Genomic DNA, 55,461 nt, shown 5'->3' with positions numbered 1-55,461 from the left:
ATGGGCATTACAATTCATGGGAGCCTCTTTTTTAAGTGAATGGTTTCTGCAAAGATATTCTGTTATGTATTCAACCTTTATGTGCCTCTATCTGTGAAAGTTGTATAATTTACTAGTAAATCAGAAGAATTTCAGATGTTGCAACAGATAACAGCTGTCACTCTTTTTTATCAATTTTTTGTAAGACAGATAGGATAGATATCTTTTCTTAATAAATCAGGCAAAGATTATTATACACTACCATACAAAAGTATTTATTTTGTTGACCTGTTATCATTTTAGTATTGTCACAGAATTGTAGATTAATAGTACAAAAATTGGTTTTAAATAATAAATAGTGATTTGTTAAGAGACCTGAGCAAGCGTTGACTCATAATCAATATCTAATGAATCAGTCAGTCAGATGGATGCAAAAGGTATAGTCACACTGCTTTATATTCTTTTTAATCTCTAATTATTTACATGTTTTTATGTTTAGAGGGTATATTATATAAAAGGTAAATTATATTTGATAATTTAAAATGATTTTTTTTCTTGTTTATCTTAATAAGATACATGTATTCAAGTCATAATTCATTAATCACTGTACATTGTATATGTTGCAGTTTACTTGCACGACATTGTTACTAGATACGAGAGAAGAACAGATTTCTGTTGTTTTAATAGTAAATTATATTTCATAATTTTAAAGTAATTTATTCTTGCATAGCTTTATGTGATATTTAAGTCATTATACATTAATCATTGCATATGTTTTTGTTTACTTGTACAATGTACAACTTCGTTTAACAATTTGAATATAGGAATAGAGAGAAGAACAGATTTCTCTTTAAATAGTTAATTTTTTTACATGATTCTGACAGTTGAAAAATGGGGAACTGTAAATACTAGTAAATGCATCCAAAAGTAGCACTGAAAAGAATTGCAATAGCTAGTTAATTTACACTGGAAAAACCATAGCAGATGTTCAAAATGTGCAACAGTTTGACTGCTCAGTGTTAAATAACTGGTCCCTGGTCTTTTTTTGCTTGATTTTATATGAGTAATCTCCCTTAATTAATGCATATGATTTTAAAAGGGTTTCTAGAAATGTTAAAGTTTGAAGGCACCTCAATTTAAAAGTATGGGTTTGAAGAAAAATAGGTCATAACAGGGGCAGATCCAGACATTTTCAAAAGGGGGGTTCCTAACCCAGGATAAAGGGGGGGTTCCAACTATATGTCCCCATTCAAATGCATTGATCGTCCAAAAAAAAGGGGGGTTCCAACCCCCAGAACCCCCTGGATCTGCCACTGCATAATCATTTTATATTTCATGCATGATGAAATACAATAAGTGCTTCCCTAAACTATAATTATATGTAGCTCTATAACTATATGAACATTTAATATTTCATTTCAATGTGAAAAAATTGGGTTTTTTTTGTAACAAATCAAAGTGTATTGTTTTGTGTGTATAAATGTCATGCTGTCCATCAAGGGCCCCTAATTGGAACTATAAAAAAAAAACTATTCTCTCTTATTCATTTCTTAAAAAGGGCACTGTCCTGTCATTACATTAAAAATTCATGTTTGTTTGTCCATTTGTGTAAAATTAAGAGAAAATTCTTGTTAAATGTTGAGTTAACTGGACAACTGTATTGATCAGTGGATGTTTATGCAGGTAATTTGTACAACAGTGTATAGATATTAATCTATTGACTCATAGCCTTTATCTGTAGAATGCCAACCAGACTGAAGCAATTTATTTTATTGACTTTAAAATTGTGACAATTATTGGGTATGCTGGGTTTGACAGCAATTTACTTTTATTTTAATGATTTATTGCTCTGAAATTGTTTTTGAAAATAACAAAAGTAAAATAGGGAGTAGCAACACATTTAATTCACTTTAAACACTCAATAATACACTGAATGTGTGACACCATCCTTTATACATATAATGAGGTGCTTAGAAAATAACTTAATAGAGAAATTATTGTATTATTTTGATAATTCTTTTTCCTGATTAAAATAGTTTCCTTATTGTAATACAACAATAGCACTTGTGAAAAATAATATTGACATGGTTATTAGTTTTTTTTCATTTGAATTGTTTTACATTTGTCATGTCAGGACCTTTTATAGCTTGCTATTTGGTATAAGTTTTGCTCATTGTTGAAGGCAATACAGTGATCTACAGTTGCCAACTTCTACATCATTTGAACTCTTGTGGAAAGTTGTCTCATTGGCAATCATACCACATCTTCCTATTTTTATATGGTGCAACAGTTTATAAGTAAAGGGGAATGCTTATCTTTAGTCAAATTAACTTTTGGACAACTTGTGAAATTTTGAAAATTTGGGGAGGGACAAATGTAGTTCCAGGGGTTCTCAATATAGATTGAATATAATTGCTAGGTATAAGGTAGGGTGACACATAGATGTATAAACCCTATCAGTATTTAGTTTTCAGTTGAGGGTTTACACATCTATGGGTGACCTTAATAGATGAAAACCTCTTTGCAATTTTTTTCATTAAATAAGCCTGGATCTACTACATGTACTAACAGTCAAATGTATCAAATACTAAGTATACAGGGAAGTATTTTTTTATAAATAATAGGCACACCTAGTTGATAGATTCTGTATCGATATACATGTATATATAATAACGAGGAAGAACATGTCTGTCGATATCATTACAACATATCTTAAGAATTACATGTAAACAATTTTGATTTTGTATTTGAACTTTGGTAATAGATATTTTTGTCTACATTGATGGTATTGATGATTATTGTATTTATAATAATGTCAAGTGGAAGCATGTTAAAACCTCTTGAGGACAATTTAAGATATACTTGTAAGATTTACAGACAACCAATTTTTATTCCTTATTTGAATTATTGATATTTTATGTATCATGATTGTGATGGTGTGAATGAACAGATGTGGATCCAGGATTTTGAAAAAAGGGGGAGGGGGGCGTCAGCCCCCAAACTAGACAAAATTTGTAGTGGAACCGGTAAAAAGTCTAGATTAACCATAAAATGAAGCGCCATAAGGGGGGTTAAAGTACTATATAATGCAGGCAATTCTTGCAAATAATGCATCAAACTAAAGCTGACAGTCATCATGGTTTTTTTTAAATGTAAGAAAAGAGAATAATAATTCTTACGGTCATAATTGGAAGTTTTAATTGAACACTTTCATTTTCCCCTAATCAACAACACTAGATTCAAAAACACTAACTGAATGCAAACCCTATCATAAAGATAATAGTTATTGCTAATAAAAAAAAAGGAATAAGAACTTTTTATACCCCCGTTGTAGCGGAGGGGTCACTAAGTTTTACCCTTGTCTGTACGTCTGTATGTCCCGAAATTGGCTTCCGTTCTCTAACTTTAGTTTGCCTCAACCAAATGTTATGAAACTTATCCACAATGCTCATTACCACAAAACACAGATCAAGTTTGAATTTCGGTGTTGTCACTTTTACCATTCTAGAGTTATGTCCCTTTACAAATGGAAAAATTGCTTACTTTTTCATTTCCATTCTCTAACTTAAGTTTGCCTCAACTAAATGTTATGAAACTTACACACAATGCTTATTACCACAAAACTCAGATCAAGTATGAATTTGGGTAGCGTCACTTTTACTGTTCTTGAGTTATGTCCCTTTATAACTTTATATGCAAGTGGGGGCATCATCTGTGTCCCATGGACACATTCCCAATTTATTTTTCATATAAGAGTTTAAAATAAAATAGATTTGGATTTCATAATGCTTCAAAGGTCATTTGTACGAAAAAGTTTTCAGTTGTTTTTCCATAATAGGACATCATTTAAAAAATGTGAGACTCATTGTTTTCTTGTTAATGTAAAGTCAGAGTGAAAGTGCAAATTTTCTATTAGGAAATATTGAAAAAGTAAATTTTTCACCAAATATGGACTTTGCAGAATTATGTAATTGTTTATTCACAATTTTCTAAAAATATATTTTATTTGAAACCAGATCTGACTTTATACACCAAGTTTAAATTTACCATTGAAAGTTCTTTATATGATGGAGATATACATAATTTCCCTTTATTCTCAATCCTTAGAGTAATTTATATACTGGTTAATTCATTTAAACTAAAATTAAGATAAAAAATTAAGGATGACATAACTGTATTCATAAATATCTATTTTTAAAGTGTCTTTCATGAGGGTCTTGATGGTGTTTACAGAATAGAGAGAAATGGGCCAAAAAATACAAAAATAGAGAAAAATAATATTAAAGATTAAAGAATAATTGAGTGTTAAAATCTATAGAATAGAGAATATTGGTGAAAAAAATCTGAAATTTTGACCCCTTCACCTCAACCTTTCCCTCCTCCAAACCAGAGCTTGTTTGGGTTACTTTCTGGTAGATTTTAAAATTATATGCAGTATGACTACCAATTGGTAATGAGACAACTATCCATCAAAGATTACAGTAGTATTCAAATGATGTTAACAATTACTATAGGTCAAAGTACTGCCTTTAACAATGAGCAAAACCCAGAATGTATAGTCATGATAGATGTCTTAAAGTTAGGAGTAGTTTTTAACATAAGCCTAATAAAAAAACATACTGTTTTTATTAATTGATCAGTAATATGATAATGAAGTTTCAATGGTATTTTTAAACAATTTGTATTTAAACTTAACACTGATATTTTGATCAATCTGTTTGGTAGATGCTAGCTTCATATTTACAGATGTTCCTCTCATCAAAAGCTATTAAATCTTTTTTAAAAAGCTTAAGCCTTTGATAAAATATACTGTTTTATTCATTAATATTCAAATATGCTGATCATTTTAAGTCTGTTTAATAGTGCAAAATGTTCCATGATCCTCCTGTCTTAAACATCCCCCTATGATTTAATAGATTTTTAGGTGAATTGTCTCAAGTATCAAATGGATGTAAAGCTCCTTATTTAAACCTAAATATTAAATTTTACACGTAGGCTGTCTCTTGACTCTACTTAATACTAAAAGCAAGATGTAACATAATCTTCAAACGTCTAAGATTCAGGAAATATTAAATATAGATATCCTGTCCACTCCAACAGGAAGGTTTCAACACATTAAATTTAATTCCATGGAAAAGTGATATATCAAAATTATAGGTAATTACATATTTTTCATTTTAATATATTAATTTTTACGTTTCATGAAATAAATTTTTCAACTTCATTAAAGGTAGGGTTTTACCATATGTATATAATTATTAGCTTTTAAATATTTTAATCTCTATAGTGAGAGGGATGACAGGCTTTTGAGATGTTGGATACAAAGGGGGGAGTGGGAATGTGAGATATGGTGGGTAAAAAAGTGTGGGAGAAAGGGTTTGAATAAAAGTGCGAAAAAAATACAAAAATAAGAGACAGATTTTGGAAATGAGCACCCCCTGTTGACCCTTCTATAGTGATAAGTTTTTAATTTGTTCCTTGATGAGTTGTGATATCAGTATTTAGTTTTCAGTTGAGAGTTAATTGAATGGATTTTAGGCCTAATTGGTTGCTGAAGTTGATATCTTTTCAGTATTAAGTTTATTTTCATGTTAAGTTTTCTATTTAATTGAGTAACGAGTTGCCATCTGGTTTACATTTTAAATTACAGTGCTACGTAACATAGCTTTAGATGAAAGCCAATGAATGACATTTTTGTTTCAACCGCAACAAAAATAATTGAGAGATGGTAATTTAAAAAAAAAGAGAAATGTAATTGTATTATGCGAAATTATTAAAATGGAACTGACGGTCAAATGTATTTTTATTTGTCAGTTACATTCAAAAGGTTAAAATCAGATAAAAGATTATCCCATAAAATTGATTTCCCAACAGTAATTATATCAAAAATTATAAATTACGAGAGAAATTTAGTCCAATATTTTTAATTAATTATGACAATCCCATCGAACATAATGACAATTGTAGATGTACCACAATGCATTTAGTTGGTCAGTTTGTAGCTCTAGGCTATAAATAAATCACAAACTAAGGATGAGGCCCATTGGAATTTGTAAAATGTTATAATAACAATACTATTATTAAAAACATTCTCTATACATACACAGGTAAGAAATTATATAGTAACTTTATCTTAAAAATACATTTATATTAAATATAAAAAGTTACGATTTTTTTTTTTTAAGTGTTGTTAATTTTTTTGTTTGTCTTTTTGCTGTGCACAAAAAATTATCAAGGTTGCAATAATATGCAAATAAAGTTAAAGCACCTTAATGTGTTTATTGAATTTTTTATTTTTGTTATTAAAGATTTCTTATTTTATTAAATTCATGTGACATTTAGATATGGATTTTATTAGAACAGATCAAATTTTTTGTAAATGATGGTTTAATATAGAATGGGATTTCAGTAAAAGAAATTGTCTGGTGTACTTGTGAGGATCTTGATGGGGTTTACAGAATAGAAAATAATAGATGAAAAAAATAAAAAAAAGAGAAAAATGGACCAAAAAAAGAAAAATGGGCAAAAAAATCAGAAATATGAACCAAAGAAAATAATGACACCAATTATGTCAGTCAACTATTTGAACTATAAAAATCATATGCACAATACAGAAGTACAGAAAGTTAGTGAATGTCTTGTGCAACATAGAGAAATTAAATGAAATTCCTATTTTTTGGCAGAAATGGGTAAAATTAATTAAAGGTGCTTTCTTTCATTATCCTCTGCTGCATATATTTTTTTTTAAATTGGACTGTCAGATGACAAAGCAAATTTTCAAAATTAATAATTATTCCTAGTGTAACTAAATACCTCGTTACCTTGCTCTAAAATATGAACTAATGAATTACTTATTGATCTAGAGCAAAGAAAAATGACACCAGCAATATTTCTGAGATGTATGTGTGAAACACAGCACATGTAACAGGATAATTAAACTTCTGCCACAGACATTGTTAAACTCATATTGATCAATTTGCCTGCGCTTTACAGCTCTACACAATTAAATAGAATGAAAGCAATATGTCCAGAAAAACAGAAATTATAAGTTGCTGCCAATTAACTTTCTTACTTTTCTTTCATTTAATATGTCCTTGCTTTATCAGTTACCATGGCAACCAGAAAGAATTGATATTTCGTAGATTTTTGCAAGAAATGTAATAGTTCATAATGAATTTACATTCCTCTATGTTTGGATGATCATGTTTATTTTTAATACTGATGTGAATTAAGATAATTTTTGTTTCTCCTGCTATTTGAAAATTAACATCAGATTTGTGTGTAAATGAAATACTGATTTGAACAGCAGACATACTGCTGTGTTAGGTGTAGTTTAGAGTGCAGGTTAGTCTAGATAATATATACATACATAGTTTTAAGTTTAAGATATGCAATCTTGAAAAAAAATCTTAATCAGCATCAGGTAGAAGATTCTATAAAAGATGTTCAATTGATTTTAACAATACTGGGTTAATATATTGGCTTTTTAATTTGAAATGTTAAAGTTGTCATAGGCAACTTGTCTTAATCAATGTTTTTTAATCTTGTAAATATATTGTCTTTAGATCTCTGTTTTTGATTGCATCATTTCATTTTCCTGTCTTCAATGTTAATTGTTTTTGTTTTGTTTTTTGTAATCATTTTTCTATCTGATGTATTTTGTTTGTTTACAAAGGCATTGCCATGGCAAATTGAAAAAAAAATAATATGTATATTCTAATCATGTTTTATGCAGAATTTTTTTTCCTGAAAACTAACAAAAATGGCTGTGTAACTATTCTGTATTTGGAACTTTTGGAAAAAGGAAAGGAATCTTTTAAAACAAAATCTGTAAGATAGAGGGAGAAAAACAAAAATATTCAATGAGGGAAACTAACTAACTTCATTCCATTGAGCTACCACACCCAAATGTGATAAGGGGAGATAATTTGCCTTTTCTATCCTCTATTAGATGTCACACCCTGATGTTGTCAGGTGACTTTCCATGCTAGCTTTACTGTTATCATGCCCTGATGTTGTCAGGTGACTTTCCATGCTAGCTTTACTGTTATCACACCCTTATATGAATAGGGGTCTGTATGGTTTCAACACCAAAATGCGATTAGGGTCTATCCCATCCTCAACAATATGATGTAGTTTGGGACTTTCTGCTTAATGGTTTTCAATGTCAAAAAGTAAATGTGGGACTTGGCATTCTTAGCCATTTGCATGGTTGCCATTCCCTGGTTTGATTAATTGAATTTTTCGACTGTGGCAATGTATAGCTTAACATATTGTATGATACATCAGTCTATTGTTAACCTGAAGATATCTGATCATTATTTGTTTTGTTGGATTGCTGTCTCATCATGTATACACATTTTTTTTTCACATTTCAATCACATTTAATTATGATACAGGGGACTTTCCATCCAATGTATATAAATGCCACACTCTGATGCAATATGGGGACTTTTCATATGTAGGTATCTGACTGATCACTTCCAAATTCAACTCGGGGATTTTTCTTTCTTAGCTTATAATGGGTTGCAGCAACCTGATGCACCAATGAGGGCCAAAACAATCTTAAAGATAAGGCAAAATAAAAGCAGTGTTAGAGTTCATAAACTTCATCAATGATATCAAATATAAAAAAGAAGATGTGGTATGATTGCCAATGAGACAACTCTCCACAAGAGACCAAATGACACAGAAATTAACAACTGTAGGTCACTGTACGGCCTTCAACAATGAGCAAAGCCCATACCGCATAGTCAGCTATAAAAGGCCCTGAAATGACAAATGTAAAACAATTCAAACGAGAAAAATAATATATATTTGTATGCAATATATAGGATTGTTGGTAAAAGAAATGAAAAATTACATGAATACATGTATAAGTTCCGGCTGATTTTGAATCAATGAATTTAAAACTCAATGCACGGTGGATTTAATATCCTTTTTAAATTTGATATGCCTTTCTTATTTTTTTTTAATTAAAGGTCTCTCTGAGGGAACTCCTTTTATGTGAAAATTAATCAGCCTTTAACATATAATTTTGTAGAAAAATGACAATTATTTGAAGCACTTGTTATGGTTTGGTTTCATATTTCACACATGTCATCATAGATTACTGGTGATGAAGAAATATTTGACACTTTACCTGGTTTTTGACAAGTAAAATTATGTGTAATTTGTTTCTGACCCATTTATGGGAATACCATAGTTCAAGTATGGGCTATTAAGTGAAATGTTGTTATATACATTCATACATGCATGGTGCAAATTTATAGGACCATTGCAATGGTAGAAATTTATATTTATGTATTGCATACTCCCCTAACCACTTGCAATGACATCTGCTCCTTGCAATTATCTGTCTTAACTTAGGCCCAAACCATTCATCTTTAGGAGGGGTAGGGGGCATGGAAATTGTTTGCTTGTGTCAAAAACATTTTTATGACTTACAGGAACAAGAATTTTTTTTTGAAACTCAAAATTGAAAAAGTTGAAATAGTTTTAAATAGAAACAAGTTATTTTTTCTGATCAATTCCCTTATACAACATTTTGTTCAAGAAATTTAGAATCAGACAATTTATAAAAAAAAACATGCCCCTCCCCCCCAACACACACACACAAAAGATGAATAGGTGGAGCCTTATGAATCAAAGTAGATGTTGTGTTATTATTATTGAGACAGCAGTCCAACAACATAAGATTATCAAATACATGTATAAATAATAGAGATTAAAATAAATTGATAGGATAGGGGAGTCCGATTGATTTTATCAATACTGGGAATGTATAGGAAACAAGTGTTTTCCTTGAAGTTATCTGATCACATGCTATGTGTATAAATATATATATATATTAAGGATTAAGGAAGAAAACAGATACTTATGATTGTACTTAAGATAATCAAAGAGATAAACTAGTAAGATCTTTAAGCACAAGATTTATATCTGTTATAAGACAACAGGATGTCTATACACTGACAATAGACTTTGGTTTCCTTTTAAATTTCATGTAAATAAAGAGTTTATGTAACTCTGTTGAAGATGAATACCATTTCTTTTTAAAGTGTTAAGTAGGTGATAATCTCACAGCTTTTCAAACAATCATTTGTACCGGGTAAGTCAAGATTTTTTTTTATCCTATAGACCTTTAACTAAAAAAGTTAGTATATTTATATCATCAATATTCAATGAGATCAATTTTACGTTTCTTTATCAAGCAGAACTTTACTTTGGTATTGAATCATAATTTTATTAAATAAAAGGATATGAGGTCAAAGTCTTACTTTTTACTACATAAACCATATATGTTCAGTCTAATGTGAATTAATCAAGTACTACTTTTAGAAATGAAAATCAATATTGCTTTTATGAAACTATTAGATTGAGGACATAATCTAAAATTAACCTAACTTCTCAGCCATGTCTCTTGTGGGATATGTGAAAGGGTGTGGATGGGGGTTTACAGAATAGAGAATAATGGGCAAAAATAATAAAGAATAGAGAAAAATGGACCAAAAATATAAAGAGAATAGAGAAAGATGGCCTAAAAGATTAAAGAATACAGAAATGGAGGACCCCAATCCAGACCCTCATGTGATCCTCGGTCTTTAGTTCTCTTTTTAGGGTTTTGTGGACTTGTTTGTTTTGTTCTTTTGGGCCGTGGTGTTATTTGTCTTTCTTCAAAACTATGCTTGTTGACTGCTTAGAGATGTTTTCAAAAATTGGTAAAACATGTACTAAATTTATTTTCTTGTGCTGCTTAGGAATATTTTTCAGCTATTATGCCCCAGTGTCTAGACAAAAAGTTTTGATTGGCTCCTTAATTCTTATACTTATAAGAAATGTGCTTAATTCAAAAATAAATTGTATGAATAGCTTGGAGGACACAAACTGCAACATGTTGCAATCATAAAATAATCTGATGTATACAAAAAATCTTGTATAGAGATTAGAAATAATTCAAAAGGTACAAAAGGGATAACTAGGAAACAAATTATTTACCATAAGTCAAACAATTTATTATTAATCTGAAAATTTTAATGAAATTCTATGTTAATTTTAAATTCCAGTAATAAATAGTACAGAACGATATATATAATGATGGGGATCTTTGTACGTCAGCCCTCATACCTCATCCACAAAGTCTCCTAACAAAGGAGGGATTTCCATAAAACTCACACAGACTGGTCATACATAATGGCATTGTGCAATTACTATTCTACTTATTGATCAAATTGATTTTTGAGGTCCTAAGTATAAAGTATGAGGGGGATGGCATGCTTTTGGGATGTGGGATATAGTGGGTAAAAAATGTGTGGACGTGGAAGATAGGGAGGGGGTAGGGATATAGTGGGTAAACAAAGTGGGATCTGGGGTAAAGAAGGAAAAAAGTGGGAAGTGGGAAACAATACAAAAAAAAGGTAAGATTTGGGAAATGAGCACCCAGTACATCTCTCAAACATAGAAGTGTGATTTCTTCACATTATATACTCAAAAAGGAGAAGGCTTCCCATTTCTGTAACTCACTAGTTCATCAAATGTATCATTATGAAAAAAATGAAATGTGGTATGATTACCAATGAAACACCAGACTACAAATAATGTGGAAGTAAGCAATTGTAGGTCACTGTTTAGCAAAACCCATACCCTATAGTCAGCTATAGAAGGCTTGGATATGACAACATGTGAAGCTATTCAAACTTAGAAAACCAGATTTTTCATATACAAATTGTTTACCAAAAGCATGTTTTGACTATAGACAAGGGAGGAATAAAGAACCTAAATTGTTTTTAATTTGGTCTAAGTTTTTTTTTATGGCAATTACTGGTAAGAGAAGGTACTTGTATATGCTGACATTACTTTTTTTCTTCCTAACCAGACTATGCATGATAAAAAAGTCCATGACAAAGTCTATTGGTTACTCCAGCTTACATACTGTGTATCTAATACATGTACTTGTTAGGTCAAGGTTAGATCATTTCTCTTTTCTATGTGTGATACTGATAGTGTACTATTATTACCCAAATGACAAAGATTTAATATTTTATCAGATAAATTTTGTTTCTTTATGCAAGTATATATCTTATACCTTTAGATTAGTGAATCTTGAAAAATAAATAATCATGGGAAATAAAAGTGGAAAACAGAAGAAGAAGGATAATAACGAGGAGGGTGATTCTACTAAAGTGAATGGAGAGGCTGGACAGGCAGAAAATAAAACAGAGGAAGGAGGGGACACAAAACCTGAGGTAAGTTTAATTATATTTGTTCTACAGGTATATAATGAGGTAGAGGGGAGCACAAAGTATGTAATAAATTTAATCAGAGCAGTTGGGCAGACAGAAAATGAAACAGAGAGACAAAACTTAGATATGTTCAGGTGCAGATCCAGAATTCTGATATGCCCCCCTCCCCCAATTTCCCTAAATCCACCTCTGATGTTTCATCAGATTTATTGCACAGACAGAAAATAAACCAGGGAAGACAAAACCAGATATATGTATTATCAGAGAGGTTAGGCTGACAGAAAATAAAACAGGGGAGACAAACCTGAGATATGTATTATCAGAGAGGTTAGGCTGACAGAAAATAAAACAGGGGAGACAAACCTGAGATATGTTTTATCAGAGAGGTTTGGCTGACAGAAAATAAAACAGGGGAGACAAACCTGAGATATGTATTATCAGAGAGGTAGGGCAGACAGAAAATAAAATAGGGGAGACAAACCGGAGATATGTATTATCAGAGAGGTAGGGCAGACAGAAAATAAAATAGGGGAGACAAACCTTAGGTGTTTTATCTGAGAGGTTGGGCAGACAGAAAATAAAACAGGGAAGACAAAACCAGAGACCTTTTTTATCTCAGGTTGGGCAAACAGAAAATAAAACAGGGGAGACAAAACTAGAAATATGTCTTATCAGAGGTTGAAAAGACTGAAAATAAAACAGAGGGGACACACCACCTGAATAATTCATATCAGAGAAAGAGAGAACAAAACAATGGAGGGAGGGACATAAAACTGGAGAAAATTTTATCCAGACAGGCTGGGCAGACAGCAAATAAAACAAAGGACAAAACAAAACTAAAAATTAACAAAGGGAGGGGAAACAAACTGTGAGGTATATTAAATCAGAGAGCTGGACAGATAGAAAATAAAAAGGTGGAAAGAGGGGGAAAAATGTACTCCTTTAGTAACATCATTAATAAATCTACATCTTATTATCAAAGCTTATGCAGTCAGTGACTATATACAAAAAAAATGTTAAAACGGCTTATGTACTTTGACTGCATGGTTATAGTATGAATGATTGTTGAAGAAAATGGAAAATTACAGAAGCTGTGAACAATACTTTAATTACTTTATTTTTATCACCAGGAAAAAGTAGCAGAAGGTAATGGAAGTAAAGAAGAAACTAGTGATCAAAAAGATAAACAAAGTGAAGAAAAAAGTGATGATAAGCAAAGTGACACAAAAACTGATGTAAAATCTGATGAAAAATCTGATTCAAAACCAGAAACTGAAGATTCTAAACCAGAATCACCAAAGGAGATAGTGCCAGCAGCAGAATCACCTATTAAACCAGAAGAAAAATCAGAATCATCTAAAACAGAAGAACAATCAGAAAAACCTAAACCAGAGGAAAAATCAGAAACACCTAAACCAGAGGAAAAATCAGACACACCCAAAGTAGAGGATACAAAACCAGAAACAGAAAAAAAAGAAGAAACACAGCAGTCAGAGTCCACGAAAACTGACGAAACACAACAGCCACAGGAAACAAAACAAGAGGAAGTGACAACACAGGAAGAAACAAAACAAGAAGTCCCTGTGGAAGAAGTACAACAGGCAGCAGAAACAACAACTGTAGAAAGTGCACCAGAAGAACCAAAACAGACTGAGGAAAGTGCACCAGAAGAACCAAAACAGACTGAGGACCCAAAACCTGAGGAACCACAGAAAACAGAGGAAGTAACACCAGTAGTACAATCAGAACAAAAGGTGGGGATTTATAATTTATAATATAAATAAGAAGATGTGGTATGAGTGCCAATGAGATAACTCTCCATCCAAGTCACAATGTGTAAAAAGTAAACAATTATAGGTCAAAGTACGGCTTTCAACACGGAGCCTTGGCTCACACCAAACAGTAAGCTATAAAGGGCCCCAAAATGACTAGTGTGAAACAATTCAAACAGGAAAACCAATGGTCTAATCTATATAAAAAACAAGAAACGAGAAAAACTTGTGAACCACACCAACAAACGACAACCAATGAACAACAGGCTCCTGACTCAGGACAGGTGCATAAAAATGCAGGGGGTTTAAACGTTTTGGTCGGGTAGATACCAGTAGTTGTCTCATCAGAAATCATAATACATCTTTGTATATTTATATTAAATGTTACATGTCTATGTTATGAGACCAATGTCTTAGGCTTAAGTAAAAGACAGGTGCCGTTATCAGACATTAATTAAACAAAATGTTATTCACAAAGTTCTGACTTATAGAAATTGTCCAAAAATAAATAAAAGTAAAAGTAAAGTCTACACTATTTTTCATGTCATAAATGCCAATCTCTATTTCTATGCAATTTATTTAGAATTTCCTGTTGTATCTAAAGTGTTTTCCTACTTTGGACTCAAGGTTATCTGATCACCTGTGACAACAGGAAGTTACTCGTGACCAAAATCAGAAGTGGAAGTAATTCTATAAACTAAGTAGACCTTTTTCCACAATTTTATACCCGGTAGTCCTTTAACATGACCTCAGAGGCATTTTTTTCTATATCTATTTATAGTTGGATATTTTCTTTTTAATTTTTTGCTATTTGCAATTTTTTTTTTTTTTGGCTTTTTTACTTTCAATGTGCTGCAACTAAAAAAAAAAGAAATAATAAAAATTGTTAAAAGTGAAATAAGAATGAAGTCATATGATATAGGATCTTATAGAACTACACACTGGAGATGATTATGTGACCATATGAATGAAAGTAGATGTTTAGGGAGCAACCATTTAACTTCAAGGGGGGGTTGGTTATGGTTTTTTGTCTGAGTCAGAAATATTTCTTGTAAATTGCGAACATTTTTTTTTAGTTTTTCGACCCTATCAATCAAAATTATTTTTTTCAAAATTTAATAAAATTGAGAATGGAAATGGGGAATGTGTCAAAGAGACAACAACCCGACCATAGAGCAGACAACAGCTGAAGGCCACCAATGGGTCTTCAATTTAGTGAGAAACTCCCGCACCCGGAGGCGTCCTTCAGCTGGCCCCTAAACAAATATGTATACTAGTTCAGTGATAATGGACGTCATACTAAACTCCAAATTATACACAAGAAACTAAAATTAAAAATGATACAAGACTAACAAAGGCCAGAGGCTCCTGACTTGGGACAGGCGCAAAAATGCGGCGGGGTTAAACATGTTTTTTGAGATCTCAACCCTCCCCCTATACCTCTAGCCAATGTAGAAAAAACAAACGCACAAAGGTACGCACAGTAAAACTCAGTTCAAGAGAAGTCTGAGTACGATGTCAGAATAGGAAACAAAAGAAAATAAACAAAATGACAATAATACATAAATAACAACAGACTACTAGCAGTTACTGACATGCCAGCTCATAAGACTTCATTCTTATTTCACTTTTAACAATTTTTATTATTTCTTTTTTTTTTTTTTAGTTGCAGCACATTGAAAGTAAAAAAAGCAACAAAAAAAATTGCAAATAGCAAAAAATTAAAAAGAAAATATCCAACTATAAACAGATATAGAAAAAAAATGCCTCTGAGGTCACTATAAGGTATGGGGAAAATCTGGATTCAGAATATTTTTTTTTTTGTCATCTGCTTGACCACAATATTTTTTTTCATCAAATTGGGGATCAGAATATTTTTTAGGAAAAAACCATACCCCCCCCCCCCCCCCCCCCCCCTTCCCCCCCTTGAAGTTAAATGGTTGTTCCTTTATAATAGGGCAATGAGACAGCGACGACATTTTTTTTTAGCAACCTTTACTAAGGTCTTGCACGGTCGGTAATGAGACAGCAATCAAACAATACAAACAAACAAAATCTAAAGGTCAACATACTATACTGTCCTTAAGTCTGGAAATTTTTTTAAATAAATGTAACAGGGACTTTAAAGGATCTTCTTTTAATACCAAAAAAATCATAAATGATGTACTATTCAATGTTAGACATAAGTATTTTTAAGAATCAATTGAATTTCATTTTTTATGAGACACTTGAAGAAACTAACCACAAAATCAATATCTTCTTTCAACTCTAACCATAAAAAAAGTGCAGACTGGAAACTGAAGAAATTTGACATATATATTCCAATGGAACCAACTGTCCACTTTGTTATTGCATGTCAAAACTAATCAGGCCTTTAATTTGGTACATTGTGAATTTGTGTAGTATTAAATTATGCCCTGTAATTATACATTTTTGACTATTTAGACTTATTCTTCAACTTTTAAACTACTATATGTAGTGCCCCCTTTTTTGGAGCTACATATATGTGTATTGCAGTTTTTACAAGTTCATTCCTAGCATTGCCTTGGTGCCCCCTCCTCCCCATCTGATCTGAGTACTCATTTTATTTGGCCTATCCCTCACTATTACAATAAGATTTACTGGGTATTTTCTCTATAGTATACTGATTTCCAATTTTCTTGAACTTTGGTTGTACTGTGGCAAATATTTCATGTCTATTCAAGAAGATTGTATATTGTTTGAAATATAATTGTTCGAAAACAAGCTAAAATTCAATGCAAGCTTAGAAAAGTAAATTGAATTCTTGAAAGCAGTGAGGAAATACATTTATACATTATGTATGTCCTTGATATGACATAAACATAATCTCGTAAAAAATTAATTGGCAAAAGCCCAGATTTAACACAAAACTACATGTTTAAGTGTGATTGTATTGAAAGATATAAATAAAAATCCCAAATAATTCCTAATAGGAAGTAAAAGAAAAATGTTTTTATTTTTGTTTTCATGACCACATGCTTCTATACTAAAGTTTACAAAGGATATTGGTCTGACGGTCAAAATCATAAAAATATTGTTGGTCAAGAAAATTAGAATATTTATGAAATGAATTGCTGATAAGATTTGAGTGAAAAATGCATTATACCAACATCATTGCTCAACTTGGACAACAAAGTTTTAGACCTGTTTATTTTTCTATTAAAATTTTATCTAAATTAACTTTTTCGTTGTTTTAATACTGTAAATTCAGAAATTATTGCGTGCATTTATTATTGCGATTTTGTCATTTTAGACTAAAATGCGATTTTAATTTTTGCGATATTGAGAAAAATCCTGTTTAATTCATATAAAAATTTCAAAATGCGAGTTTAAATTATTGCGATTATAACCCTGTCGCATTTTTCGCAACAATAAAAACATCGCAATAATTTCTGAATACACAGTAATGGGCTCCAATCTTGGACCCATCCCTGGCATCTACTGGCACATTGCCAATTTTACTGGCCTAACCATAAATTTGCTTGCCCTTGGGTGAAACTGGATAGGTTTTGAACCTTAAATACTAAATTGACTGACTAGACATCTTAACAACTGTGAACTTGATTTACAAGCAGTAAAATACCCTTGAGAGTTCATAATTACAGAGAATAACATTACAATTTCTGTGCAACTTCATCCATACCCCCATTGAATAATGGCTGAAATTAGTCCTATTCAAAATATATGCCATATTAGGGCTATTTTATTGGTTGTAATTATTGTCTATGTTAAAATGTTTAAATGTAAAATATGCAAAGGAAGAAGAGAGGACTAACACCTATGGGGATTTTACTTATGCATAATTACTTCCCTTTATATACACAATTACTTCCCTTTGTTATTTAAAATTTGTAAACACTATAGTTAATAAGGAAAAATTTAATTTTGATCTTAATAACAAAGTATACAGGTAGTATTAACTTAAATCACCTTCTAAAATTATTTTTATTTCCTGTATATTTCTTAAAATTGCTTTAAAAGGTAAATAAGCAAGTCGTTCTCTTTAATATGAATACAAGGTCCTTAGGAGATTAGACAGCAACCTTATGATTGAAAGAATGCAAAAAAACATTGTTGCATGCATATATTATTACAAATTTTGAGGAATGGACAAAAATATGAGATTAAATATTAAGATTTCAGGAAAATCTGAAGCGATACATATCAGATATCAGAATGAGAGTTAACTTATTATTCGGATATTCAGACACCCAGTCCCATTATTTCCTTTGATAAAAACATGATCACAATAATTTTTCTGAATTTACAGTAGTTTTAACGTATTTTTTAACATGTTGATTTAGAAGCCCTTACTCCTGTAATAATAGTGAAATTTCTTTTAATTTTAATTTTAAGTTCGGGTAGTTTCATAGGAGTAGGATATATTCAAAAATATTTTTGCTCTCTGTGTAATGTTCATTCATTGAAACACAGTTAGTTTTATTTTTAGCCTTAGATTGAACTATTGTGAGTAACTATAGCTGCATCACAGATGGTCTAATACAATATTTTATTCTTATTGATTTATACAACAATAATTAATAATGTTATTCAAATACAGATAATAACTTTACTTGATCTTTAACCTTTATGACAGGACAAGAGTTCCTGTAATTCAAAATTCTGAGTCATTTGGTAAACTTATTCTAATAATAGGATTTGAGGAAATTTAGAATGCATGAGGTCAATTTATCATCTTTTTGTCATGGGAATTAATCTTAATACTTCTACCAACATCAGGCCTGGACCCAGGATTTAATGTTAGGGGCGCCCCCTGAGGACTAAAAATAAGGGCACCATATTTTTACAAAAAATGTTTTGTAATTTCACTTACAATTTGAGCTAAAAAAAAATTAGGAGAGGGGGGGGGGATGCACGTCCTCATCTGAATCAGCGCCTGAACATATTTCCTTGACCTAATATTGCTTCTGAAACTAATAAATGTGTTTGCTATTGATAAACAAAACAAAAGATATATAAGTGAGATATATTTTCCACCTAATTCTAATTTTAACTGCTATCACTTTTTTTAAAAAGCTCTTGTAACAATTGGAATACTTAGTATTGGCCACTTGCTTGAAAAATGTAAAACTGATGAATGGATTCAGTGTGCGAAAATCTTTGTATTGAAATAATTGATACTATACAGTGTCCAAGCTAGCCCAAAATAGAGGTGCTTGAGGCTCTGTCCATTCTGTGACTCCCTCTGCCAAAGCTAGCCAAAATAGAGGTGCTCCAGGCTCTGTCCATTCTGTGATTCCCTCTGCCCAAGCTAGCCCTAAATAGAGGTGATCCTGGCTCTGTCCATTCTGTGATTCCCTCTGCCCAAGCTAGCCCAAAATTGAGGTGATCCTGGCTCTGTCCATTCTGTGATTCCCTCTGCCCAAGCTAGCCCAAAATAGAGGTGATCCAGGCTCTGTCCATTCTGTGATTCCCTCTGCCCAAGCTAGCCCAAAATTGAGGTGCTCCAGGCTCTGTCCATTCTGTGATTCCCTCTGTCCAAGCTAGCCCAAAATAGAGGTGCTCCAGGCTCTGTCCATTCTGTGATTCCCTTTGTCCAAGCTAGCCCAAAATAGAGGTGCTCCAGGCTCTGTCCATTCTGTGATTCCCTTTGTCCAAGCTAGCCCAAAATAGAGGTGCTCCAGGCTCTGTCCATTCTGTGATTCCCTCTGCCCAAGCTAGCCCAAAATTGAGGTGCTCCAGGCTCTGTCCATTCTGTGATTCCCTCTGTCAAAGCTAGACCAAAATAGAGGTGTTCCAGGCTCTGTCCATTCTGTGATTTACTCTGTCCAAGCTAGCCAAAAATAGAGGTTTCTCCAAGCTCTGTCCATTCTGCGATTCCCTTTGTGCAAGCTAGCCCAAAATAGAGGTGCTCCAGGCTCTGTCCATTCTGTGATTCCCTTTATCCAAGCTAGCCCAAAATAGAGGTGTTCCAGGCTCTGTCCATTCTGTGATTCTCTGTCCAAGCTAGCCCAAAATAGAGGTTTCTCCAGGCTCTGTCCATTCTGTGATTTCCTCTTCCTTTTCTGTGATTCCCTCTGCCCTTTCTGTGAACTCATCTGCCCTAATAGTTCAGCCCTATGCAGTTTTTTGAAGGAAATTAAATTTATCCAATACAACTAATCATTTTAAGGAAATTGTTTTACAATTTAACCCATAAAAATATAATTAATTCAGCAAAAATATTTTAATTATTATTTTTTCTTTTCAATTTTTTATCTATATATAAAACATGCTCAAGTAGTCCTTTTTCAGACAAAAAACCACACTAACATGCCCTTCATTTTAAAACTGAGCCCGTCTGCCCTGAAATCCTAGCAATAACACTACTATATATATATAATAGTGTTCTGTACATCTGTTGTATTTGCAAATTTCAAAGCTAGCTCATTAAACCATATTGCAAATGGAAAATTTATTATGGGATGTTTGGTAAAGTGTAAAGATATCTGATAGCTAATCAATACAGAGAGTTCACAGGGAATTATCGGTAGTCTTTGTAATGGAAGAAACAATACTGAAACAATCAGGTCTAGACATTAATAGCCACCTGGTGTACTGTTGTAAATGTCTTGATTTACTTATAATACAGTAAAACCTGTGTTAACAAAAACAAAAAATTGACAGTAGATTTTGTTTGCATTTGACAGGTGTTTGGTCTACACAGGTTAATATACTTTAAATTATTCACTGTATGCCTTGATAAAAGAGTTATTAAGTTTATGTAAGTTTTCGTTTTTTTCCAGGGTTCAGCTAAGATAGGTTTCACTGTATAGTTTTTCATTGATTGATTTTGTTATTTTCAGCCAGAGGAACCTGAAACAAAAGAGCAAGAAAAAGAAGAGACACAGCAGGTAAACACGAAGCCATATTTTAAGTTTAGTTTAGTCTTTAGGCCTAAAGTCACTCATTCACCAGATGTGAATCCAGAGTCAGAGGGAGGGGATCATAATTGTCAAAAACGGTTGCAAATATTTTTGACAGTTTTAAGCAAAATAAATATATTTTTTCGATCAAAGTGATACACCCCCTCTGGAATCCACCACTGCCCAGTAACAGCCTGTCAAATAATTGTAAAATCCTGTATCAAGCATCACAATCAATCATCCTTCTTACCAATTTGTCTTAATTTTATTTGTGTCTGTTTCTTTTAGATAATGCTTAAAAAACCTGTTGGATTTCATGAGAAAATTTTAAAACAACTGGAATATCGGTATACCATAAATGTGATTTTCTGATATAACAAAAAATGAGAGAAAAAATGGGGTTCTTAAAAGTCGGCAACAAACAAAAGAAAAGTCATGCAAATAAAGATTGGAACAAAATATTTTGATCGCTACTCTACTACCCCAGGGACTAATACATGAATATTGGTCCCAGCTACTACAAGGGACTAATACATGAATATTGGTCCCAGCTACTACCAGGGACTCATACATGAATATTGGTCCCACCTACTACCAGGGACTCATACATGAATATTGGTCCCACCTACTACCAGGGACTAATACATGAATATTGGTCCCACCTACTACCAGGGACTAATACATGAATATTGGTCCCAGCTACTACCTGGGACTAATACATGAATATTGGTCCCAGCTACTACCTGGGACTAATACATGAATATTGGTCCCAGCTACTACCAGGATCTAATACATGAAGATTGGTCCCAGCTACTACTAGGGACTAATACAAGAATATTGGTCCCAGCTACTACCTGGGACTAATACATGGATATTGGTCCCAGCTACTACCAGGGACTAATACATGAATATTGGTCCCACCTACTACCAGGGACTAATACATGAATATTGGTCCCAGCTACTACTAGGGACTAATACATGAATATTGGTCCCAGCTACTACCTGTGACTAATACATGAATATTGGTCCCAGCTACTACCAGGGACTAATACATGAATATTGGTCCCAGCTACTACCTGGGGACTAATACATGAATATTGGTCCCAGCTACTACCTGGGGACTAATACATGAATATTGGTCCCAGCTACTACCAGGGACTAATACATGAATATTGGTCCCAGCTACTACCAGGGACTAATACATGAATATTGGTCCCAGCTACTACCAGGGACTAATACACAGCTACTACCAGGGACTAATACATGAATATTGGTCCCAGCTACTTCCAGGGACTAATACATGAATATTGGTCCCACCTACTACCAGGGACTAATACATGAATATTGGTCCCACCTACTACCAGGGACTAATACATGAATATTGGTCCCACCTACTACCAGGGACTAATACATGAATATTGGTCCCAGCTACTACCAGGGACTAATACATGAATATTGGTCCCACCTACTACCAGGGACTAATACATTAATATTGGTCCCAGCTACTACCAGGGACTAATACATGGATATTGGTCCCAGCTACTACCAGGGACTAATACATGGATATTGGTCCCAGCTACTACCAGGATCTAATACATGGATATTGGCCCCAGCTACTACCTGGGACTAATACATGGATATTAGTCCCAGCTACTACCTGGGACTAATACATGAATATTGGTCCCAGCTACTACCAGGGACTAATACATGAATATTGGTCCCAGCTACTACCAGGGACTAATACATGGATATTGGTCCCAGCTACTACCAGGATCTAATACATGGATATTGGTCCCAGCTACTACCTGGGACTAATACATGGATATTAGTCCCAGCTACTACCTGGGACTAATACATGAATATTGGTCCCAGCTACTACCAGGGACTAATACATGGATATTAGTCCCAGCTACTACCAGTACATTAACCTGAAAACATATACAGGAGGTAGAACAAAATTATGTAGGTACATGTACATGTATTTCTAATATCTTCAACAAGGAATAAATACTCATACTCTTCTGTAAGCATAGGAATTTTATATTCTATTCATCTTCTAAATCAGAATTTAGTTGATATAAAATTAGGAAAGTATGGTGAAGTAGGGACAACCCCAAAAAAAACTTAGGGTGATGCAAAAATCTACTAAGTGAAGGTCAACATACATGTAACCTTGAATGAGCACAATATACTCCCTTGTAAAGCTCTAAGAGATCTCTATGGAAGTTTTGAAAGAAATGAAAGCAAGGAAACAATGTACAATGGTCAAAAGGGTTTACTTAAAAAACAAAGAAGCAATAAAAACAAAAATAATTTATGCTCAGGTTAGACTAATAGAAATATTTCTAAATGTCTTAGAGAGCTATTATTTTTTAGATTTTTGGAATTCAAAAACAGTCAGAAAAACGATAATACTTTTTAAAAATAATTCTAATTTAATTTTAGAGCATTTTCTGGATTAGCAACATTTGACAAGGGAAACAATCCAAATCATCAAATTGGTTCTACTTTTATCTCATACTTCTTAACAACGAAAAAAGATTCCCAAAATACTTTCACAGTATTGTTTTAATTTTTTTTTTTCTAGTGGTAAACCTTTTTAAAAATTAGGGAAATATTTTGTATATTTCAGGAAACTAAAGTATCAACAGAATTTAAATGGGAGGATGCTGGAGAGATTGTTAAAGTAGCAGGAACATTTAATGACTGGAAAGAACAAATATCACTAGAGAAAGTGTAAGTTTATAATATACTAGTCAACAAAAGAAACGATACAAGGCAATGTATTTTCCATAAATAATGAAATTGGATACACTGTACCAAGGTAAATAATTGCCCAATTGGTCTAATATTTACAGAGTGTTCTTTTCTTATCAAAACCATTGATTTAAGGCAAATAGGCGAATTATTTTTTTTGTAATTTTTGTTATTTCAAAAATCATATTTTCACCAAATCTATATTAGAACTTAAAACTTTAAACTTAAACATGGTCTGCTTAAAATTTTGAATGCCTTTGCAGATATTTGAATACTTAATTCTCATCTTCGAAATTAAGTGCCGACTTTTGTCATCATTTTCCGCAAAATAAATTTGACCCCTGTGTTCAATAACACGATTTTTTCTCACTTTCCAATTTGGTCAGATTCTTTTAATCATATGCATATGCTTTGCAAATGAATGTTTGTCATAGTATAATTTAACAGTTTTTCCTATTTATTATATTTCATGATAAATTTGAGTTCAAACTTGTGTATCTTTACTTTTGTTGACTAGTATAGTTAATGCTATACAATTCAAGATTTCAGTTTGAAGACTTAGTTCATCAAAATTAATGGGAAACAATTCAGGATTTCTAAAATCTCAATCCTTTTTTATACGACCGCAAAAAAAATTTGCGGTCGTATATTGGTATGACGTTGGCGTCGTCGTCGTCGTCATCGTCCGAAGACACATTGGTTTTCGCACTCTAACTTTAGTTTAAGTGATTGGATCTCTATGAAATTTTACCATAAGGTTCAATACCACAAAAGGAAGGTTGGGATTTTGGGGGTTATGGTACCAACAGTTAAGGAATTAGGGGCCAAAAAGGGGCCAAAAATAGGCATTTTTGTAACTTCCAGACATAACTTGTGTGTTAGTGTATGGATCTCTCTGACATTGTACAACAAGGTTCCATATCACAAAGGGAATGATGGGATTGATTTTGGGGGTAATTGCCTCAAAATTTTAGGAATTAGGGGGCCAAAAAAGGGGCAAAAAACAAGCATTTTTCTAGTTTCATGACAATAACTTGTGTGTTAGTGTATCAATCTCTTTGAAATTATACTGCAATGTACCATACCACAAATGGAAGGCTGGGATTGATTTTGGGGGTAATTGCCTCAAAATTTTAGGAATAAGGGGCCAAAAAGGGGCAAAAAACAAGCATTTTTCTAGTTTCCGGACAATAACTTGTGTGTAAGTGTATGGATCTTTATGAAATTGTTCTACAAGGTTCCATATCACAAAGGGAAAGCTGGAATTGAGTTTAGGGGTAATTGCCCAAAACGTTTGGGAATAAGGGGCCAAAAATAAGCATTTTTCTAGTTTCCAGAGAATAACTTGTGTTCAAGTGTATGGATCTCTCTGAAATTGTACTGCAAGGTACCATACCACAAAGGGAAGGCTGGGATTGATTTTGGGGTACCGGGTAATTGCCCTAAACATTTAGGAATTTGAGGCCAAAAAGGGGCCAAAAAACAAGCATTTTTCTAGTTTCAAGACAATAACTTGTGTTCAAGTGTATGGATCTCTCTGAAATTGTACTGCAAGGTACCATACCACAAAGGGAAGCTGGAAATGAGTTTAGGGGTAATTGCCTAAATCGTTTAGGAATTAGGGGCCAAAAAGGGGCAAAAAACAAGCATTTTTCTAGTTTCCGGACAATAACTTGTGTGTAAGTGTATGGATCTTTATGAAATTGTACTACAAGGTTCCATATCACAAAGGGAAAGCTGGGTTTGAGTTTCGGGGTAATTGTCCTAAACGTTTAGGAATTTGAGGCCAAAAAGGGGCCAAAAAACAATCATTTTTCTAGTTTCCAGACAATAACTTGTGTTCAAGTGTATGGATCTCTCTGAAATTGTACTGCAAGGTACCATACCACAAAGGGAAGGCTTGGATTGAGTTTGGGGGTGATGAAACATAAGGGGGTTTAACAAAAATTGGGGGCGGGGGGATTTTTTTCCCCCTTTTTTTTCCTTAAAATTTTCCATTTTAAATTGGTTATTTCTGATTTATATATAAAAGCAAATAATAATGATATGGTTTGAATAGGTAAATTTAAAAATTTTAAGTTCTTAGACCACATTCATTCTGTGTCAGAAACCTATGCTGTGTCAAATATTTAATCACAATCCAAATTCAGTGCTGTATCAAGCTTGAATGTTGTGTCCATACTTGCCCCAACTGTTCAGGGTTCGACCTCTGCGGTCGTATCAAGCTGCGCCCAGCGGAGCATTTTATTTTAATCTCCAACAGTCAAATAAAAAAATTGAAATGAAAATCAGTACAAGCACTTAGTACTATAATCAAAGTTTTGACAGAGTTACCTCCCATTACTGCATTCTAATTTTCTCTATAGAAGTCATTGAAACTTTCCATGACTTGATTTTTGCCTAGTTTAAGATTAAATAGTTGAATTTCTGTACAATTGATATTTTCTTAATAAATTAGCATAGTATATTCATTTCAAAAATAATTGGTGAACATATTTGAAATTTTGTTTTTAGGAATGATGTCTTTATTGTTTCTGTTGATTTACCAGCTGGAGAATATTTATTTAAGTATATTGTGGATGAAAACTGGGTCATAAATAAAAATCAGGTATTTTATTATTTTAATCATAGTGTAGACATTGCTTTTATTCTAGTTGATAGAGTAAGAAAATCAAGCCATACACGAGCCACCAAAAAAAATCAGTTATCAATTTTATGAATTAGTCTAACTGTCTGCTATTTATCAAAGTGCAAAACATTTTTATACAAAGCAAAAGGAATGATAAAAAAAAGAAACATGACCAGAAAAACAGTCTTGATTAAATATGAACAAAAGGAGATGTGGAGTATATGGAGGGGTTGTTGGAGGGGGTGTCATCCCGAATTCCTTACAACAAAAAGCATTCTTTCCCAGATCCCGATAAAATAATCATTAAATCCTGAGTCCTGCTAAGAGTAAATTCAGAATTACTACGAAAATAAAGGTCCAATCCCGAATTCCAGCAAAAATAAAGGCCTTATCCAGACATATAGAAAAAGGTCCTTCCTCCCTTCTATATGTTAATGAGCCAGCAACCCCTTGGGAAAAACAACACCTGAGTAAGAAGACAGCAAAGAAAAGAGAACAGTTATGTAGTTTTAAAATTAGATAATAAACTTTCACTGGTATATTTGACCTACCAAATTAGACTATTTACCGGATTTGTAATAACATGAGCAACACAACGGGTGCCACATGTGGAGCAGGATCTGCTTACCCTTCTGGAGCACCTGATATCACCCCCAGTTATTGGTGGGGTTCATGTTGCTTAGTCTTTAGTTTTCTATGTTGTGTCTTGTGTACTATTATTTGTCTGTTTGTCTTTTTATTTTTTAGCCATGGCGTTGTCAGTTTATTTTCGATCTATGAGTTTGACTGTCCCTCTGGCATCTTGACCCTCTTTTATACATGGCTGAACTCTTCTTCAAATAGTTTCTCATGCAAAAGTGTGAACCAGTTCCCTTGTTTCATTTTAAACAATTTTTTGTTCTTTTTATAAACAGATAAAAGAGAAAGTATAACAATAGAATAAATACTGAGTTTCCCAGAATTTTGACATAGTTGTTGCCTTATTATCAGTCAGAGGTGCAAATAAATTAATTTTTATTTTCCATTTCAGCCAACCAAAAATGATGCAGAGGGTATAGAAAACAATGTTGTTGTTGTCAGCTAGACATCCCTTTGTTGTTGTCAGCTAGACATCCCTAATTACATCCAGTTTATGTTGTTATGATGTCTTTATTGTCATGAACAAGAACCAGAAACTATCAGTTTATTGCTTGTAATTAAAGGTGATCATGGATCAAATAACTAGTACGCTCAGGACATCAGTTCATTCAACAATCTGTGGACAGCTATAGACACTTTTTTATCCAATGTCCTTATCACTGTATAGGAAAGAAATTCTCTTAAGACAGAGAAGTTAATAAAGCATGTGTTTGTGTAAGCTGGGGAAAAAAATATATAAAAAGCTGAAGAACAAGGATGAACTGTGCCTTCTGTTATGTGAACTTTATTTTTAGTTTTATATTATTTCAAAGTGAATCTTTGAATTCAGTACAACCATTCTCTGCAGTGATATTCTGAAGATTTCATCACCATGGATTAAAAGCCAAGTTGTCTTTTCTTTAAATCAAGTGAATGCTGAATCTTTCTATTGTTCTCCATTCCATACCAATAAAACACTAACTCTTTCAATATTTTTTGATAATCCACCTTCAGTCTTTTAAAATAAATTAGTAAGGAGAGAGACTGGAACTCTTTATCTAAACTTGAAATGGGGTCTACAACTACAACTTGTTGGGTTCTAGATAGAAAGAAAAATCATATAAGCATGCAATCTCATAGGACTAGATATAAAAATTTGTAAAAATGTAAACTTTTGTCCCATCTTTGTAAATAAACTATGCAGCTTAGAATATATGCAGGCCAGTTGTACATATGCAATTACTGCAAAACAGTTGATCTATGTGCAATACTTTTCTTTTAAGTGAACATTTCCTAATCAGTATGAGTCTTTCCTAATTTTTGTGGTTGGGAGATATTTCATGTATTAACCAACAAAAATCAGAATCGTTTTTTTTTTGTCATTCTTTCCATCTGCTCGGAAAATCAAATGCATTGTCATTAAGATTTTCCATATTAATCAGACTTATTACACCAAGTTTAAATATACCATTGAAAATTTATTACTCGATTCAGACCAATTTACATATATTTGTATTTCATTCATTGTCACTCATTCTAACAGTTTGAATTAAACTGTTTTTAGTGTAGGTAAAAGATGTTATCAAGCTCAATTGGACATCTGCAAATGCAAACACTTTGAAAGCAAATAACTAAAGTACAACCATTTACATTGATTTTGTAATGAACTTTCAGTGGTACTTTTAAACACAGTGTAATTATGAAATATGTTGAACTGTATGGTAGACTATATTGAAAACCTTTTTTTTCACTCTGTCAATGATATTTTCATGACACAATCTAAATTTTCATTTGCATTACCTGTAAGTTACCAATTTTATTGGACAATCAAGTCTGTAAGCTCAATGTAGGCTGACCTAAGTTTCTACTGGGACCAGATATTTTGGACTATCAAGTCCATAAGCTCAATGTAGACAGACCAAACTTCTGCTGGGACCAGTTTTTTTTTATTTATTAGTATATATAATTTAGAATTTTGCTTTGTAATAATTGTGCAATAGTGATACTTTTGTTTTTTCATTTTCAACAATTAGTAACTGGCAAGGTTATTTCGTTTTAGCTAAGTAAAAGCTTTGTAAATCAGGAAACATTAAAAAAAAAAAAAGAAGAAAGAAATAAATAAATTTGAATTAAACATCTGTTTATGCATCCATATTGGAAAAAAATGTTTCAAAATCACTTGTTGTACCAGAATGATCATCCTCAACAAGATAAACAGTTACGATCAATTTTCATGTAGCCATGTAAACGAAAGTCTTATTTTTGTATGAAAGATTCAGAATGAATGGAATTGTGTTGCCAGATTGTGGAGGCCATGTATAATTATAGATTTGGGTTTCTCATCTTCTGGCTTTTATATAGCTGAATATTTTTTTTGTGATGTTGATTTTCAATAATATTTTTATGAGGATAGAGAATTTTTTGAAAATAAACAATGAAATTGAAGAAATCTATCTGTGGGGGAGATGTTGAGAATCTAAATTAGTTGTGTGGCCTTAAGGCGTTAGACCTTGGTTTGCAAACTCTACAACAGTGATTTTGTTGCTACACTAAATTTCATGTATATGTCAGTGCGCAGAACTTACCACTGTTTCGGAATTTGCTTGGTATGAGAGAGAACACTGTAAAATCAGAACTGTGTTTGTAACAGGCAGTTTCATAAATGTGTTTTAAGCATTCATGTGAAAAAGAATTATAAGAATCTGTGTTATATAGAAGCTTAAAATTCATTAAAGAAAATGGCTGACACAAACGCTCCAGTGATTTTTAAGAGTCATGTCCCTTACCCAAGGTCAACCTCCTTAAGTGATGCATTATCAATGTGATATTATATTTTATGCGTCATGTACAAGCTATTTACAATGTACTTATATTGTAATGTTTTAATTATATATACTAAAACCTATGTTGTAAATCTCAAAATTTACTATACCAAAACTGATGTTGTACATCTCAAAATTTACTGTAAATGTTTAAATAAAGTTCTTTCTGATTGATTGTTTTTTTTTTTGCTGTAGAAGTTTTAAATATATTTATCCAATCGACTCCTTATGAATTATGTGGTCATCAAATGGAGTTGCCGTTCCGTCTTATATTATATTTTTTCTGGTGATGTTAATCCATATCTTGTATATAAATGATTTATGGTTTAATGTTCCATCTGGCATTTGTCTTCTCCTTGACTTCATTTTTATAGTTCATTGACATTAAAACTATATTTTTATCAATTGATCTTTTCAGCTATTAGAAGTACTATGACAACTTCATTTATTATATATAAAATCATTGCAAGGTATACATGTTCATTGATATTCCTCTGACTTTGAGTATTGACTCTGGGTTCAGCAATAGCTAGCTATATTTGCGGTTTGGAATAATTCCAAGTAATGGTTTAAACGTTCGTCCTACAGGATTTATCTGACCTTATCAACTCGTTTTCAGGGTTCATTTGTCAATGTTAAGATTTCCTTATTATTGTGATTATATCCATTTCTCAAGGTAGGTCCACTATATTCGGTGTATAGAATAATTGAAAGATCTGCATGCCCGTCTTCTTTCAGTTTCTATCGAGATCCTTGATTTCTTGATTGACAACATATTTGTTACGTTTGGAGGACGCGTTTTCAACAAACAATCCGCATTCCCATGGGAACCAACTGTGCTCCTCTTCTTGCCGATTTGTTCCTTTAATGATATGAGGCTGACTTTATACAGGAACTTCTTAGGAAGAATGAACAGAAGCTATCATTATCCTTCAACGTCACGTTCCGCTATAAAGATGAGGTCCTCTCGCTAAATAATTCAAAGTTTGGTGACTATGTTGAACGCATCTATCCCATCGAACTTAAAATAAAGGATACAACAGATACAGTTAAATCTGCTTCGTATCTTGAGTCCGACGTACATCTAAAATTGAAAATGATGGTCGGTTGAGAACAAAACTTTACGACAAAAGAGTTCCAAGTGTTAAAGTTGAAATCATTCCTTCGAAATTTTACGGACGCCAACACGGGTTGGTTGACCGTTATTGAATATGTTTCACAGATGAAGACGGATATGTTCCAATTGTTGCAACCACAATCCCGTCCTCTTTTCCTCAAATGTGAACTACCGAATTAGACTTATCACCGGGTTTGTACTTACATGAGCAACACGACGAGTGCCACATGTTAAGCAGGATCTGCTTACCCTTCCGGAGAACTTGAGATTACCCGCGGAGTTTTGGTAGGTTCTTGTTGTTAAGTCTTTAGTTTTTTCATGTTGTGTTTTGTGAATTGTGGTTTGGATTCTGTTTTTATGAACACTGCATCTTGAACTTGACCGTGATTACTTATGATTTAAAGATTTGATTTGATGTGGACAATGGGGTGCAAGGAGGAATAATAGACGTCCAAACATGAACAAAATATGTCTCCAAAAGATCCAAGTACTGACTTTCATAACGACCTATCATACAAGACATTTACAACCAAGAGCCATTTCACGATTAAACTGGACAAAGTGAGCCTAATGCCAAAATCTGAAATCAGAAACCGTGACTACAATTATATTTGAGATTTAAAGGCCTACAACTGTTTTTTTTTCGCATCAGATTTTTTTTTTTGGATGAGCGGGTCTTAAAAGGATGCTTTGACGCATACCTTACCTTCGCCATATTCTTTATGTGCCTGACGCATGCCTATAATACAGTGATTGTCGTTGGCTGCTGTCTGTCACAATTGTTTTTCGTGTGTTGTTGTAGTTTATATTATGCCGATCGTTTTCTTTTATAATTGTTTCACATTTTGTCATCCCGTGATCTTGTATTGCTTACTAAATGGTATGGTTCGCTCCTTTTTGAAGAATCCATGTTTCTTTATTGGACTTACGGCGATTTTTTTAGCGGTTGTATCAGTTGAAAACAGAAAAACTAGCTATAAATATAATTTGATTTCTAATTTAAATTGATCTTGAGAACGAGTTACCGATTATACACTATAGTTATATTGATTTTAATTAAATATTGGACTTTCAGTGGTATATCTAAATGCGGTGTACACCACATGTTTTAGCCCAAGCCACTATTTGATTTTTTTTTATCGACAGCAACTCGTTCCTCTAACAAGCCTGGCTCACAGCCCGACAGAAGAAGCGATGAGTAGGTTGGGCAAGGGCAAGGGTCCCAGGATACCCCCTGGCTAGTTTTAGGTCTGTTTAGTTAGGCCCATCAGATTTTGGCAGTCAACCACATACGTTTTATGTATGTATTTACAAAGTTTTCTTCAGATTTTGGATTTTAAATCAAAAAACATCTTCATTGACTTTCGATAATAGTCTGCTTTTTCAAGTTGACAAAAACTCACACCTGACACACTCGCATCGATAAAGCAAACACACAGGCACTTGTCTCGGAAAAATAATTTCCTGTGTTATATTAAGGTATATAGGAATTTTTTTCAGAGACAAGTGCCTATGAGCAAACGTCATATTTCAGCACAAAATGGAAAACAACTAAAAAAACGTAAATATATTTTATTCAAAAACCAACAATTGATAGACTTTGTAAAATAGAACCGTTAAGTACTCTCAATAAAATATTTGAAAACAATGTAGTGTAAAAGCTATGGAATTAGGAATCGTTGGTCACAGTTTTAATATTGTCATACATATTGTGTATTTGCGGCATGGATACAATTGAATCGAGATTAATGTAAATAACTTTGGTGGAACATTTCGAGTTGTCTCAATATTTTTTGTAGATAAAAAAATCTATGTTACTTTTATAAGGACTCGGAGCTTTAAAAATTCTCTTCGTTCATTGTGAGCATTCGATTCGGCAAAAATATAATGATTCCATACATATAAATGAAAAAGGAACTTATACTCATAAGTGTTATATAGATATATTTGATGTGCAAACAAACATATCTTTTGGTCTTGAAATATCCATTCAAAGTTGGTGGTTTGCTGCAGTGTCCTATTTTCTTGGCTAATTCTTTAATTAACTTAATTGAATTGAATAACAATCATTTACAAAACAGAAAAAATGTCCACACACTAATTTTTATCAATACACTTTTCTTGTAACATTCACGGACAAGAAGAAAACTACAATTGTAACAGACCCCCTTTACCATGACCCTGATGCTATATTTAGAAAAAGTATGCCTTTACTTGTTCTTTAAGTTTGCATCTCTAGATTTTTTTAAATTCTCGTCTAATAATAGATCAGTTAAGATATACGAACAATAAGCAACATAATTTAAGCAAACATTAAAACCGTTGGTTTTATGTCCAGACAACTCAGTGTTTAATCATTAGGGGATCGCCCTTTTTGGCTGCAACCTCTCTATGGGGTCCGTTAAAATAGGGGTTGTTCTTCAATTTCTCAAGTTTCGATTGGAGTATATCCATAATGCGTTCATTGTCCTGAAAGTAGAAAATATAAATATTTGATATACATCCATTCTCAATTTTAATTCATATCTTAAAATATGTCATTACTTTCGGTAAAGACAATTAAAAGAAAACAGTTAGAGAACTATATGCGCCAAAGGTTGGTTAGTATTGCAGTATCATTGCCTTTTTAAACTGTCTTCAATTCAACATAGAACACACTGCATTTAAAAATACAATTGAAATCCTTCCTCACTCGTTCTGATTGTAAGTTTGTACAAGTTGTTTCTTGTTCGTAATCATGTGATTGAATTGGCGCTTGGGGAATGAACCCCCTTTTTCTATATACTGTTCAGCGTTTTAATTTATTTTACTAAATATAACTTAATATTTTGAATCATTTTACTTATTTAATGTGCTCTTGCTCTTATCCGGATTATTTTTACAATAATAGTAGTTTATATATGATGTCTCTCTATTCTTACCTTGTCTCTGAAAAAAATACATACATACCTTTATATAACACGAAAATGCAAGTTGAGTATCTTGTGTTATATTTATAAAGGTTTATTGGTAAAAGAAATTCAGAGACAAGTGCCTGTAAACTACTCTTGATCAGATAATGAAATTTAAACGGTATTTCAATACGTGCTTTAAAATAACAGTTCTTTCTCAGATTCTGTGTTCAAATATTGAGTGTACGCCTGAAAATATTTTCAAGCTGCTAATATCTAATCCAACCTTACAGCCAAAAGTCTCTGGCGCCACTTTTCTGATTCTTTGGCTTTGCTGAAGCAGAGGCATACTATAATATCAGAGATTAGCGACTCCATTCAGAATTGTTCCAAATATGAATTAAAAGGTTAAGGAACTGAATAGATTTCTTCAACAAACAAAGTAAAAAACGAAAAAAAAAAACTGTTGAAATTTCAATGTAGTCACAGAAAGAATTATACAATAAGAATGCAATAAAATGTAAATATGAATTATTTCTTAATCGAATATTGCAGGTCGTCTCTAAATATTTATGGAGATTTCAATGTGTCAAAAATTTGATTTACATACTTCAACATTTTCAATTAAACATTGAAGGCCGCGTCATATTGCTCGATTTGACCTACTATAGTTCCCCAATGGTATCATACGTTTCTGGCTGAACGTAACAACCTACTAGAACACGAACAACATTTGTAAAATGAAACTAAAAACAAGCAGACAAATAAATAAAAAAACAAACACACGAAACAAAAAACGGTTACTTGATCTTCAAAAAGTTCAAGCAAATACCTATTTTGATGTCAAAGTATGATGAAATGTTCAACGCTATAGACAGACACTGAATTGTTATTATTTTATGCAAACAGATTAAAAATGAAACATGCCAGAATTTTTCAGTAAACTACAACAGAAGAAAGCTTTACGTTAAATTAAGGCTAAACAACTACTAAAAAAGTGCATTACACACACACGAATATCAAGCAATATATATACAGTAACAAAAGTATCTCATTTGATAGATATTAGTAAGGAGACGACCATTTGATATTCGCAAATATGGTTAAATACCAGTAAAGGGACGACCATTTGATATTCGGAAATCATGATAAAATACCATATAAGGGACGACCATTTGATATTCGGAAGGGTGGACAGGTGAATTTATCTTGCAACGGAATATTCATTTTCATCATTTGCAAGAAGCTCGCTTATTTTTTTCTACTTTGTAAACAATAATTTCCGCCAAATGTTTGCATTTAGTATTGTAGAATATTGATTTTTCACCCCGTCTTGATCAAGATTCTTAAAAGGCCAGAATGTTAATTCTTAAAATCCTCCTGCGCCTCCCCCTTCCCTATAGGAATCTCAAATGGTCGTCCCCTAAGGTCATAATAAATAAATTTGAAAATTCTCATGCCATAATTCAGATTTTGAATATATAGACAGGAAGACAGGAAGACATATATTTCTCATTTTAATGGATATTATCCATAACAGTTTAACTGATAGTAATACGAAAAAAGAACAAAGTTTGGTGGCCGATGAGAGGGAAACGGAGTAAAAACATTTTTTGAAGGGCCACAAACTGTTAAGAATAGAATAAGAAACTGTAAGAAAAATAAAAACACAGCCATAGAAAATATGCAGAAAAGACTGACAGCAAGCAAAATGAGAACAGATACAAACTAATTTGCAAGAAAAACTCAAATTATAATGCGTTGGCCTACTAACTACAACGGACAATATGAACAAACTGGACTAACCCTTTTATATCTCATTTGGTTGCCACCTTTCTTCTCGCGTTTCTCCAAATTCATGCTATCCTGTTGTAAAAAGGACACAACGTTAGTTTGAAGAGAATAAGACAAAACCTGAGATAGATAATTAAGTCCGTTTAAGTTCCAATAAGTTTTTAAACGAACAAAATGTGCGACTTTAGGATTCGGTTGCTCACACCATTATATTGAATTCAACAAACCTACTGGGATAAGGCAAATGTCTCATTCCTTTATACATACAGGTACCAACGACTACTGCCGGGCGAGTCGCATGCAGCGACAGAATAAGTACGATATAAAAGTTACATTCTTTTATCATTTTATGTACTGAGACCATAAGATAATTTTCATTCTCTTTACAGAAAATATGAACCTGAAATTCTTAGTTTTTATCTGGTCCCCAACCTGCTTATCGAACTACTTTTAACGTCAAAATGAAACGGAATGAAATTTGATAGTAAGCGTTATTTTGAGTCAAACTTTATAACCAAGGCATCTATTGAACCTATGAGACCTATGATTGGTGGCCTTGGGCTGTTTTCTGTTCTTTGGTCGGATTGTTGTCTCTTTGACACATTCACCATTTCCATTCATAATTTTATCACATTCCAACGCTAGAGAGTATACCGCTACCATTTTGAAAAAAAAAAACGCTGATATCTAATACTGTATTTCCACTGTCATTCTTTTCAGCATCAGTCGCAGTACATCATTTTATAACTTTTATAGGTAAACTATAAGTTTTTTTCTTACCAAATCTGAGTTTGAGTTTTGCTCCATCCAGTCTGGATAGTTGCCCGTCTCCTTAATTTCATGGTCATTTTCTGCCGGACATGAAAACATGTGTTCTGCATCGCATGGACAGTCTTGTTGTTTTAACAGACGACGATTATTGTCCAGGGAATTCTCAAACTTTTCCACGCAGTTATCATCAGCTATAAAGATAGATAATCATTTAACACAATCGATTTATAAATATGTAACTATAGACCTACATAATTTTCTATTACGATTCTAGGCATTATTGACTTATTGATCCCTGGTCATTTGTCGTTGAATTGCTCGCTTCCTTTGTTCAAGAGTGGATCAAGAAGTTTTAAAAGGAAAGATACTATATGGCTGTTCTAACTAGAAAAGGGGGAGGGGTTCGGCCTAATTTGAAAAAAAAAATCCAAGGAAAGGGATTGCGCTGTGAATCCACAAATGGATTTTGTCCGGTCATTAATTACTCGTGAAACAATTTTACCTTGAAAAAAAAACTCTTCAGTTTTGCCTGCATGTTTTAACTCTGGCACTCTATTCTTCAAGTATTTAGCGAATTGTATTAAGAATGAACAATTTTGTTTACGTTTCGAACTGGGTCTAACACTGTGAGTATTAACATGCACTTACGGTAAGTGTGTCTTACCTGTGTATCCAACAGGGCAAGGATTTGGTGGGTTACAGTAAGCAGGAAGGAGTGTCTTACCTGTGTATCCAACAGGGCAAGGATTTGGTGGGTTACAGTAAGCAGGAAGGAGTGTCTTACCTGTGTATCCAACAGGGCAAGGATTTGGTGGGTTACAGTAAGCAGGAAGAACTTTGTCAGTTTTTACTTGTTTAGGATTTTCTTTTCCACCTCCTGTTCCACCTTAAAAAAAATTCAAAATCTTTAAATCATAAATGAAATCAAATTTGTTAGCTCATTATTAAGTCTGAACCACTGTAGGGACATACCATTTGAAGCGGAGAGTACGTATATGATGCAAGAACACTGTTACAAAACAGAACGTTTTCTTAAACGGTTATTCTCTCAATTGATCTTATTGCAAAATGACTCGCGAAAATGAAATATGACATGTCATTGTTAAAATTTACACCTTAGAAATTTAAAAAAAAAAATGTAATGGGTAAACTTTGATCTTACAAGTATAATGATCACGCACTTCTGTAGCGTTGGCTGAATAATGCTTTTAAAGAGCTAAATTTTATAAATTCTATACTAATTTGATTCAATTTTTACACTCAAATTGAGAGAAAAAAATCTTTCAAAATGTAAGTTTTAGACCATTCTTTTAAATCTCTATTTTTTGTTGCTCGACCACGTTCTTTTGTCATAAAATATAGAATTCTGATGACATGAGCTGAATGATATCATGCGATATTTATACTAAAACTTATACTCACCAGACACGGACTGGTATCCCCATAGGCTAGGCAACTGTTCTATTAATTCTGGGTCCCTAATTGATGCTCTGCTGAATAGATTTGGGTCATCCATGTTTAAGGTCCAATCATCAGGCATACTCCTCCCAACTAGTTCGTCGTCATAGTAACCATATCGTCCACCTGATTCAGGTTGTTGAAGCTGATAGAGCTGAGAAAGATCATTGAGGAGGAGGTCGGAATAGCTGGCACCTTGTGCGGTATATACTGTCATTGACAGGGCGAAAATAATGGGCAGCATGTTTAAGCCTGCAAGGATTGTAATCGTTCACAGATACTAATACAAGCAAAACAAAATTTAAACTAGATAAATATTCTCTCTTAACTATTTAAACACCGAGTGTGAATCGACACTACCGTTCTGCAGACGTTATGCCGCATTTAAAAATATCACTGAAAAATAACTTTAATTACAGTTCATGCAACCTGTTGCTTGAGAGAACATCCATGAGGGTCTGGATGGGGTTTAATTGATGGAGAATAATGGACAAAAGGTGCAGAATAAAGGGCAAAAAAATAAAGAGCAGAGAAAAATGGTCAAAATAAATAATGAATAGAGAAAAAAGATTAAAAAAAATTAAAGAACAAAGAAATGAAGGACCCCCATCCAGACCCTCATCCATCGGTCTTTAAAATTCTCTCTTAATCCGATGTGAGATATGGTTCCAGGATCAACATCCAATGAAGTTTAACTTTATTGCAAGAAGAAACTTCCAGTAGGATGTTTAAACGTGTTGTTTAATAGATGTAATTGTATTATCTTGCTGAGTAATCAGAATATTGCGTGCATCTTGCAATCAATAATTTCATTTTGTGGAGCTTACTTTCCACTTTCTCTCTGATAAATCGATTTCAATTCCATACAAGACATTCTTAATTGAAATAAGCCAAATGTCAAATAGTTTATAGTGAATCTAAATTGTAGAATTAAGCTTTTTGTAGAAATGGCAAAAAGTCATGGTAAAATGGGTAAGATGTTATCCTTTATTATATTTATCTAGTCAGAATTATAATTAAGTCTTTTAACAGCATTTTTCTTTAGCTTTACGTTTTAAATTAAAAAAGTAAATTATTATTGTTTGTTTTGAAACTAACTAGCACATGGTAAAAGACTAAACTTACCCCTGTGAAGAAAAAGCTCTTGATTTTGAAGACAGTATCTAATGTCCAGGCTGTTTTGTTTTTGTAATGGCGCTGGCTTTCAGAAAGAGAATTGATTACTTTGCTTCCGTCACTTCTCCAAGAAAGAATCGATATGGTGACAGAAATCAATTCCAAATACGTCATAGCGGAAAACTGTTGTCATTGGTGATAATTGATAATTGATAATGATTTTATCTTGTATCAGTATTTAGTGATACATTTGGAAAAATGAGCCTTTGGTTTAAGAAATAATATATTTTGTGGGTGGATAGAGAACGTCCACCATAATATACTATTGGAATCAATTACATAACATGGAATTAGTGGAATGTTTCAAAGTGGTGTTTAACCGTTCAAATAAAAACGCAAAACTTGATAATTGACTAACCAGAATATCCCAAAATTGATATGACAAATATTTTTTTTTTCATAGCGAAATGCATGATGTATCTGGTATTTTCCTGGTTTCAGGATAAAAATTAAGGTCAAGGTACAGTAAATGGGCTATGTCAAAGATTATGGTAAAATTTTGCATGCAACTTTGGCACGCTGAACTATACCTGAAAATTGACAAAATAATGCATTTATCTCTTTTATTTTCTAAAATATAATTGAATGAGTTCTTTCAAAATAGATTTTGGTTCTCGGTAAAGAAAAAAAAGATTTAAATGCATTATTTGTTTGATTTTCAGTTCAAGTTTAACATACCGCAGCTGTATGCAAAAATTGACTAAAGACCCGTTTACGGTTACTTGGCCTTTAAAAAAGTTTTAAGCATTGACTATGTCTTCGTATGTATAGTTTTATCGAGTTCAGTGTCAAAGCTTTGATCTGTTTTATTATCGAATCGCTTCCGCGCTTCATTCGGATTGTACTTCGGTTAAATTTTTCATATACCAATAAAACTACAAAATGAAGCATTCAAGTCTTAAATAAGCACTTATGATATTTTCAGCGTTTTTTTTTCCAGTGAAAACTATCGTTCTTGACGTCTGTTTTCGTTTTTGACCTCTGTTTTTAATTTTTTAACGTCTGTTTGTGCATTTATTATATCTGTTTTCGTTTTTTCAGTCTGTTTTTGGTTTTGATGTCTGTATTTAAAGTTTTGTTCAATTTTGCCCGAATGGCTGACCATAGATCTGTAATAAAATCCCATCCTTCACTTGTGTAGCAGTGTCAAGAACAAAAAAATATGATCATAGAGATTTCATAAGAGAACATTATTGAGGGATGGGCATCATTGGCATGTTGAAAGAATACATTAAGTTCTTGTTTAGTATTATCCCACTTCATGTCAATATCGTTGATGAATATGAACCAAGAGAGAGATTTATAAAGAGAAATGTTGAGAGTTTGCTGTTCCAATTTGCAATTGAAAATATTTGCATAGGACGGGGCCATATCTCTGTTCCACGTTAACCTGGAGATAGTGTTCACCATTGAATGTGAAGTTATTGCATCTCAATGAAACAATGGTACCATATGTTGATAAATTGACTAAAAGACTGACCATGACCTGCCTATTTATTTTTCATACTTTTTAGATGATGCTTAGATAAAAATGACAGTTTAAGACTAAAATTTATTTACTAGTGAATTATTTTTGTCGTATAGTTATTGTCTCATTCTCGTATTCATTATCTCTGAATTATATCTGTCCTCTTTAATGAGTTATTTTTATGCAGTTTCTGTAAAATGAGGAGGTTGATACCACTATAATTACCCTGACGCGACATTCGTTTGATGTAATCATATTTATAAATGTATGAATAGACGTTTATATGCTGCTATATTAGTTTTCTATTTTTTTGACATACACTCTTTCGTTTAAGTACCGAAAATATATCCTAGATGATATATAATGAGTGCTGTTCATTAAACTTTGACATGTACCGACGTCTCCCTGAAACCAGTAAGTATATATGTAGGAGTCGGAGGTGCGATGGGGACGCTGAAGTGCGATGGTCACGCTGAAGTGCAATGGTCTTCGCAGAAGTGCGATGGTCTGTTCGCTGAAGTGCGATGGTCTATAAATGTCACTAGTTACAGTTTCATACAAAATGAGAGATCGTTCTCTTTAAATTTGCTGCATGGGGACATTATTCTGCTTTAACAGTTTATCTTAACGTAATCTCAGCTCTCAGGCCTCGTGAGTTCCACGTTTACCGTAATATCATAATACGGAAAGTCTCTCTGCGGATCCAATTTGTAGTTTGAGAATTCGAAGCTCCATAGTACATAAAAAACGAAACTTCTGTAGATTTCGAAACAGGATCTAAATTATCTAAATTTCCCCTGTCTTCTAATTATTTCCCTTTTCCAGTATTAAAATCTGTTTACAAGTTGTATTCATGTCGAATACTAGTATGCAAAAACATTCCATATTTATCATGACTGTGTTTAATTAAACGGGTTAATATTCTTGATGATTTACTTAAACATGAAAAGCTGCTTTTAACAAATTGACTTTTTCATCGACATCGAAAATATAGTTTATGTAATCCATCGCACTTCGGCGTAGTTACAAACAAGATAGCGTCAAAATGCCACCATCGCACTTCAGCGTGACCAAAAACGCACTTCAGCGTCAAACCATCGCATTTCAGCGTGACCATCGCGGTTCGGAGTACCATCGCGGTTCCGAGTCTTATATTTCCAATTTATAAGCTAAACATACTGGTTGAATGGTTTTACACTAGTAATTTTTGGGGCCCTTTATAGCTTTCTGTTCGGTGTGAGCTAAGGCTCCGTGTTGAAGGCCGTACCTTGACCTATAATGGTTTACTTTTATAAATTTTGACTTGGATGGAGAGTTGTCTCATTGGCACTCATACCACATCTTCCTATAACTATATGATATATTTGATTCGTCATTGCCAGGACTCAATTTTGCTTGGAGAAATGACTTCTAGTTCCTTGCAATAGACAGTTTGCGAGAATTGTCTGTGTGTTCGTATTGTAACATATGAAAGGAAAAATAAGTATCAATCAGTATTGTTTAACTTTGAATTATCTTAAATATATACCGTGTACACTAAGTTTTCCCTTTACTTGAGGTGATGAAAATCTGAAAATTAAGGCGACACCAGTTTACCGATGTTTCAATATCTTAAATCAATTAGGAAGAGACAAATCAAGGTAACAACCAAAAACGGGAACCGCCCAAAATGAGCGAGAATGGGTGCATCGACAAGTTTTTAGGACACATTTGGTAAAATTAAAGATCAGACGACTATACTGGTATCTAAAGATCTAAGAGATCTAGTGAATAGAGACACCAACACAATTTAACGTATCGATCAACCAATTCGTTATGGTGATACAGAACCAGCATTACCTGTGTCTTGTATAGATTCCAAATATTCACAATATACATCATTATCAACATATACGTAATCATTTGTTGACCACGTATTTGTTCTACCTATTGTAGGGACAATCCCACCCTCATTTCCTCTATTGTGAAATCACCGAATGAGACTTATAACTGGATTTTACTTGCCATAAACAACACGACGGTTGCTATTAGTTGAGCGGGAAAAACCTCTCCCTTTTGGAGCACATGATTTTACCTTCTGTACAGTGTTTTTGTTTTGTCTGATCTTTTATTCTATGGCCATGGTGTTGTGGGATTTTATTTCGACATTTTGTTTTTGATTTCTCTCAAAGTTTTTTCTCCACCATTTTCAAAAACAAACAAGTGTTCAACAACAAAAACAAATTAATCAACAACAAAAAAAAAAAATCACTTTGTAAATTTCATACGTTCGAAGCGCTTTTCTGGATTTTCCTTTATCTGGAACGCTCAAAGTCAAAAATTTGAAAGTCAAGGATGTACAACTACTGAAACTAGTGGAAAGCTATACATGTATGAACAAAAGGGACCTTATAATAATAGCCAAATCCATCGAGGGTCAACTCTGCGTGAGGTATTTGGAACCATAGTTTCTTCATAATTTCTAAATCTAACATTCATAAACATGTAGTCTACTAACAATTTCGGTCCCAAACCAACTCCTTACTTTATATGATTTGATATCATTAGGATCCGATAATTGAACACTCCAATCCAATATCTAAGCATCAAACAATTTTCCAAATTCCGCGATTGAAAAACACCCATAAATATCTTTGATTTTTAATCCAAAATTACTTGAACAATAATATGGTACAGAAAGCTCTAGCAAAATTACTCGGTTCAATTTGTATTGGGACAATGTGTCTGTACAAAAAAGTGCTATCACAATATCATAACTACAATAATCCGTACTGGAAAACAAATGTATATATTAAAGGTTTAAAAAAGAATATAACAATCTGTAATTCTAATTTACTACGAATGTTTATTTTTGCAGTTTATTTGTACTATGTAAAACTATTATAATAAATTAGTCATTGCATCCTTTCAGAACATTATGCATTTTAACGGTGCTATTGTAATTATAAAGTTTGATTAAATGCAAATTGAAATATCGGCAGAAACAAATGAATATATTCCAGAAAATCAGACCGATGCTTGAAGTCAAAAACACTGCTTTGATGTAATTTTATTCAAATTTGAATTGTGAAAGTAACCTTCAGCTTGTAATAGAAAAACAAAGGATATGGGGTATCCTTCCATGACACAAAATCAGTTCACGCACAGCAAAAAAGAAACACACAAAAAGCAAAGGAACAGCGCTTGTATTGCTGTTCTTCATCTCAAAGTCATAGTGAGGCCTTCAACACGGAGCAAAAAAACCCTCACCTCACTGCAAGTTTAAGACGGCCCCTAGCACCGGCTTGAGCGGAATTCTATGCAAAAATAATTTGGATAAACTTTGTAAGATGTAACACCACCTAATCGGGCCCGGTCAGAAAAGAACACACCGGAAAGTAGTACATACCTAAAACAAAACAAAAATGAAAAAAACATAAAAATCACAAACCACAAATCAGAAATCTAGATATGTACCATCAAAATGTTTGTGCATATATTTTTTTTCCATATTTGCAGATCGATTACAGCCCCGACAGAAGAGTAATGAGCAACATGGATTTTGGAGTTGAATTATTGGTACAACTTGTATATTATAACTCTTTGTCTATCTTCAAGTACGTGTCTTGATAAAATCGTCATTATGATATTTCAGTCTTGTCTTTTTTCTTCGGGAAAATTGCCTGGACCAAGACAAGAATATGACAGTTGCTTTTCACTTGTTCCGTTGATTGTTAGCGTTTGATTTTGTCAGTTTTTATGGACTTCCTCTTTTTGAATTTGCCTTGGAGTTTGGTATTTTTGTTTTACTTTGCTTACCATATAATTATGTAATTAAAGTTTTCTGATACCTCATTAATTCCATTTTGATAATAGAAAAAAAATCAGAATTGCTTCCCATGCAGGACTTTATTATGCTTTTGTTTTTAATTTTTAATATTTTTTAACTAGGGCGGATCTAAAAAATGTTAGAGTTTCACAATCTAAGGACCAGAATAAATCTAAATTCAAATATAGTGAGTGCCCCTCTAAAACATACACACCCCTGCTTCTGGACCCACCAATGGTAACATTAATTAACACTCTGTACTCTTAAAAGAAAGAAATAACCCTTTACTTGAATCATTTGGTCAAGTAGTTCAAGTAAGTATACAAAAAAGCTGCAAACGTCATTTTTTACTGTTTTTTTTTTACAAGAGGCATACGTTATCAGAATAAATTAGTTTATTGCAATTGGAATATCGGCAAAAAATTTAATTTATTGCACTACTGTCTCATTTTATTTCTACCATAGGGTCAAATAGTATATGCTTTATGTGTATTTATTTTAATGTAACAAAATCCAATGGAGGACCTTCCTTAGAAGTGCATTGCAATCTATGCATTTTATTTACACACGAAAAAAAAAACAGGTTCAAAACTAACTCAAAAAGTTACCAATGTGTCTTGAATACTGACATCGTGTGCCCGCATTTATTTGCAATGTAAACTTTAGATGAGTCCTTACTGAAACAAAACGCAAAAGGACTGGACAAACTTTCGTTCAATAAAATATCTATTAAAGTTCCAGTAGATGTAAGTTTATGAATGTTATTTGAATCGCAGTCCAAGACGTATATATTACCAGCATTATCTGTTATCGTATTTCGTGGATAACGAACATTGGAAGAAACATAGGAAAAAACAGGACACCCATCCGATGTAATGCAATAAACGTTACTGCGGGATGAATAACAAATGTTCCCATTTGAGCAAACGAAAATGTACAAAATCCTGATCTGATCTTGTTTTAGATTAAATGTTCTTTTAGAATTTCCATTCAAGTCTAGGACCTGTATCTGTCCTTCGAGTGCTACGAATATGTCATCTTTTGATGCAGAAATACCCACACTTTCGCTCGTTTTCACTTCTAACCTTTTAAATATTTTACGCCTTTCGGTATCTAAGAACTGTATGAACGGTTCAAATCTACTAGACATAACAGCAGTTGTTGTTCCTGGTATTGCTACTATATCCCATGGTGCATATGGACAGCTGATAGCTGATTGGTAGGAATCGTTTGCATCACAAAAATATACCTTCTTCGTATTTACACCACAGAAAATTAATGTGTTATTGTCTGATATCGTGATGCCAGTTACTGCTTTCAAACCTTCACCTTTCATATCGATGTCGTAGAGATGGGTGAAAGAGGACATCTGGCGCGTTGGAACTACTGGAACCTGTGACTGGCGCTGCTTGTATGGGACAAATGGAATAGAACAAGGTGTTTCCTTTAATTCTATTGATCCGAGATCTGTTATTTTTTTCTTTTGAGATGCTTTCGACGAATGTAAGACTTGTGTCTGTAAACGATTCGGATAGCTGCTTAACTTTGTTTTCAATTTCATCTAAGACTGCTTTGGATGACTGAATTGAAACAAACGCTTGTTTTTCCGAACAATGATCTCTTACAAATTCTAATGCATCCTTTTCAGCTTTTGAAGATGTTACCAAGTCACCTATATCTTTTTCCTGTCGTTTCAACCTGGTTACGTGTTTGTTTTTCATTTCGGTTAGATGCTTGAGAAGCGATTCCTCTAAGGATTCCAATTGTTTGATGATATATTCTTTCATTTTTGCTATTTGTATCCGAATTTTTGTATCTTGTTGTTCTATTCGACTCTCGTTTTCCCTGCAATTGTTATTTAAAATTTCTAAAGCTTCTAAAACAAAGCTCAGCTGTTCCTCAGAATCAATGAACGATTGCGACTGTTTAGAATTCTTTGATGCAAGGTCAATGGATGTGACGTTCTTGCATGCTCTGTGATTTTTGGGCCAACATTCCTTACAACATAGTACATCATGATCAGCACAAAATAGTCAAAAGGTAAATGTTGATGCTTTGAACAATCATAGGATAGATTAATCATTTTCGGTATTTTACTTATCTCTACCAAATGGTGACTTCGAGAAATTTTTTGAACTTTGTGGGCCTCTGTACACTCAGAACACAGCGTTTCTTCACATTCGATACAATATTGGAATGCTATAGGAGTTAAACCACGTGCTGTACACGGTTCGCAATATTTGGCTTCCATATTTCTACAATAAAAATAATTACAAACTAAGTAATCAGGTAATAAAATAACGTATTTTCTAAAGGATTTTATTGAAAAGAGTATATCAGCACCAGATTAAGTACCCATAGTGTCTTTGTTAAGATAATCACAACAACGCTGACACAAAGGTGTAAAGGGCCGTTTTTGGCCGTATTTGGCCTCACCATCAAATTTCAGTTAATTTGTCATCTTGTAGCCCTGTACCACAGAACTTCTGAAAATGGTGGTATTTTGGGTCTAACGCGTATGTTCTGTTGCCTTTCAACGAGTGTAATGGTAGTGATAAACTCAATAAGTATTCTAAATATATAGCTTTAATAAATTCGAATTTTAAATTTAACCTGACTAGACATTCATACATTTGTATACTGTTTATATGTAACACACACTTTAATGCACATTTTTGTGGTAAAATCATTGTTATTGCTCCCAAGATACCAAACTTCGTTCATAGCGATGGCAATTTTTTTTTTATTTTGAAAGATTGATATGTAATATTTTGCATCAAAGCAGATAATAGTACCAAATCCAAGGATTAAAATCAATGCTTAATATTATCAACAAACAAAACTATGGATAAACAACTGATATATTTATGAAAACTTGGTAACGCAATGAACTTATTAAAGAATCCCTTGAAAAATAAAATGTATCTCATTGCTCCTATAGTGAAATCGCTAGTCATTACTTTTATTTCATGAATTAATACACGTACACAGTATATATTTACTTTTAATCATATGTATGTATTTTATGTCTCATGCTGACTCCGTTTTTGAGATGTAAATAGTAAAATAACGAAAATTCAAATTGGAAAGTCCCTTATCAGATGGCAAAATCAAAAGCTTAATTACATCAAACGAATCGAAGACAACTGTCATATTCCTGACTTGGTACAGGTATTTCCTTATGTAGAAAATGGAAATGAAACCTGGATTTATAGCTAGCTAAACCTCTAACTTGTATGACGGTCGCATAAAATTCCATTGCTATTCTTTTGTCTGGTTTACAATTATGGCTACCAACCGAAGTATTTGGACGTTAAATCCGATGACTCGTAAACAAATTCTTGCAACAACTCTTTGACGGTATGTAGGTGCATAAATGCACCGACGGTACTATGGGTCGTCATGAAATTGTAATGAAGTAAGTTAGCTTTTTTCATGGTCTGTTTTGATTTTAACATAAATATCTATAATTGACAAAGCAATAACTATTCCAAGGGAACAAATATTTTGCATCTACATTGTGTTTTCGGCATACAATCATTTACTAGCCAGATGTGGGTTAGAATATATTTATTTCAACTTAAATCATCGGAAATATACATTTGCTCAATCATTCGACTCAAAGTGAATTAAACAAAAAAAAATCAATTGTATTGTAAGTAGATTTGTTGTTTTAAGGATAAAAGATGTATACACATGGTATAAGCAATACATTTATTAATAAATGAGTACTGATTAAAGGGGAAGAAGGGGCTGCCTTGACAAATGATCTGTATTAAGGCTGGTACTTTATTTGACTATTTTTACATTTCTATTTTTTGGGATGAACAAAATTGCTACAGAATTAGTTCTATTTTATTTTCAATGCGGAAATCTAACAAATTTGGAAACACATCAAATACCAACGATATAGGCAAACGTTTACACGAATTTAACGTTGTCTTACAGAAAATACAATATTGAAGCAATTGATAGTTAGAATTTGAAAATTCATGTATTCCCATTTTTGTTGCATGATACATAGTCAGCGTTTTTTCGTAATAGAACATGCACATAATGGAAAAAATGAAATATTCTATTTTAACAAATTGATAATAAGTGAAATTACTTATGATTAATAAGATTACTTTAATTCAAAAAGAACAACAGAGATATTATGAACGGGATTGTATCAAACATTAAATACCCGAAAGGGAAACACGAGCCTTATAGAACTCATAGCAAAAGGTAAAATTATATTGTATCTATTGTGTTGTTTTCAAATATATTAACAAGCATATCCTTTTTTTTAATTCTATAAGTCGGCGAAAGTTTTATTTGTACAAAAATTCTATATATAATGTACATGCGCTGACGATTTGTAGAATATAGCAGTGACACCGTACTGAAAAAATGTGAATTTGAACAAAAAAAAAACAACATATTTATTATATGTGCATGTAGTACTACGTAAATGGCCATTGTCATTTAATCGAATTGAAATCAAATAAATATTAAGAAATTTTATGGAAAACTGAAAGTTTTTTCACTATATATGACACCTGTTGACATGGTCACCTGTTGACATGGTCAATAATTTCACCATTGTCTTTTGTTAACGGTGAAAGAAACAGAATGGTTCTTTCCGAAATTTTTATATATCCCTGCAACAGAAAAACAGTCTCATGAATGTGTATTAAGCTTCAGGTGCTCATCTAAAGTAGTTAACTTTTAAGATTTCCAAGCATTCATTACCGTCTGTTAAAACGTCAAACGAATAAGATTGACATAATTTCCTACTCGCACGATAGCATGTACTTTAGAGCTTTATTAAATCATTGTTATCTGGTTGGACAATAGCTAAATGAGTTTTAAAGATAAAAAAATTATACAAATAATCCCGAATAATAATCATATAAGAAAAGGCTAGGTAATCTAAGCATTTAGCGTGTTTACGGGGAAGAATACTTAAATTTATACCTAAGTTGCTCTTATAAATTTGTCTACAGTTTTCGGGTAGTTTTGGACCATGCATGTAGCGTGCACATTTCCGTAAAATATTACGAAAAAATAGTTTTCGGTGCTATTTTTACAAATAAAGGTCGCTTTCGTGGCTCTATTTTGTCGTTATAAAACGTGTTTTTTGCCTAAAAGAAGATGTTTTCTTCAGTTATGCATAACATTGGATAATTTACATTTCTGACTGTTCCAAACAATTCTAAGATTAATGCATTTTATCGTAATCACTTCTCTTCAACACACCAAATCTTAACCCATCTTAAGTATCTCCACTGGTGTTGTTAATTTTCGTTTAGCATAGTTTGTCTCTTAATCAGTATGCATTGGTCTGTATATCATATCTGTATTTTTACAAGTCTAAATTGAAAACAACGTTCAAACTTATGATTGCGTTGGATAAAAACTGCAATTTTTATACGTGTGCATGCAAAACAAATTTCTTGTTAGAGGGGTCTAAATACAGCACAAACAACATTTTCCAAAAGACCAAAAAAGTGAAAAAGTATATTTTAACAAAACGCATTTGACTAACAGGTCGAACAACAAATGTTCTTAAACCCTGCTAACTGCCATTGGCAATTGCCAAATAAACGGATCACCGATGTAATAAATGGATCTTAATTATAAATTTAATACTAAACAGAAAACAATAAACTTGCGGAAAAGATGGTATACCGCAAACAAAAGGTGCAAAGGTTTTTGAACACCATATCCGGATTTCGACAATTAATGTCTCTTCAGTGATGTTAGGAATCGAAACGGTATTTGGAAAGCCATACAATTTACCTCAATTTAGGATAGACTTTTGAATTTTGAGGAGTCAAAATAGGATGAACGGATCATATAAACCATAAGGCAAATATAATACAAGCCCAAACGAAAAAATATAAACAAGTCTAAATTGAAAACAACGTTCAAACCTATGATTGCGTTGGATAAAAACCGCAATTTTTATACGTGTGCATGCAAAACAAATTTCTTGTTAAAGGGGTCTAAATACTGCACAAACAACATTTTTCAAAAGACCAAAAAAGTGAAAAAGTATATTTTAACAAAACGCATTTGACTAACAGGTCGAACAACAAATGTTCTTAAACCCTGCTGACTGCCATTGGCGATTGCCAAATAAACGGATCTTAATTATAAATTTAATACTAAACAGAAAACAATAAACTTGCGGAAAAGATGGTATACCGCAAACAAAAGGTGCAAAGGTTTTTGTACACCATATCCGGATTTCGACAATTAATGTCTCTTCAGTGATGTTAGGAATCGAAACATATATATATATATTTAAACAGGGCAGTACAATCAGCAAATATTCCTGCAGAAGACCAGACTCATATTATAATTGATCATTCTCAAATAGCTTATACAATTACGTATCATTAATTAATATTGAGATGTTGACCCATGCTGTGTTAGTCTGTTGATCAGTAATTGTCGTTTGTTGGTGTGGTTCATAAGTGTTTCCCGTTTCTCGTTTTTTTTATGTAGATAAGATTGTTGGTTTTCCTGTTTGAATTGTTTTACACTAGATATTTTGGGGACCTTTATAGCTTGCTGTTCGGTGTGGGCCAAGGCTCCGTGTTGAAGGCCTTTCTTTGACCTATAATTGTTTACTTTTTATACATTGTGACTTGAATGGAGAGTTGTTTCATTGGCACTCATACCACATCTTCTTATTTATAGAGTCTGCATTCATTCCACATGTTTCATTAAACATATAACTTATCATAATTAATGTAGTTTTGTCCTAAATTCTTATTTAATTACATTCCCACAGTGGTAATACTTCAAATTTGCTATATTGTATTGTTTCGTTTCATTCTGTATTAATTATCATATTTATTAAAGATTTCTTAACCTCCTAAGATGTATCTTTCATTTCAACATTTCAGGACTAATTGATCACGTCATACAGAAAAACATAAATTCAATTTAGTAACTTAATCGTTCAGGTTAAAATGAAGTAATTTTTTACATAGGCGACAATGGTAGCCTTTTTGGGTTCTGCGTTTTCACTATAAAAGATCCGTTGAAAAAAACTGTCAAATTCTAAATATTCAACACCTGATGGTGTCATTGATGAATATCTTAATTGAGTTGTGTAGGAAATGGTAATTTATAAACATATTTATAATTATATATCACATCACCTACTTTTATATGCGTGTACCAGTTAGTCCAGTCAATCTATTCAGAAAATGTTTAAACATAAATAACATTGCAACAAAAACTGCTTGAAATTTTTTGTGTCCGGAATGTCATCACATTTGATATTCTAAAAGTCTACCACGATAATAGCGGTGAAAATTGATGATTTTTGTTTTTGCAAGTCAATGAAAACTTCGAAATTTGAATATTCATGTCATTTGCGAAGCAACATATTCTATAACCATATAACTCTATTTGAAACACCACAAACATGATAACATAGTGAAACTGACAAAATTTCATGATCAGGAATTAGTATTTAAAGTCAAAAAGTAAGATTTTATCCTTAAAATCTCCGAAAAATAGGAAGTCGGAAATGTTGTCAGATGTAAATCTATTTAAAACATCACAACATAAATGAATAAGGAAACTTGATGAACAAAAACAAATATTTTGAGGCAAAGGGTCAGATTTCTTTCATGAAATCTCCGAAAGCAGGAAACCGAAAATTTATCAGATGAAATGCAAATTAACGTAAGGATTGTTTTATCAATATTTTTCCAAATAAATATAGAATAAGTTAAAATATCTAAAAAATTGAAAACAACACGTTTAATAATTTCATGAGTCCGAAAGTTGAAACCTTACTTTCTTTATAATTTCAAAATTCATAAGCAGACAATTTTAGAAAGTTTGTTATAAATCATGTCAGTACCGAAGTACTGATACTGTAAATTCAGAAATTATTGCGAGGTTTTTATTAATGCGAATAATGCGACTCGGTTAGTATCGCAATAATAAGAACTCGCATTTAGATAGCTAAACCATTGATCTATATGTAGATTTTTCTAAAATCGCAATAATTGAACTCGCATTCTAGTCCATTTTTGAAAAATCGCAATAATAAATGCACGCAATAATATCTGAATTTACAGTAGTCCACCAGCAGAGGTATCGACCCAGTGATGTAAATAATTGAAAACAACACGTTTAATAATTTCATGCGTCCGAAGCGCTTTTCTGGATTTACCTTCATCAGGAACACTCAAAGCCAAACATTTGAAATCCGAGGGATGTATAAGTACCGAAACAGTTGAAGAGCTATATGACAAAAATACCTAAAACAAATAGCCAAATTCATCTAAGGTCAACTTTGCCTGAGAGAGTTGAAACCTTAGTTTCTTTATAATTTCAAAATTCATAAGCAGACAATCTAAATTATATCTCATGAAAAAAACTATTCATATTATGTATGATATTTAAGATTCCTTCATAAGAAAATCATCCCATACTGAAAAATTACGTAATCATTAAGAAATAATGCCGCAGATCCCTCTATGATTTAATCAGTTTTTCAAAAGTAGCATTAGATCGGCATCAGTTTAAATAGAAATTAAACCTAGTCCTTCAACAAGTACCAAGCTGTTATTTTACATACATGATTTATAACAATGTTGGATGTAAAATTTATAACCCATTCTTCATTTGACAATCTTTGAACATGAACACTGTGCGAAAGTCTTCCATATTACATATTTAAAAACACAAACAAATTTCACTGCATCAGTCATCAGAAAAGAAAATAATCAACCTCCAACACGAGACTGTGAAATATCAAGGCTTAGATCTAATCCATAAAGACATGCTATTACATTGGATCTCTACATCCTCTAAGACCGAGAGGTTATACTAAGAATACGGAATTAAAATATCGTTCACCATCTAAATTGAATTGGGAGTTTGAGTGTCGCCAAGTAACATAAATTGTTTTTATCCTATTGGGAAATATATTGTTACTTGAGAAATCTAATACAAAAACCTTTGATTTTAATTTCAATAAATGTATAAATATAGATTTAGGATTCTGAATCGCGATGGTACTCCGAATCGCGATGGTGACGCTGAAGTGAGACGGTTTTCAAGTTGAAGTGTGTTTATGATCACGCTGAAGTGCAATGATGACGCAATCGTGTTAATAGCTAGCGCTGAAATGCATTTGTGGTAACGTTGAAGTGTGATGGATAAAATAAACTATATTCAAATGTTTTTTATGTTCACATGTCAATGTAGAATGTAAATTTGTTTATTAGAAGCAACTTTTCGGGTTTTTTTTTTAAAGTAAATCATCGAGAGTGTAACACGTTTTATTTGAATCAGTCATGATAACTAGTCATTTCATTTCCTATCATAACTGGCTTGAACAAAAATAAGCCGACTTTTAATTAATCGTTCAGAAATTTACCGCGATAGAAGTAACATGCGAAGTTTATTTTCAATTAAAACTAGTACTGTGGATTCATTATTTTTCGTTGGATACCAATTTTCGTGGATTTCGTGGGTACAGGTGAACCACGAATTTAAATGTTCAACGAATTCCAAATTTTCCATTGGCCTGTAAGCAGACTATGGTAAAACCACGAAATTAAATATCCACGAAAGTGTGAGTTTTTCTCAATCCACAAAAATTGGTACCCACGAAAATAAATGAATCCACAGTATTGATTTCGACGTCATAGTTGTATAAAATGCAAATACTTCTTTGTTAGTCAAAACGAAACGAAATAAGCAGCAAATCTATTAGACTGCGTAGATATGTTATGATTGCCAATGAGGCAACTCTTCGCCAGAGAACAAATGACGTAGAAGTTAACAACTATGAGTCACCGTAGGGCTTTCAACAACGAATACAACCCATACCGCAACGAAATAAGCACAGAAATAACAAATGTTAAACAATTCAAACTTAAAAACTAAATATCTGATTAATCTACAAACAAATAAGATATACAGCAAAAAACCACAACCACTGAATTACATGCACCTATAAAATGTGGCGGGATTAAACATGTTTGCTGGCGTCAAACCCTCCCTTAACCTGGGACTTTGGCGTAACATAAGAACAAACTATAAAAATCACTTGAAAAGGGCTTAACTCATCAAATCGATACAAAGCACACAAAAAAAGACACAGATCTGAGGGTACTCACAGTTACTTTGTTGGCATCTTTGTTAGAAATATATGTTTGTTTGCAGTTTTTAATCAGTTGTGCTGTATATCTGTGATGTATCTTTACAAAGTTATGGCTGCTGGATCCCAATTATTGTCACTTGATCCTATTATGTCTGTTTGAATTGCTCTCCCTATTTTGTCAATATAACAGAACTCGAAGCAACTGTCATACAAGTGGGAGTTTTAGCTAACTATAAAACCAGGTTTAAACCACCTGTTTCTTTGGAAAATGCTTGCACCAAGTCAAAAATATGTCAGCTGTTTTTCACTCTGTTGGTTAAATACGTTAATACGTTTGATTTTGTCAGTTTTTTCAGACTTCCCCTTTTCGAATTTACCTTGGAGTTTGATATGTTTTGTTATGCCTTTTTACTGAAAGCTAGTTCAAAAAAGTCAATAACAACATATAGAAAAGACAAAGATATCAATCAGTACACATTCAACATCCGATGGATTTAGTGCTTAAAACGTCATTTACAGTCAGAGAAAAACATGACCCTGAACAATGCCAAAATACAGGTATCGACAGATTGTAGGATCGCGAATGTACATATGTGTTTAACAATAACATTTAGTTTGGTTTTAATTTATAAATAACAAAATTAATATATAAACCGATAAAACAATATTCAAAGATATGATTACAGTGTTGAATTGGTAACCTTTTAGAAAAAGTATATTAAAGGATCGATAAGTTCACCCGGATCGTATCAGGAATTAGATATATCACCTTAGATGGTTTTTACTGCAACTGGGGAAAATATGAAAATGTTTGGTACGGACACGAAATCTCTCCTTTTAGAGCTGCTCTATTATGGTCCAATCACAGATCACCATATCAAACACTACAGCCATATTACAAGACAAAACGACATCGGAAACACAACTATCTTATTTGGGAAACAAAAAGAACAATAGACTGGTGAATGTCTGATGTTCAAATTCCAGTCGCAAATATTGTCATATTCCACATTGAAACAAGTTAATAGGTGGTTACAAACTTTTAATATTACGGAAAATGGGCGTCATTGGTTGAGACGGGAAGCAGCAGATCCTCTCATTTTCGAAATCTACAGAAGTTTTTTTACGCATGAGCGTGGCATTCTC

The 55,461-nt window shown here is 32.7% G+C and overlaps 3 protein-coding genes across 7 annotated transcripts; 1 reads left to right on the top strand and 2 right to left on the bottom strand.

The window, feature by feature from the left end:
- Positions 1–260: 260 nt before the first annotated feature.
- LOC127699139 (uncharacterized) lies at positions 261–29,877 on the top strand. Of its 4 annotated transcripts, none has more exons than XM_052202887.1 (7): positions 261–416; positions 12,071–12,224; positions 13,352–13,975; positions 20,821–20,868; positions 23,513–23,616; positions 26,152–26,245; positions 27,297–29,877. In XM_052202887.1, the coding sequence occupies exons 2-7, from the start codon at positions 12,099–12,101 to the stop codon at positions 27,348–27,350; spliced, it is 1,050 nt and encodes a 349-aa protein (XP_052058847.1). In that variant the 5' UTR covers positions 261–416; positions 12,071–12,098; the 3' UTR covers positions 27,351–29,877. The 4 variants fall into 4 exon arrangements, with proteins under 4 accessions (XP_052058847.1, XP_052058846.1, XP_052058848.1 ...); XM_052202886.1 differs by lacking the exon at positions 261–416 and adding an exon at positions 4,989–5,136; XM_052202888.1 differs by lacking the exon at positions 261–416 and adding an exon at positions 5,951–6,086.
- A 2,503-nt stretch (positions 29,878–32,380) lies between these two features.
- LOC127699143 (neuroendocrine protein 7B2-like) lies at positions 32,381–38,989 on the bottom strand. 2 transcript variants are annotated; one of them, XM_052202894.1, is made up of 6 exons: positions 38,863–38,989; positions 37,702–37,989; positions 37,064–37,165; positions 36,289–36,470; positions 35,521–35,580; positions 32,381–33,292 (listed from the first exon to the last, which is right to left on the bottom strand). In XM_052202894.1, the coding sequence occupies exons 2-6, from the start codon at positions 37,979–37,981 to the stop codon at positions 33,167–33,169; spliced, it is 750 nt and encodes a 249-aa protein (XP_052058854.1). In that variant the 5' UTR covers positions 37,982–37,989; positions 38,863–38,989; the 3' UTR covers positions 32,381–33,166. The 2 variants fall into 2 exon arrangements, with proteins under 2 accessions (XP_052058854.1, XP_052058855.1); XM_052202895.1 differs by lacking the exon at positions 35,521–35,580.
- Positions 38,990–44,594: 5,605 nt separating this feature from the next.
- Positions 44,595–51,614, bottom strand: LOC127699142 (uncharacterized). Its single transcript, XM_052202892.1, has 2 exons — positions 51,351–51,614; positions 44,595–46,444 (listed from the first exon to the last, which is right to left on the bottom strand). The coding sequence occupies exon 2, from the start codon at positions 45,748–45,750 to the stop codon at positions 44,794–44,796; it is 957 nt and encodes a 318-aa protein (XP_052058852.1). The 5' UTR covers positions 45,751–46,444; positions 51,351–51,614; the 3' UTR covers positions 44,595–44,793.
- Between the last annotated feature and the right edge of the window lie 3,847 nt (positions 51,615–55,461).

The sequence above is a fragment of the Mytilus californianus genome, unplaced genomic scaffold (genome assembly GCF_021869535.1).
Source record: "Mytilus californianus isolate M0D057914Y unplaced genomic scaffold, xbMytCali1.0.p SCAF_4, whole genome shotgun sequence".
In the NCBI taxonomy this organism is placed as follows: Eukaryota; Metazoa; Mollusca; class Bivalvia; order Mytilida; family Mytilidae; genus Mytilus; species Mytilus californianus.
The sequence above is the reverse complement of the archived record's forward strand: the minus strand, read 5'-3'. Positions and strand labels throughout refer to the sequence as shown.

Bases quoted from the DNA above. Each gene is read 5' to 3' on its own strand.
- LOC127699139 (XM_052202887.1), top strand. From the start codon at position 12,099: ATGGGAAATAAAAGTGGAAAACAGAAGAAGAAGGATAATAACGAGGAG. The intron at 12,225-13,351 runs GTAAGTTTAATT...TTTTATCACCAG, and splicing joins GAGGGGACACAAAACCTGAG to GAAAAAGTAGCAGAAGGTAA. The intron at 23,617-26,151 runs GTAAGTTTATAA...TTTTGTTTTTAG, and splicing joins CAAATATCACTAGAGAAAGT to GAATGATGTCTTTATTGTTT.
- LOC127699143 (XM_052202894.1), bottom strand. From the start codon at position 37,981: ATGCTGCCCATTATTTTCGCCCTGTCAATGACAGTATATACCGCACAA. The intron at 35,581-36,288 runs GTAAGAAAAAAA...TTTTTACAACAG, and splicing joins AAAACTCAAACTCAGATTTG to GATAGCATGAATTTGGAGAA. The intron at 33,293-35,520 runs GTTAGTCCAGTT...TTCTACTTTCAG, and splicing joins ACCAAATGAGATATAAAAGG to GACAATGAACGCATTATGGA.
- LOC127699142 (XM_052202892.1), bottom strand. From the start codon at position 45,750: ATGAAATTGAAAACAAAGTTAAGCAGCTATCCGAATCGTTTACAGACA.